Source organism: Aegilops tauschii, chromosome 5 (genome assembly GCF_002575655.3).
Source record: "Aegilops tauschii subsp. strangulata cultivar AL8/78 chromosome 5, Aet v6.0, whole genome shotgun sequence".
Taxonomy (NCBI): domain Eukaryota; kingdom Viridiplantae; phylum Streptophyta; class Magnoliopsida; order Poales; family Poaceae; genus Aegilops; species Aegilops tauschii.
Genome location: NC_053039.3, coordinates 404,894,647 through 404,966,735, shown reverse-complemented (window position 1 = coordinate 404,966,735; position 72,089 = coordinate 404,894,647).

Here is a 72,089-nt window from a genome sequence, read left to right as displayed (position 1 = left end):
ACGTGGAACGGCCCAACAGAGGCCCATTCCTGTGTGAAAAGGCCGGCCCGTTTGACTTGGTCAAAAGGTGGCGGGCCAGCCAACTAAAAGCCTGTTAACGGCCTGTTCGCATATAGCCCATTTACAGCCCGCTAACCCAGGGCCCGTTACAACCTATCCGAATTAGGCCCAGTAGCATCATATGGGCCGTCCAATATGATTCCAGCCCGTTTTAACTTCCGGCCCATGTATGGCCCATGACGTCTTTCGGCCCATATGAGGCCCATTGTAACTCTTGGCCCATTAACGGACCGTGGTGAAACTGGCCCGTAATAAATAGTGTATCACTTTATACCCATTAACGGCCCATTATTCCATTGGGCTGTTTCCAGCCCATGTTATCTTTCGGCCTTCTCAGGGCCCATTTATTCTTGGGCTCATTTCCAGCATTCGGTTACTTACGGCCCGTTACTGTCATTTTCTGCTTGTGGGCTAAATTTAGCCCGTTGTTACAGTCGGCCCGTTTGTGGCCTGTTAATACGTTGGGCCGTTTCCATAGCGTCATCAAATACGCCCTATTAACGACGGCCCGTTATGTTCGGCCCACGAACGGACGATTCCAACTCTAGCCCGTTTACGGCCATAATGCGGTCTGTTATTGGCCCATGTTTGGCCAATCGATCATACAACCCATATAAGGCCCATTGACGATATGGCCCGTAGAAGGCCCATTGTTTGTATGGCCCGTAGAAGGCCCATTGTTTCTACGGCCCGTAGAAGGCCCATTGTTTCTACGGCCATTAGGAGGCCCAGTGTCACTACAGTAAATATGTAGCCCATGGTTATTGTGGCCTAGTTTTAAAAAATAGGTTATTGCGGCCACTAGCAAACCGCGGAAAAAGAACTGCACTGACTACAAGCAAAAAAATAAACAAGAAAACAAGGAAATAAATAAGCAAGCAACTAATGCTAGGCTATCACGGCTATTACACATATTACATCCACTGGGCATCAAAGTTCGCCACCAGTGCAAATATAGGGAACAAAGCAGCATATCATATACACTGGTTGTCAAAGTTGGCGACCAGCGCAAATAAACGCCGCAGCAAAACAAATCCAGAACTGAAACCACTTCCGAAGATCTCAAGAAACAATATCCTGGGTGCCCATAATGCTGGCAAGATGCTTAGCAAGCTTATTAACTTTCTCTTGTTTGGCGCTTAAATCCTCCAGCGCTTGTTGTTGCACCAGGAATTATGCATCTGAATTCTGCAGGGACTTCCTCAGTCCTTCAGCTTCCTGTCGTAGCACATCTGATCGATGTCTTTCAACTTGAAGTTGAGACTCAAGAAGACGAACTGATTTACGCAGCGAGTTCGAAGAGCTTGTGCCAGCAGTAGTGGCCAGTAACTCGAACACTACATCAAGACAGGACTTTTGGGTTCTCTCACTGTCATCAAGATAGTTTTTATCAGCTTTCTTGGAGACCAACAGGGATGTCTCACTATCTTGAACCTTATCTGCATTACTTCCTTTACCATTGCATAACGTGGTACTATTCTCCAATATTTTGTCCGCATTCTAAAAGAAAAACAAGCAGACACATCATAGGTTTACCATGTTGTATATGAAACTCATTTTGGTAAATGAGTTCAGTAGTAAAGTGGACAGGATAACAGCATGAAACATACATATATCTATGTACCATGGTCACTTTATGGTATATATCATTCTAGTTTTTGTTGCCAAATCAAGATAGAGACACACTTCAAATAATATTTGTTCAAGACAAAGCAGAACAGAAAGAATATAAGTGTGGGAAACTATAGAGCAATAACAACACTTGTAATGTGCATGACAAGAGAACATAACTGTTTATTCAATTGAAACTGAAATCAACATAGAGCTGGTTACAACAGCGAACCAGTTAAAGAAACATGTTTAAAACATACCTGTTGCACCATTGGAGTTTCAATTCCATCCTTCAAATTTGAAAATAGTTGGTATGAGTAAATACAGTAATGTAAGAGCAAAGGAGTATGAACCATAGCTACGGAACCTGACCTGAGAACAAATCTTCTTCTCCTTTAAGCGTTGAGTTGGAATTCGGAGTGGTGGTCCTCGTGCTTTGGGCACTGCAGTTCCCTTACTAACTGCTCGTGTTTGGGTGCTCTGTGGTGGAGACGGTGTTGTGTCAACTGGAACTGGGTTACTATTTGCCGGGGTTGGGGTTAGAAGGGGTGTAGCTGGTTCTCTGTCCAACTGGGTAGGGGTACAATCTGCAAGAGTCTGGGTTATGTGTGGTGGATCTGTTCCTTGGGCAAGTACAACCGTGGTTCTATCTGCATCAACTGGTAGCACTATCTTTTCTGAAGACCGTGTTGTTACTCCCTTAGATACTGCCATCACCCTCTCCAATTCAAATGGCTGATAAACAAGAAAAGTAATTGAAAGTATAGACATTGTATGATAGACAGGTGCAATGGATAGTGGGGAATAAAAGAGGGCATGAAATAATTCACATTTATGTTGTCTAAACCAACAGGATAGCATGACAGAATTTCACATATATGATGGCTAACTAAACAGGATAGCATGACACAATTTCACATTATGATGGCTAACTAAAAAATATGGAAAGACGTAGTTCAAAATATGATGACTATGTAAACAGGATGACATGATATAACTATATAATGTGTTTATTAAATAGGTTGGCATGCCATAATTCACATACATTCACGGATAGAATGCCATAATTCAAAATATGATGACTATAAACACTAAACAGGATGAGATGATATAACTATATGATGTCTTTATTAAATGGGTTGCCATGCCATAATTCAGATAGATGATGTGTATGTACTATGTAAACATGATGGCATGATATAATTCAAATATATGATTTATATAGTAAGCAAGTAAGCATATGGCAATCCATATATGATGTAAAAAGTAAGCAATGCAAGACAACATGCATGACATGGGTAATATAACCCTGCCAAGTTTGAGCATAGACCTCAGGAGGGAAATAGGACTGGTCATCAGTCTCTGAATCCTCCTCTGAGGAGCTCTCTGTAACCAGCAAGATGTCAGCTTCAGTAGGTAGCATTATCTTCTCTGAATACCTTGTTTTCACTCCCGATACTTCCATCACCGCTTCAAATGGCTGATGCACAGGAAGAGTAGTTGAATATACAAACATTGTCGACAAATGGAACACGTAATACAAAAAAATGATAGCATGATATAATTCACATACATGATGATTGGCTAAACAACATGGCATTGCATAATTCACATATATAATGCCTTTGCAACAAGATAGCATTGCATAATTCACATATATAATGTCTTGCAACAAGATGGCAATGCATAATTCACATATATGGTAATTAGACACTGAACAGGTGGCATTCACACAAAGCATGTCTAAACTAATCAAATGACATAGCAATGCGAGACACCATACGCACGATATGAGCAACATAACCCTGCCAAGTTAGAGCATACACCTCAGGGGGGGATAGGACTGGTCATCTATCTCTGAATCCTCCTCTGAGGAGCTATCCGTAACCAGCGAGATATGCGCTTTGTCAGATAGCATAGTCTGCTCTGAAGACCTTGTTTTCACTCCAGAATTTGCCATCACCGTGTCAAATGGCTGATGCACACGAAGAGCAGTTGAATGTACTAACATTGTTGACAAATGTAATATGTAATGAAAAAAAGGATGGCCTGATATAATTTACATATAAGATGACTGGCTAAGCAGGATGGCATTGGAAAATTCACATATATGATGCCTGGCTAAACAAGATGGCGTTGCATAATTCACATAAACGATGAATAAACTAAACAGATGATATTCGCACAAAGGATTTCTAAACTAAGCAGATGACATATTTGATGTATAAAGTAAGCAGTGCAAGGCACCATATGCATGATATAACCAACATCTACTTGCCAAGTTAGAGCGAAGACCTCAGGGGGGTAAATAGGAGTTGTCTTCTCCTTCTGAATCCCCCTTAGAACAGATATCTTCCTCTCGATTACAATCCGAAATGCATGGAGGGGGGGCTGCCTTTGCGCCTAACATGGAGCGACGTCTGCATGAAATTTTATTGCCACGCAAGGCTTGTCTCTTTTGCTCTACATGTTCAGTTCCATTGTTGACAATAACTGTCATGCATAGGAATAAAACATAGTGAGATTATGTAAGGAGTGCATGCAGAAATCCAGAGTGATGGTAGCAACCTGTGGATAGACCCAAAACCAATAATAGCAGGCAGATAATGGCTTCAGTTAAAAAATACAGATAATGGCTTCTTTACTGTTTGTTTCCCACCCAACATGAAACTCATAGTAGACACTGGAGATTAACCAGATAGTAGATCGATACTATTGATTGCGGCCCCGATATGTACCCCACAACCATTTAAAAACTCAAGTTTGACCATTAGTTTGGAGCTGACTCAGAGTCTAATCGGTGAACAGGACGATAAAGTAGCATGTAATATTAAGCGATGCATAACATAAGCAGACACGAAAGATTGCGACCTCTCTTGCGGACCCGTGTATTCCTCGAGGTCATCTACTCGGTTGATGATGGTAATGCAGTTTTCATGGCTGCCGGATCCCTGTTGTGCTGCGCCCTTCTGTCGTTGGAGCAGCTGAGCTGGGGTGGACGACGGCGCAGCAGGAGCGGGACAAACCACGCAAGTTTTTCTTTGACAACTATCTGTAAGAGAAGTAATTCTGTAAGGGCTCATTTGAATTGGAGGATTCCAACAATGCAGGGATAGGAAATAGACAGGAGTAGGATAGGAATGCACGTGCAAAACAGAGAATTTAAAAACACAGGATTTCTGCCAATCTGGGTGTTTGATTCACAACAATTGGAAGGTCACATGATGCAAAGAAGCATGGTGAGATTAAGTCAAACCACAAGAAAATGTATGGTTATAATGCTATTATGCTACTATCGCTTAGTATTGTGCTTCATGAATAGGAATTTGAAAAGGAGGACAAGTGAAAATTAAAGTTCCTATGTTTTTTTCTTTCAAGAAGATACTAAAGGAACAAATCCTAAAGTTTTCCTTTGCTCCATTCCTATGTTTTTCATTCACTTTTCCTTTCAAGCATTGGGGATTCTAGTAGGCAGGCTTGAGCAAGGAAAATCCTACACTAAAAAATGTTTTTGTGCTACTTCTATTACTTTGGACCCAGGCCACTGCCCTACTAGCTCAACTCCCCGGGCCATCGACAAATGCACAGCTCAAACGCACAGAGATAAATAATGATGGCGTTCAAGAGAGTCCATCACGGATAGCTAAGTTGCCTGGTACCTCACTTCTTGTCATATAGTAGGATAAAATAATCGTATTTCCCGTTACTACGTGTGCTCAGTGGACAATATATATAACATGTAGAGTTAAAAAGAGATGCAACAAAGTGTACAACCTCTTTGGCGAAGCCATGTCGATATCAGCGTGATTGGGTTGGCCGGTGAGGATGCTCCGGCTGACTTGGCTGTCGGAGGAGGGGAAGAAGATCTTAGGCGTCTGGAGATGGAGCCCGAGGTACTGCTCCGCTGTGATGGAGGGTTTCGTCGTTGGAGCAGCTCTGGTGAGTTGTACGACGCCGAGGTTGAAGCAGGACAAGAGAGACAACGTAAACCTGAGTGGAATTCTAATAGCATCTCCAATAGATGACGTAAAATACATAACCACAAAGTGCTAGATGTAAAATACATCAGCCGCTCATCTCTGAACTTAACTGTCGAAACTGAATTTTGCTGTCGAAACTGAATTTTACTGTCGAAACTGAACGCACTAGCAAGGTGAGGCTACACGTCAGTCGATTGACTTTTTCATCTCTGGTCAGTCGATTTTGCAGCCGTTGGTTACGAAATCAAGGGCCTGCAGTTCATCTTCAACCTCCACCCCCCTGAGCCGCCAGCCACCACCGGCCAAACAGCAGACCCCCGCCGCCCCGCCCGCCCCAAAAACACTCCCCACCGCCGGTCCGCCGCCGCCCCGGCCATTCCTCTAGCCCCCCCCCCCCCGTGCCGAGCTTTTTCTCCGGCGATCCCCACGCCACCGCCCTACCACCGCCGCCGACCACCGCCCCCACCTGAACCCTAAGATAGATAGTGGGGTACCTCTCCGGCGAGCACCCCTCCCCGCTGCGGCTGGTTCTTCCTTCACCACGGCGAGCCCTCCCCACCCCTTGAAAATCGACTGACCCAAAAGTCGATTCAGTCGACTGAAGTGTAGCTAAATCGGAGCACCATCGGAAGCAAGAGCAAGAGCGAGAGCAGCAGCGCGAGCAAGAGCAATAGCAAGAGCAGACTAGGCAGGGGACCGAGAGCAAGAGCAGAGCAGCAGTACGAGCGAGAGCTAAAGCAGCAGCAGCTCCTACTGATGTGGACGTCGCCGTCGAGGGAGCGACGCCGTGGAGGAAGTGGACGGCGACGCCGCCGTGGATGGAGCCGCGCCGTGTCGGCTCGGGACCGAGCGCCGGCAGCACCATGAGATCGAATCAAGAAGAAAATGCGGCGATTAGTGTATAACCTCTTTGTTGGCGCCGATTAGGCCGCAGCTTCATCCGAGGAAACGGTGATGACGATGCTCTTCCGGTGGTGCAGGTGAAGACGGCGGTGTGGGAATGGAGGTGGCGCGAAAGACGAGGGGAATGTCAGGGAGCTCCTTGGAGGTGGAGGACGGGGTGGCTGAACCGGCGGGATGACGAGATCGACGACGGATCCTCATTCGGTACGGTGGATGAGGGACGTCGAGGTGTTGCTGTGGACGACGTCGTCGGGGAAGAGGCTCCGGCTGGGTGGCGGACGGAGGAGGGTGTGGGGCTTCGTCACGGGTTTTCACGGCCTCGGTGTATGGATGGGTGGGCGGATGGGATGGGAGTGGGGAACCATGGCTTAGGGACGACTTGTCTGAAATGTGGGGTAAGTTACGAAAGTAACCCCACCGATTTGAGGTGGTTCTTTCGGTTCAGGGGTACCACGTGCATTTCGCGTGTCGGGATTTCACAGGAGGTGGGAGTTTTCGCGCGTGTTGTAATTTCGGAATAGCAAGGCGCGGGTTGAGATGGAGGGACTTGTTGGAGCACAACGAGACAAAGGTATATCTTAAATATTTCGGGGTAACAAGGCGCGGGTTGAAATTTCTGGAAAAGCCTAACGTGTACTGTACCAAATCAATTCACACTACAAATGTCATTCAAAACTTTGAATTCATGTTATGTTCAATTAAAATATTTCGCTACGTGTATAATGCATGCAACCTACTACTCAAATGAACGTTTTAGTGTATTCCAAACGTATATACTACCGCTTCAATATGAACTAAATTTGAATTCGTTTCTCTATTTGAATAAGATCTACAGTAATGATTGTTGTGAAGTCAAAGCATTTGAATTCGTTTCTCTGTTTTAACAAGATCTACAATCATCATTATTGTCAATTTAAACCATCGTTTGTGTATTATCTTCACAGCACACCACATGATTAGTCTCGAGTTACATATGAACTATGTGTACTATATGAACCCGAACTCGATTTTTTGAATGCACTTTATGTTGATTTCAAATCACATTACATTTCTAGCTCTAGCTAGATCTTCGTAATCTAAACCATGTCTCATATGTATAATGTGTTTATCACATTATGTATGGTGCCCCGCCCCCTACGCCTACAAGTATTTAGATGTGAGTTGCAAACACCACACATTACCACAAATTCAAATAAAATGTGAGAATGTTCGATATATAGTATTGTTTAGATTGTTTGATATTTAGTTGTAAGCTGCAAACGCCACACATTATCACAAATTCAAATAAAATGTGAGATTGTTTGATGTATAGTATGGTTTAGATTGTTCGACATTTAGCTGTGAGTTGCGAACGCCATGCATTATCACATTATGGTATAACATGTGCACAACACGCGTATCACCGCTATATTCATGCATGCATTTGTTTAGAACACTATGATCTCCTATTCAAATATATGAATCCACTTTCATATCAAATTATGATCTTTGTTAGTCTCTTACACCCACACAATCCTCTAACCTTTGTAGCTACCACTAACTTTCTCTCGTGCATGCACACGCCCTCCTCGCGCTCCCCATCCCTCGGCATTCTATCCACCGGGCACATTCAGTTTTTTTTCTTTAGGTCATTCTCCCAGAGTCTCCACAACTCCTTTCCGACACACACCGATCGATAAACCTCTCCAGCGATGCCTGCCTACAACATACACACGCACCTTCAATCTCCTCCTTTATGTGTCCTTGCCTCGTGTCTCTCATATGGTCCCACACATGTGTAAAATCTCGCCCCTCTTTTCATCGATCTCACAAAACCGCACACTGCTCCCCCTATCTAGCTAATAGCTGGGCCTCTCGCACCACCTCCTAGCTCCATTCTCTCTGTCTATCCGTCTCGCTGGGCCTTATTTGCCTCTAACAAATGGACGTACACCGACCGATCTCCCGCTATACATATAGCTAGCTAGGTCCTTATAACTCGTTTTTACCCACCCGTCGATTGATCTACCTCATTAGTTATGTCTCTCCCTTCCTCCGACAAACAACAATTGATCTACCGATCTAGTTAGGTTTGCTTACCAAACACATGGTTCCCCTTCATCATCCATGGATGCATCCCGACAGATCTATCACGCATAGGAACACACAGAAACACATCCCCACTCTTATTCATAACATTGCAGTTCCACCCTCAGTTTGTCTAGTAGGCCTCTCCCACCATCTTCGAGAAGCAACTCCATCACCCATCCAACACTCTACCCCTCTCCCTCCCTCTCTCTCTCCTCTCTCTCTCTGTGTGCCCCATCATATTTCCCGTCCTTTAGTTATGTATGGATGTCGACTGATCTCCCTCAAGACATAGCTGGGACTCTCCTTCTCAACACATATACGAGTCGTTCTACCTCTATAATTAGGCCTCTGCCTACCCCTCCCCCCACCCCCTCCCCCCCACACACACTGATACATCGAGCGCTCTAGTCATGTCTCCCTGCCACACACAAACCTGACATGTTCCCTCTGACGTTCCGGTAGGTCAATCGCCCTATATCTTTGACTTCCACACACACACAATTTCGATGGCTCTCTTCATCGATCTCGCACCCACCCACTTGATCCTCTCTTTGACTCTATCGATATCTATGACCCCTCCCTCTCTTCTCGTGGATCGCCCGACCCTCTATATATGATATGGATAGGCCTCCATTTCACGCACATTGCATGCAAAATTTTGTTTGAGATGTCATCAACACATATTCCCACAAATACATTCACGAAATCAACCCCACCCACCCCCACCCCCACCCCCCCCACCCCAAAACAAAAAACACTCACGAACATGGTTTGTATCTCTCACACACACCCACGTAGGTGGGGGACGTGCACGAAGAGAAGAGGTGCATGCACGGCGCACGTACTCCCGTCTCTTTCCCAACCACACTCCCGCGGGTACACGGTGGAGCTCATTTCTGTACGAAAAGGCAGCCCACGTGGTAATTTGGTACGTGTATTGGTTGTCCGCTTGGTGGAGGGAGGATCGTCTACCACGGGTGAACAAACAAATTGCGACTTGACGCGTTATGTTAAAAAAAGAGGCAAACCATGTGGGGCCTACCTTAGAGGCAAGGCTCTATACACTGGAGTACTTTTGATGTGTCCCGTCAACTCGCAGAACGAGGAGAAGATTTCTTAGTACGCCGTCTCCCCCGCCCACGGGCGCGGTGGCTCGCAGGATGAGGTGAAGCTTGCTTACGAGTAGTAGGGGCTGTTTGGTTCTAGGCCTAGAATTGCCACACTTTGCCACACATTTTTGCCAAGCTTGCCTAAGGTTAGTTCATCAAAATGAAAGCCACAAGTTGGCAAGTCTAAGGGAATCTTGCCACACTTTTTGTATGTATGCCATGTGGGGCCCAAGTGTGGCTTGCCTAAGGTGTGGCTTGAACCAAACACTCATCTAAGTTGGTCAAACTTGCCTAACTTTAGGTGTGGCAATCTTTGGAAAAGTTAGTCACAAACCAAACAACCCCGTAGTAGTAGTACTAATGTACGCCTTACGCCCGCTCCCTCGCCCACACGAGTGGTGGCTCGCAGGACGAGGAGAAAAATTTACTACTCCCCCCGTTTACTCCTCGTCCCTACTACCTTGGTTATAGAGATTATCATATTGTTTGGAATATATATGTCCTTTAGTAGATTTCAATATGAACTACTAGTACATACTCCAAACACTGATGTATATAGTCGTATTTTCGAGTGTAGATTCACTCATTTTGCTCCGTATGTAGCACTCTTCCTCGCCCCTTGACCCTCACCCACATGGTGGACGTGCAACAATTCATTTGGTCTCATATAGCCAGAACGATATATACTGCACTACCATTATTGCTCGACTTCCCGAAGAGGCGAAGACCCAATCGCAAGGTTAATATTTTGGAGATGCCAAGCGCAAGGTTATAGGAGAACGAGTAGTAGGTGCCACGTCATTTATAAATATATTTTTTTCTTCAGTGGCACATACGCAATATGATAGGTTCATATGGAGAGAAAAGGAAACCGCTCCACTATATACATAGTCAGGACGGGCCAGCCTACACGGTTGCTTGCTGGGGTTGCTCTCTTCACACTCTCTCGCACAAAACGACTGTTGTTGGGGATCGTAACAGAAATTTAAAATTTTCTAGGCATCACCAAGATCAATCTATGGAGTCATCTAGCAACGAGAGAGAGAGGAGTGCATCTACATACCCTTGCAGATCGCGAGCGGAAGCGTTAAAGAGAACGGGGTTGATGGAGTCGTACTCGTCGTGATCCAAATCACCGATGATCCTAGCGCTGAACGGACGAAACCTCCGCGTTCAACACACGTACGGAGCGGAGACGTCTCCTCCTTCTTGATCCAGCAAGGGGGAAGGAGAAGTTGGTGGAGATCCAGCAGCATGATGGCGTGGCGGTGGAAGCAGCGGGATTCCAGCAGGGCTTCGCCAAGCGCTACTGGAGGAGGAAGAGGTGTCACGGGAGGGAGAGGGAGGCGCCAGGGCTTAGGGTGCGGCTGCCCTCCCTCCCCTCCACTATATATAGGGGCTAGGGGGGCGCATGCCCCCCTTGGAGATCCCATCTAGAGGGGGGCGGCGGCCCCTCGGGGGGCAACGGCCCCCTTAGGGTTTCCAACCAGGGGGCGCATTCCCCCTCGGGGGGCAACGGCCCCCTAGGGTTTCCAACCCTAGGTGCCTTGGGCCCTTGGGTGGGGCGCACCCGCCCACCAGGGGCTGGTTGCCACACCACTTCAGCCCATGGGGCCCTCTGGGATAGGTGGCCCCACCCGGTGGACCCCCGGGACCCTTCCAGTGGTCCCGGTACAATACCGGTGACCCCCGAAACTCTCCCGGTGGCCGAAACTGGACTTCCTATATATAAATCTTTACCTCCGGACCATTCCGGAACTCCAGGTGACGTCCGGGATCTGATCCGGGACTCCGAACAACTTTTGGGTAACCGCATACTAATATCTCTACAACTCTAGCGTCACCGAACCTTAAGTGTGTAGACCCTACGGGTTCGGGAGACACGTAGACATGACCGAGACTACTCTCCGGTCAATAACCAACAGCGGGTTCTGGATACCCATGTTGGATCCCACATGCTCCATGATAATCTCATCAGATGAACCACGATGTCGAGGATTCAATCAATCCCGTATACAATTCCCTTTGTCTATCGGTACGATACTTGCCCGAGATTCGATCGTCGGTATACTGATACCTTGTTCAATCTCGTTACGGCAAGTCTCTTTACTCGTTCCCGTAACACATCATCCTGTGAACAACTCCTTGATCACATTGAGCTCATTATGATGATGTTCTACCGAGTGGGCCCAGAGATACCTCTCCGTCATACGGAGTGACAAATCCCAGTCTCGATCCGTGCCAACCCAACAGACACTTTCGGAGATACCTGTAACGCACCATTATAGTCACCCAGTTACGTTGTGACGTTTGGTACACCCAAAGCATTCCTACGGTATCCGGGAGTTGCATGATCTCATGGTCTAAGGAAATGATACATTAGAAAAGCTTTAGCAAACGAACTACATGATCTAGTGCTATGCTTAGGATTGGGTCTTATCCATCACATCATTCTCCTAATTATGTGATCCCGTTATCAATCACATCCAATGTCCATGGTCAGTAAATCGTAACCATCTATTGATCAACGAGCTAGTCAACTAGAGGCTCACTAGGGACATGTTATAGTCTATGTATTCACACATGTATTACGATTTCTGGATAACGCAATTATAGCATGAACAATAGACAATTATCATGAACAAGGAAATATAATAATAACCATTTTATTATTGCCTCTAGGGCATATTTCCAACAGTCTCCCACTTGCACTAGAGTCAATAATCTAGTTACATTGTGATGAATCATACACCCATAGAGTTCTGGTGTTGATCATGTTTCGCCCGTGGAAGAGGTTTAGTCAACGGATCTGCGACATTCAAATCCGTATGCAATTTACAAATATCCATGTCTCCATTTTGAACATTTTCACGAATGGAGTTGAAGCGACGCTTGATGTGCCTGGTCGTCTTGTGAAACCTGGGCTCCTTAGCAAGGGCTATAGCTCCAGTGTTGTCACAGAAGAGACTCATCGGCCCCGACGCATTGGGGATAACTCCTAGGTCGGCAATGAACTCCTTCATCCATATTGCTTCATGTGCTGCCTCCGAGGCTGCCATGTACTCTGCTTCACATGTAGATCCCGCCACGACGCTTTGCTTGCAACTGCACCAGCTGACCGCCCCACCATTCAAAATATACACGTATCCGGTTTGTGACTTAGAGTCATCCAGATCTGTGTCGAAGCTAGCATCGACGTAACCCTTTACGGCGAGCTCTTCGTCACCTCCATAAACGAGAAACATATCCTTAGTCCTCTTCAGGTACTTCAGGATGTTCTTGACCGCTGTCCAGTGTTCCATTCCAGGATTACTTTGGTACCTTCCTACCAAACTTACGGCAAGGTTTACATCAGGTCTGGTACACAGCATGGCATACATAATAGACCCTATGGCCGAGGCATAGGGGATGACACTCATCTTTTCTCTATCTTCTACCGTGGTCGGGCATTGACCCGCGCTCAATCTCACACCTTGCAATACAGGCAAGAACCCCTTCTTGGACTGATCCATATTGAACTTCTTCAATATCTTATCAAGGTATGTGCTTTGTGAAAGACCTATGAGGCGTCTTGATCTATCTCTATAGATCATGATGCATAATATGTAAGCAGCTTCTCCAAGGTCCTTCATTGAAAAACACTTATTCAAGTAGGCCTTTATGCTTTCCAAGAACTCTATATCATTTCCCATCTATAGTATGTCATCCACATATAACATGAGAAATGCTACAGAGCTCCCACTCACTTTCTTGTAAACACAGGCTTCTCCATAAGTCTGAGTAAACCCAAACGCATTGATCATCTCATGAAAGCGAATGTTCCAACTCCGAGATGCTTGCACCAGCCCATAGATTGAGTGTTGGAGCTTGCCTACCTTGTCAGCATTCTTAGGATCGACAAAACCTTCCGACTGCATCATATACAATTCTTCCTTAAGGAAGCCGTTAAGGAATGCCGTTTTGATGTCCATTTTCCATATCTCATAATCGTAGAATGCGGCAATTGCTAACACGATTTGGACGGACTTCAGCTTCGCTACGGGTGAGAAGGTCTCATCGTAGTCAACCCCTTGAACTTGCCGATAACCCTTAGCGACAAGTCGAGCTTTATAGATGGTAACATTACCATCCACGTCTGTCTTCTTCTTAAAGATCCATTTATTTTCTATCGCTCGCCGATCATCGAGCAAGTCTGTCAAAGTCCATACTTTGTTTTCATACATGGATCCTATCTCGGATTGCATGGCTTGAAGCCATTTGTTGGAATCTGGACCCGCCATCGCTTCTTCATAGTTTGAAGGTTCACTGTTTTCTAACAACATGATTTCCAGGACAGGGTTGCCGTACCACTCTGGTGCGGAACGTGTCCTTGTGGACCTACGAAGTTCAGTGGTAAATTGATCATGATCGTCATCATTAACTTCCTCTCTAGTCGGTGCAGGCACCACAGAAACATTTTCTAGTGCTGCGCTACTCTCTGGTTCAAGAAGAGTCATCTCATCAAGTTCCACTTTCCTCCCACTTACTTCTTTCGAGAGAGACTCTTTCTCCAGAAAGGACCCGTTCTTGGCAACGAAGATCTTGCCTTCAGATCTGAGGTAGAAGGTATACCCAATGGTTTCCTTCGGGTATCCTATGAAGACGCATTTTTCCGACTTGGGTTCGAGCTTTTCAGGTTGAAGTTTCTTGACATAAGCATCGCATCCCCAAACTTTTAGAAATGACAGCTTAGGTTTCTTCCCAAACCATAATTCATACGGTGTCGTCTCAACGGATTTCGACGGAGCCCTATTTAAAGTGAATGCGGCAGTCTCTAAAGCATAACCCCAAAATGATAGCGGTAGATCGGTAAGAGACATCATAGATCGCACCATATCCAATAGAGTGCGATTACGATGTTCGTGTTGGGGAACGTAGTAATTTCAAAAAATTTCCTACGCACACGCAAGATCATGGTGATGCATAGCAACGAGAGGGGAGAGTGTTGTCCACGTACCCTCGTAGACCGAAAGCGGAAGCGTTAACACAACGCGGTTGATGTAGTCGTACGTCTTCACGATCCGACCGATCAAGTACCGAACGTACGGCACCTCCGAGTTCAGCACACGTTCAGCTCGATGACGTCCCTCGAACTCCAGCCGAGTGTTGAGGGAGAGTTTCGTCAGCACGACGGCGTGGTGACGATGATGATGTTCTACCGACGCAGGGCTTCGCCTAAGCACCGCTACAATATTATCGAGGTGTAATATGGTGGAGGGGGGCACCGCACACGGCTAAAAGATCGTTGATCAATTGTGTGCCTAGAGGTGCCCCCCTGCCCCCGTATATAAAGGTGCAAGGGGGGGTTCGGCCGGCCTAAGGGAGAGGCGCGCCAGGAGGAGTCCTACTCCTACCGGGAGTAGGACTCCCCCCCTTTTCGGACTGGGGGGAGGGGCGCGCGACCCTGCCCTGGCCTCCCCTCCTCTCTTCCACCTAGGCCCACTAAGGCCCATTAAGTTACCGGGGGGTTCCGGTAACCTCCCGGTACTTCGGAAAAATCCCGATTTCACCCGGAACACTTCCGATGTCCAAACATAGGCTTCCAATATATCAATCTTTATGTCTCGACCATTTCGAGACTCCTCGTCATGTCCGTGATCACATCCGGGACTCCGAACAACCTTTGGTACATCAAAACATATAAACACATAATATAATTGTCATCGTAACGTTAAGCGTGCGGACCCTACGGGTTCGAGAACTATGTAGACATGACCGAGACACCTCTCCGGTCAATAACCAATAGTGGAACCTGGATGCTCATATTGGTTCCTACATATTCTACGAAGATCTTTATCGGTCAGACCGCATAACAACATACGTTGTTCCCTTTGTCATCGGTATGTTACTTGCCCGAGATTCGATCGTCGGTATCTCGATACCTAGTTCAATCTCGTTACCGGCAAGTCTCTTTACTCGTTCCGTAATACATCATCCCGCAACTAACTCATTAGTCACAATGCTTGCAAGGCTTATAGTGATGTGTATTACTGATTGGGCCCAGAGATACCTCTCCGACAATCGGAGTGACAAATCCTAATCTCGAAATACGCCAACCCAACAAGTACCTTTGGAGACACCTGTAGAGCACCTTTATAATCACCCAGTTATGTTGTGATGTTTGGTAGCACACAAAGTGTTTCTCCGGTAAATGGGAGTTGCATAATCTCATAGTCATAGGAACATGTATAAGTCATGAAGAAAGCAATAGCAACATACTAAACGATCGAGTGCTAAGCTAACGGAATGGTTCAACTCAATCACATCATTCTCCTAATGATGTGATCCCGTTAATCAAATGACAACTCATGTCTATGGCTAGGAAACACAACCATCTTTGATCAAGGAGCTAGTCAAGTAGAGGCATACTAGTGACACTCTGTTTGTCTATGTATTCACACATGTATTATGTTTCCGGTTAATACAATTCTAGCATGAATAATAAACATTTATCATGATATAAGGAAATAAATAATAACTTTATTATTGCCTCTAGGGCATATTTCCTTCAGTCTCCCACTTGCACTAGAGTCAATAATCTAGATTACACAGTAATGATTCTTACACCCATGGAGTCTTGGTGCTGATCATGTTTTGCTCGTGGAAGAGGCTTAGTCAACGGGTCTGCAACATTCAGATCCCTATGTATCTTGCAAATTTCTATGTCTCCCACCTGGACTAAATCCCGGATGGAATTGAAGCGTCTTTTGACGTGCTTGGTTCTCTTGTGAAATCTGGATTCCTTTGCTAAGGCAATTGCACCAGTATTGTCACAAAAGATTTTCATTGGTCCCGATGCACTAGGTATGACACCTAGATCGGATATGAACTCCTTCATCCAGACTCCTTCATTTGCTGCTTCCGAAGCAGCTATGTACTCCGCTTCACACGTAGATCCCGCCACGACACTTTGCTTAGAACTGCACCAACTGACAGCTCCACCGTTCAATGTAAACACGTATCCGGTTTGCGATTTAGAATCGTCCGGATCAGTGTCAAAGCTTGCATCAGCGTAACCATTTACGATGAGCTCTTTGTCAAAACCATAAACGAGAAACATATCCTTAGTCCTTTTCAGGTATTTCAGGATGTTCTTTACCGCTGTCCAGTGATCCACTCCTGGATTACTTTGGTACCTCCCTGCTAAACTTATAGCAAGGCACACATCAGGTCTGGTACACAGCATTGCATACATGATAGAGACTATGGCTGAAGCGTAGGGAACATCTTTCATCTTCTCTCTATCTTCTGCAGTGGTCGGGCATTAAGTCTTACTCAATCTCACACCTTGTAGTACAGGCAAGAACCCTTTCTTTGCTTGATCCATTTTGAACTTCTTCAAAACTTTGTCAAGGTATGTGCTTTGTGAAAGTCCAATTAAGCGTCTTGATCTATCTCTATAGATCTTGATGCCCAATATATATGCAGCTTCACCGAGGTCTTTCATTGAAAAACTCTTATTCAAGTATCCCTTTATGCTATCTAGAAATTCTATATCATTTCCAATTAGCAATATGTCATCCACATATAATATCAGAAATGCTACTGAGCTCCCACTCACTTTCTTGTAAATACAGCCTTCTCCAAAAGTCTGTATAAAACCAAATGCTTTGATCACACTATCAAAGCGTTTATTCCAACTCCGAGAGGCTTGCACTAGTCCATAAATGGATCGCTGGAGCTTGCACACTTTGTTAGCTCCCTTTGGATCGACAAAACCTTCCGGTTGCATCATATACAACTCTTCTTCCAGAAATCCATTCAGGAATGCAGTTTTGACATCCATTTGCCAAATTTCATAATCATAAAATGCGGCAATTGCTAACATGATTCGGACGGATTTAAGCATCGCTACGGGTGAGAAGGTCTCATCGTAGTCAATCCCTTGAACTTGTCAAAAACCTTTCGCAACAAGTCGAACTTTATAGACAGTAACATTACCGTCAGCGTCAGTCTTCTTCTTGAAGATCCATTTATTTTCAATGGCTTGCCGATCATCGGGCAAGTCAACCAAAGTCCATACTTTGTTCTCATACGTGGATCCCATCTCGGATTTCATGGCCTCAAGCCATTTTGCGGAATCTGGGCTCACCATCGCTTCTTCATAGTTCGTAGGTTCGACATGGTCTAGTAACATAACCTCCAGAACAGGATTACGGTACCACTCTGGTGCGGATCTTAATCTGGTTGACCTACGAGGTTCAGTAATAACTTCATCTGAAGTTTCATGATCATTATCATTAACTTCCTCACTAATTGGTGTAGGTGTCGCAGAAACTGATTTCTGTGATGATCTACTTTCCAATAAGGGAGCAGGTACAGTTACCTCATCAAGTTCTACTTTCCTCCCACTCTCTTCTTTCGAGAGAAACTCCTTCTCTAGAAAGGATCCATTCTTAGCAACGAATGTCTTGCCTTCGGATCTGTGATAGAAGGTGTACCCAACAGTCTCCTTTGGGTATCCTATGAAGACACATTTCTCCGATTTAGGTTCGAGCTTATCAGGTTGAAGTTTCTTGACATAAGCATCGCAACCCCAAACTTTAAGATACGACAACTTTGGTTTCTTGCCAAACCATAGTTCATAAGGTGTCGTTTCAACGGATTTTTGATGGTGCCCTATTTAGAGTGAATGCAGGCGTCTCTAAAGCATAACCCCAAAACGATAGCGGTAAATCAGTAAGAGACATCATAGATCGCACCATATCTAGTAAAGTACGATTATGACATTCGGACACACCATTACGTTGTGGTGTTCCGGGTGGCGTGAGTTGCGAAACTATTCAGCATTGTTTCAAATGTAGGCCAAACTCGTAACTCAAATATTCTCCTCCACGATCTGATCGTAGAAACTTTATTTTCTTGTTACGATGATTTTCAACTTCGCTCTGAAATTCTTTGAACTTTTCAAATGTTTCAGACTTATGTTTCATTAAGTAGATATACCCATATCTACTCAAATCATCTGTGAAGGTGAGAAAATAACGATATCCGCCATGAGCCTCAATATTCATCGGACCACATACATCTGTATGTATGATTTCCAACAAATTAGTTGCTCTCTCCATAGTACCAGAGAACGGTGTTTTAGTCATGTTGCCTATGAGACACGGTTCGCAAGTACCAAGTGATTCATAATCAAGTGATTCCAAAAGTCCATCATTATGGAGTTTCTTCATGTGCTTTACACCGATATGACCTAAACGGCAGTGCCACAAATAAGTTGCACTATCAACTCTGCATCTTTTGGCTTCGACATTATGAATATGTGTGTCACTACTACCGAGATTCATTAAAAATAGACCACTCTTCAAGGGTGCATGACCATAAGAGATATTACTCATATAAATAGAACAACCATTATTCTCTGATTTAAATGAATAACCGTCTCGCATCAATCAAGATCCAGATATAATGTTCATGCTCAACGCTGGCACCAAATAACAATTATTTAGGTCTAATACTAATCCCGAAGGTAGATGTAGAGGTAGCGTGCCGACGGCGATCACATCGACTTTGGAACCATTTCCCACGCGCATCGTCACCTCGTCCTTAACCAATATTTCACTTAATCCGTAGCCCCTGTTTCGAGTTGCAAATATTAGCAACAGAACCAGTATCAAATACCCAGGTGCTACTGCGAGCATTAGTAAGGTACACATCAATAACATGTATATCACATATACCTTTGTTCACCTTGCCAACCTTCTTATCCGCCAAATACTTGGGGCAGTTCCGCTTCCAGTGACCAGTCTGCTTGCAGTAGAAGCACTCAGTCTCAGGCTTAGGTCCAGACTTGGGTTTCTTCTCCTGAACAGCAACTTGCTTGCTGTTCTTCTTGAAGCTCCCCTTCTTCTTCCCTTTGACCTTTTTCATGAAACTAGTGGTCTTATTGACCATCAACACTTGATGCTCCTTTTTTATTTCTACCTCCGCTGCCTTTAGCATTGCGAAGAGCTCGGGAATTGTCTTATTCATCCCTTGCATGTTATAGTTCATCACGAAGCTCTTGTAGCTTGGTGGTAGTGATTGAAGAATTCTGTCAATGACGCTATCATCCGGAAGATTAAGTCCTAGTTGAATCAAGTGATTATTATACCCAGACATTTTGAGTATATGCTCACTGACAGAACTATTCTCTTCCATCTTGCAGCTGTAGAACTTATTGGAGACTTCATATCTCTCAATCCGGGCATTTGCTTGAAATATTAACTTCAACTCCTGGAACATCTCATATGCTCCATGACGTTCAAAGCGTCGTTGAAGACCCGGTTCTAAGCCGTAAAGCATGGCACACTGAACTATCGAGTAGTCATCAGCTTTGCTCTGCCAGACGTTCATAACTTCTGGTGTTGCTCTTGCAGCAGGCCTGGCACCCAGCGGTGCTTCCAGGACGTAATTCTTCTGTGCAGCAATGAGGATAATCCTCAAGTTACGGACCCAGTCCGTGTAATTGCTACCATCATCTTTCAACTTTGCTTTCTCAAGGAACGCATTAAAATTCAACGGAACAATAGCACGGGCCATCTATCTACAATTAACATAGACAAGCAAGATACTATCAGGTACTAAGTTCATGATAAATTCAAGTTCAATTAATCATATTACTTAAGAACTCCCACTTAGATAGACATCTCTCTAATCATCTAAGTGATTACGTGATCCAAATCAACTAAACCATAACAGATCATCACGTGAAATGGAGTAGTTTTCAATGGTGAACATCACTATGTTGATCATATCTACTATATGATTCACGCTCGACCTTTCGGTCCCAGTGTTCCGAGGCCATATCTGCATATGCTAGGCTCGTCAAGTTTAACCTGAGTATTCCGCGTGTGCAACTGTTTTGCACCCGTTGTATTTGAACGTAGAGCCTATCACACCCGATCATCACGTGGTGTCTCAGCACGAAGAACTTTCGCAACGGTGCATACTCAGGGAGAACACATTTATCTTGAAATTTTAGTGAGAGATCATCTTATAATGCTACCGTCAATCAAAGCAAGATAAGATGCATAAAAGATAAACATCACATGCAAGCAAAATAAGTGATATGATATGGCCATCATCATCTTGTGCTTGTGATCTCCATCTCCGAAGGACCGTCATGATCACCATCGTCACCGGCGCGACACCTTGATCTCCATTGTAGTATCGTTGTCATCTCACCAACTATTGCATTTACGACTATCGCTACCGCTTAGTGATAAAGTAAAACAATTACATGGCGATTGCATTGCATACAATAAAGCGACAACCATATGGCTCCTGCCAGTTGCCGATAACTCGGTTACAAAACATGATCATCTCATACAATAAAATATAGCATCATGTCTTGACCATATCACATCACAACATCCCTGCAAAAACAAGTTAGACGTCCTCTACTTTGTTGTTAGAAGTTTTACGTGGCTGCTACGGGCTTAGCAAGAACCGTTCTTACCTACGCATCAAAGCCAGAACGATAGTTTGTCAAGTTGGTGCTGTTTTAACCTTCGCAAGGACCGGGCGTAGCCACACTCGGTTCAACTAAAGTGAGAGAGACAGACACCCGCCAGTCACCTTTAAGCATCAAGTGCTCGCAACGGTGAAACCAGTCTTGCGTAAGCGTACGCGTAATGTCGGTCCGGGCCGCTTCATCTCACAATACCGCTGAACCAAAATATGACATGCTGGTAAGCAGTATGACTTATATCGCCCACAACTCACTTGTGTTCTACTCGTGCATATAACATCAACGCATAAAACCAGGCTCGGATGCCACTGTTGGGGAACGTAGTAATTTCAAAAAAATTCCTACGCACACGCAAGATCATGGTGATGCATAGCAACGAGAGGGGAGAGTGTTGTCCACGTACCCTCGTAGACCGAAAGCGGAAGCGTTAACACAACGCGGTTGATGTAGTCGTACGTCTTCACGATCCGACCGATCAAGTACCGAACGTACGGCACCTCCGAGTTCAGCACACGTTCAGCTTGATGACGTCCCTCGAACTCCGATCCAGCCGAGTGTTGAGGGAGAGTTTCGTCAGCATGACGGCGTGGTGACGATGATCATGTTCTACCGACGCAGGGCTTCGCCTAAGCACCGCTACGGTATTATCGAGGTGTAATATGGTGGAGGGGGGCACCGCACACGGCTAAAAGATTGTTGATCAATTGTGTGTCTAGAGGTGCCCCCTGCCCCCGTATATAAAGGTGCAAGGGGGGGTTCGGCCGGCCTAAGGGAGAGGCGCGCCAGGAGGAGTCCTACTCCTACCGGGAGTAGGACTCCCCCCTTTTCCATGTTGGACTAGGAGAGAAAGGGGGAAAAGGTGGAGGGGAGGAAGGAAGGGGGGCGCCGCCCCCCTCTCCTTGTCCTATTCGGACTGGGGGGAGGGGCGCGCGGCCCTGCCCTGGCCTCCTCTCCTCTCTTCCACCTAGGCCCACTAAGGCCCATTAAGTTACCGGGGGGTTCCGGTAACCTCCCGGTACTCCGGAAAAATCCCGATTTCACCCGGAACACTTCCGATGTCCAAACATAGGCTTCCAATATATCAATCTTTATGTCTCGACCATTTCGAGACTCCTCGTCATGTCCGTGATCACATCCGGGACTCCGAACAACCTTCGGTACATCAATACATATAAACTCATAATATAACTGTCATCGTAACGTTAAGCGTGCGGACCCTACGGGTTCGAGAACTATGTAGACATGACCGAGACACCTCTCGTCAATAACCAATAGCGGAACCTGGATGCTCATATTGGTTCCTACATATTCTACGAAGATCTTTATCGGTCAGACCGCATAACAACATACGTTGTTCCCTTTGTCATCGGTATGTTACTTGCCCGAGATTCGATCGTCGGTATCTCGATACCTAGTTCAATCTCGTTACCGGCAAGTCTCTTTACTCGTTCCGTAATACATCATCCCGCAACTAACTCATTAGTCACCATGTTTGCAAGGCTTATAGTGATGTGTATTACTGAGTGGGCCCAGAGATACCTCTCCGACAATCGGAGTGACAAATCCTAATCTCGAAATACGCCAACCCAACAAGTACCTTTGGAGACACCTGTAGAGCACCTTTATAATCACCCAGTTATGTTGTGACGTTTGGTAGCACACAAAGTGTTCCTACGGTAAACGGGAGTTGCATAATCTCATAGTCATAGGAACATGTATAAGTCATGAAGAAAGCAATAGCAACATACTAAACGATCGAGTGCTAAGCTAACGGAATGGGTCAATTCAATCACATCATTCTCCTAATGATGTGATCCCGTTAATCAAATGACAACTCATGTCTATGGCTAGGAAACACAACCATCTTTGATCAACGAGCTAGTCAAGTAAAGGCATACTAGTGACACTCTGTTTGTCTATGTATTCACACATGTATTATGTTTCCGGTTAATACAATTCTAGCATGAATAATAAACATTTATCATGATATAAGGAAATGAATAATAACTTTATTATTGCCTCTAGGGCATATTTCCTTCAGTTCGGACACACCATTACGCTGAGGTGTTCCAGGCGGCGTGAGTTGTGAAACAATTCCACATTTCCTTAAGTGTGCGCCAAATTCGTGACTCAAATATTCCCCTCCATGATCTAATCGTAAGAACTTTATTTTCCTGTCACGTTGATTCTCAACCTCACTCTGAAATTCCTTGAACTTTTCAAAGGTCTCAGACTTGTGTTTCATCAAGTAGACATACCCATATCTACTTAAGTCATCAGTGAGGGTGAGAACATATCGATAGCCACCGCGAGCCTCAACGCTCATTGGACCGCACACATCAGTATGTATGATTTCCAATAAGTTGGTTGCTCGCTCCATTGTTCCGGAGAACGGAGTCTTGGTAATTTTTCCCATGAGGCATGGTTCGCACGTGTCAAATGATTCATAATCAAGAGACTCCAAAAGTCCATCTGCATGGAGTTTCTTCATGCGTTTGATACCAATGTGACCAAGGCGGCAGTGCCACAAGTATGTGGGACTATCACGTTCGAGATTCATTAAGAATAAACCATTGACCAGCGGGGCATGACCATAAAACATATCTCTCATATAAATAGAACAACCATTATTCTCGGATTTAAATGAGTAGCCATCTCGCATTAAACGAGATCCAGATACAAAGTTCATGCTCAAAGCTGGCACTAAATAACAATTATTGAGGTTTAAAACTAACCCCGTAGGTAAATGTAGAGTTAGCGTGCCGACGGCGATCACATCAACCTTGGAACCATTCCCGACGCGCATCATCACCTCGTCCTTCGCTAGGCTCCGCTTATTCCGCAGCTCCTATTTTGAGTTACAAATATGAGCAACCGCACCGGTATCAAATACCCAGGAGCTACTACGAGTACTGGTAAGGTACACATCAATAACATGTATATCACATATACCTTTGGTGTTGCCGGCCTTCTTGTCCGCTAAGTATTTGGGGCAGTTCCGCTTCCAGTGACCGTTTCCCTTGCAGTAAAAGCACGCAGTCTCAGGCTTGGGTCCATTCTTTGTGTTCTTCCCGGCAGCTTGCTTACCGGGCGCGGCAACTCCCTTGCCGTCTTTCTTGAATCTCTTTTTACCCTTGCCTTTCTTGAACTTAGTGTTTTTATTCACCATCAACACTTGATGTTCCTTTTTGATCTCCACCTCCGCTGATTTCAGCATCGAATATACCTCAGGAATGGTTTTCTCCATCCCCTGCATATTGAAGTTCATCACAAAGCTCTTGTAGCTAGGTGGAAGCGACTGAAGGATTCTGTCAACGACCGCATCATCCGGGAGATTAACTCCCAGCTAAGACAAGCGGTTGTGCAACTCAGACATTTTGAGTATGTGTTCGCTGACGGAACTATTCTCCTCCATCTTACAACTGTAGAACTTGTCGGAGACTTCATATCTCTCGACCCGGGCATGAGCTTGGAAAACCATTTTCAGCTCTTAGAACATCTCATATGCTCCGTGCTGCTCAAAATGCTTTTGGAGCCCCGGTTCTAAGCTGTAAAGCATGCCGCACTGAACCAGGGAGTAATCATCACTACGCGACTGCCAGGCGTTCATAACGTCTTGAGTTGCTGGGAAAATAGGTACTACACCTAGCGGTGCATCAAGGACATATGCTTTCTTGGCAGCTATGAGGATAATCCTCAGGTTACGGACCCAGTCCGTGTAGTTGCTGCCATCGTCTTTCAGCTTGGTTTTCTCTAGGAGCGCGTTGAAGTTGAGGGCAACATTAGCGTGAGCATTTGATCTACAAGACATATTGCAAAGTTGTAGACTATGTTCATGATAATTAAGTTCATCTAATCAAATTATTTAATGAACTCCCACTCAGATAGACATCCCTCTAGTCATCTAAGTGATACATGATCCGAGTCAACTAGGCCGTGTCCGATCATCACGTGAGACGGACTAGTCATCATCGGTGAACATCTTCATGTTGATCGTATCTTCTATACGACTCATGTTCGACCTTTCGATCTTCCGTGTTCCGAGGCCATGTCTGTACATGCTAGGCTCGTCAAGTCAACCTAAGTGTATCGGGTGTGTAAATCTGGCTTACACCCGTTGTATGCGAACGTTAGAACCTATCACACCCGATCATCACATGGTGCTTCGGAACAACGGACCTTAGCAATGGTGCACAGTTAGGGGGAACACAATTCTTGATATTTTAATGAGGGCTCATCTTATTTATGCTACTGTCGTTCTAAGCAAATAAGATGTAAAAGCATGATAAACATCACATGCAATCAAATAGTGACATGATATGGCCAATATCATTTTGCTCCTTTTGATCTCCATCTTCGGGGCGCCATGATCATCATCGTCACCGGCTTGACACCATGATCTCCATCATCATGATCCTTGTCATCGTGTCTTCATGAAGTTGTCTCGTCAACTATTACTTCTACTACTATGGCTAACGGTTTAGCAATAAAGTAAAGTAATTACATGACGTTTATGTTGACACGCAGGTCATAAATAAATTAAGACAACTCCTATGGCTCCTTCCGGTTGTCATACTCATCGACATGCAAGTCGTGATTCCTATTACAAGAACATGATCAATCTCATACATCACATATATCATTCATCACATCCTTTTGGCCATATCACATCACACGGCATATGCTGCAAAAACAAGTTAGACGTCCTCTAATTGTTGTTGCAAATTTTTACGTGGCTGCTATAGGTTTCTTAGCAAGAACGTTTCTTACCTACACCAAAACCACGACGTGATATGCCAATTTCCATTTAACGTTCATAAGGACCCTTTTCATCGAATCCGATCTGACTAAAGTAGGAGAGACAGACACCCGCTAGCCACCTTATGTAACTAGTGCATGTCAGTCGGTGGAACCTGTCTCACGTAAGTGTACGTGTAAGGTCGGTCCGGGCCGCTTCATCCCATGATGCCGCCGGATCAAGATAAGACTAGTACCAGCAAGTAAATTGACAAAATCGACGCCCACAACAACTTGTGTTCTACTCGTGCATAGAAACTACGCATAGACCTGGCTCATGATGCCACTGTTGGGGATCGTAACAGAAATTTAAAATTTTCTACGCATCACCAGGATCAATCTATGGAGTCATCTAGCAACGAGAGAGAGCAGAGTGCATCTACATACCCTTGTAGATCGCGAGCGGAAGTGTTCAAGAGAACGGGGTTGATGGAGTCGTACTCGTCGTGATCCAAATCACCGATGATCCTAGCGCCGAACGGACGGCACCTCCGCGTTCAACACACGTACGGAGCGGAGAAGTCTCCTCCTTCTTGATCCAGCAAGGGGGAAGGAGAAGTTGATGGAGATCCAGCAGCACGACGGCGTGGTGGTGGAAGCAGCGGGATTCTAGCAGGGCTTCGCCAAGCGCTACTGGAGGAGGAAGAGGTGTCACGGGAGGGAGAGGGAGGCGCCAGGGCTTAGGGTGCGGCTGCCCTCCCTCCCCTCCACTATATATATGGGCTATGGGGGGCACATGCCCCACTTGGAGATCCCATCTAGAGGGGGGGCGGCGGCCCCTCGGGGGGCAACGACCCCCTTAGGGTTTCCAACCAGGGGGGCGCATGCCCCCTCGGGGGGCAACGGCCCCCTAGGGTTTCCAACCCTAGGCGCCTTGGGCCCTTGGGTGGGGTGCACCAGCCCACCAGGGGCTGGTTCCCACACCACTTCAGCCCATGGGGCCCTCCGGGATAGGTGGCCCCACCCGGTGGACCCCCGGGACCCATCCGGTGGTCCCGGTACAATACCGGTGACCCCCGAAACTCTCTCGCTGGCCGAAACTGGACTTCCTATATATAAATATTTACCTCCGGACCATTCCGGAACTCCTCGTGACGTCCGGGATCTCATCCGGGACTCCGAACAACTTTTGGTTAACCGCATACTAATATGTCTACAACTCTAGCATCACCAAACCTTAAGTGTGTAGACCCTACGGGTTCGGGAGACACGTAGACATGACCGAGACAACTCTCCGGTCAATAACCAATAGCGGGATCTTGATACCCATGTTGGCTCCCACATGCTCCACGATAATCTCATCGGATGAACCACGATGTCGAGGATTCAATCAATCCCGTATACAATTCCCTTTGTCTATCGGTACGATACTTGCCTGAGATTGGATCGTCGGTATACTGATACCGTGTTCAATCTCGTTACGGCAAGTCTCTTTACTCGTTCCCGTAACACATCATCCTGTGAACAACTCCTTGATCACATTGAGCTCATTATGATGATGTCCTGCCGAGTGGGCCCAGAGACACCTCTCCGTCATACGGAGTGACAAATCCCAGTCTCGATCCGTGCCAACCCAACAGACACTTTCGGAGATACCTGTAACGCACCTTTATAGTCACCCAGTTACGTTGTGACGTTTGGTACACCCAAAGCATTCCTACGGTATCCGGGAGTTGCACGATCTCATGGTCTAAGGAAATGATACTTGACATTAGAAAAGCTTTAGCAAACGAACTACACGATCTAGTGCTATGCTTAGGATTGGGTCTTGTCCATCACATCATTCTCCTAATGATGTGATCCCGTTATCAATGACATCCAATGTCCATGGTCAGGAAACCGTAACCATCTATTGATCAACGAGCTAGTCAACTAGAGGCTCACTAGGGACATGTTATAGTCTATGTATTCACACATGTATTACGATTTCCGGATAACACAATTATAGCATGAACAATAGACAATTATCATGAACAAGGAAATATAACAATAACCATTTTATTATTGCCTCTAGGGCATATTTCCAACTACTAGAAAAAGGCTTACTAGTGGCGCACCAGTTTTGCCTACTAATGACGCATTACTGGTGCGCCACTATCACCACGCCACTAGTATTTTTTACTAAGGGCGCACCACCAGTGCGCCATTAGTATCTGGTATACTAATGGCGCACCAGGCAGTGCGCCATTAGTATAGGCCACGGTGCGCCATTAGTAAGCCTCCCAGGGGCCATATTTACCCATGTGCCTAGCCATACTAATGGCGCACCGCGTGCTGATGCGCCATTAGTATCCTTTGGCATACTAATGGCGCACTGCGGGGTGATGCGCCATTAGTATCCTTTGGCGTACTAATGGTGCACTGATGTGTGATGCGCCATTAGTATGTATATTAGGGATTTTTTTCTTTTCTGATTTTTGCACAGATTACAAAATATATTATTGGACAGAATATAAGCAGCACCACACAGCAACAGCAGATTCATCGAATACAATAGAAGATTAGTCTCCGAATACAATTCATCATATTAGTCTCCGAATTCAAAAGACCGAACAAAGATAGAACATTACAAGTCTCGAGACCGTGAGTAGTGAGTTTGTCGAAAAGTAATACTAATCCTAACAAGTCCTACTAATCATCATCATACAACTTCTACTCGTTATTAATAACAAGTCATACGATCATCATCCTGATAGTCATCCAACCAACCCTACTGAATTGTTCTTAGCACATGATCATCAATATTAGGCAGGACCTAAATACCCTATTTAAGGTAAAATAGCATAAAACAATATAGACCCTGACTCTCCATTATGGAGAATGGAGATCATCCTGTCTCCAATTCTTGCGTGGCGCTTCCTTTTGCTTCCAAGAACCTCCTTACGACTATCCATACATTTTTTCCATTCTCAGATTAGCATGTCTCCACTTCTTCTAAAAATCCGGTATGGACAGTTGAGATTCGTAGGATGACCTGGATATAAGTTGAAAACACGAAGGCTGCCATTCTGGTACATCAAATGAGGCACACAATCCTCAGGGATTCTCTGTTGAAAAACATAGTAATAACTTCATAGTTAGCAATGATGTACTAGTTTTAGAAGTATGCAAAAGATGCACGGATGTCGTAATAGTAAAAAATCTTACCAGGGTATCTCCATGGTAGTTACCGTAGTTCAACACGTGCACTAGTGGCACCTATTGACCATAATGTTGAGGAGTTTGATTGTAGATATTGTAATTCTCAAGATCAGTACAAAATCCGACCAGATGATTTTTCTCCTGATAAGTTAACTCGGAGCCATCGGTGTAGTGGGTTTTGTCTACCATGTTCCGCACATTTTTTGAACAATCAAAATAAGCTGTCAATGGAAATAAGTTGTCAACTATTTTGAAATAAACAATGTAAATTAGTTAATAATTAACTATGTTTGAGAAACTCACATAGCGGTAGAACTGGACGCGTATCAACAAGGACCCAAATGTCCATATTGTCATGGTCGGTGTCGGTGTCAGGATCATCAAGATCCAATGTCCTCATCAAAACCATACATCTTGCAAAATGCTTCCCAATTTTTGCAACCAAAATGGGTTACGCTCTCAGCATTATACAGATTTACTTCAAAATCCACATCATGATGTGTCCTTAGGTGAATTTTCTTCGTTTCAAAATTTTCATGATCTTCAAAATCCATCCTCTCCAAGACATAGCGTCTTGCATGGCATGGGATAAATTATACTCAAATTGTAAAAGATGAAATTACATGTTGAAATAGTTGAAGTCATGCTTAATTATGAAAAAAACACTTGTCGTCGTTGCGTACCATTTCAACTTCGAAGGTCTCCTCGAGCTTAATGCTGAAGCGCCGATCATCGTCCAGGTGAGGCCTGTCGCACAGACCTCGACCGTCGTGGCACCAGTCGCACTCCCCCGGGATACTTTCGTCGTCCGATGACGACATTTCCTATGTTCATAATTCAAAACTACATCATCTCTGTTGGGTCCAATAAGATAATCCACAGTGTGGTGAAAACACGCCCTTCGAACGGTTTGAGCAATTGGTGAATGGAGATGGTCTAAGATTTTCAGTAGTAAGAAGTGAAGTGGTAATTTTGAGAGCAAATAGTTAGGATGAGTGGTTCCTACTTAATTAAGTATAAGACCCCGGCCCATGCATTAGTCACAAGTACCCCATATGTCCGATTTCATGGAAAATTCATGCTAAAATTCATGGAAAATTTCAGCATGACCTTTGCTGAAAATAGGACATATGGAGTACCCGAATTTGCCGAAACAGAAGTTAATCGACATTCCAGCAAACTCAAGGGCCTCTCGGGGTACAGCAGCAGCATCACAAGTTGACAAAATTTCAGTATTACAGACTTGCCGTCAGCATCACAAGTAGTACCAATGGAAGTGGAGCATTACTACTCTACAGAAAGATAACGCAATGTAACAAAAGTGTAACTCTATCTATCTACAATGAGTGGAAATGGCCAAGCCTAAACAACTTACTACTCGATTGATTAAGCATGTGGATTTGTCAATGATTAATATGATATAAGTGTAACTCTGAAATGAAAGACCATATAGATAAAACAATGCAACAGAAATGAAAGACCATGTGGATTTTCTCAGAACTTTAAGCGCAAATGTCAAGAGCACAGAGTACACATTCTCAAAGAGAAGTTCAGTTCTGCAATCGACAAATCAGACACTTTAATTTTTATCAAGGAAGGGTTTACCCCTCCGATTTCCATTAAGAGAAACCAACAGCAAACTACAAGAACCAGTTATCTTACAAAGATAAAACCAAAAGCTACTTACTACAGGAGCTGATGTATGGACCTGATGACAACACTGCCTATGGACCCTTATAACTTGGTGCACTTGCATTCAGTCACCACCACCAAATCCTAGTGCAGCTGTGGTTCTAAAATCCTAGTGCACTTGCACTTGGTGCACTTGGAGAACATGATTGGGCATTCTGAAACATAATTGCTCTAGTGCAGCTGTGGTTCCAATTGAGGTGTGCCCTATGGTCTTATACATAAGCCAAACAAACTAATTAGGGTTCAGCAGCAAGTAGCTGCACAACTGCATCACTCCCTGTCTCCCTCCCTTCAGATACAGTGGCTCAAAAGTCAAGTAAACTGAAGATTAATCTAACAAGTCTGACAGTAGCTAACTGTACCTAACTGATGCTAACTGTACCTAACTGAATTTTTTGACAGTAGCTAACTGTATTTAGTAATTTTTCTGTAACAGTCTTGCCCCTATTTGAAGGACAAGCAAATAGATACCTAAAATCCACTAGTATTGCCTCTAACTGAATTTTTCTGTAACTGTACCTAACTGAATTTTTCTGTACCTAACTGAACTGTAAGGAGTTAACGGAAATTCACTAGTATTGCCTCTAAAAAAGCCTAAAGTCCACTATTATCTACTTTAGGCACAATCATACACAATTCTGACTGTACTGTAACAATTGTACTCTATCAAAATGTTGAAATTTTGACATTCGGAGGGTCACCTGCGTGGTGGTGCCCTGCACAGCAGTCGTTGAGCTCGTGCGGTGTGGTGAGCTCGCCGGAGATGGACGGGCCCTGCATAGCGGTCGAGACTCAAAGCAGATATTGAGGGCAAGAGGAAGAAGAAGAAGAAGGAAGTGGAGGGGAGGGGCTCACCTGCAGTCGAGGGCGTACACGGCGCCGGCCGGCTGCAGTGGTGGGCGGCGCGGGGGCGCGGGGGCGGCGGGGGTGGAGTCCGGCGGGGGAGAATCACGCCGGCGACGGGGTCGTTGCGGTCGCCACTCCTTGTCGCCGCCGAGCTCACGCCGGGGGGGTGAAGAAGAGGAAGATGGCGGCGGTCCTCCTAGGCAGGCCGCATGGTGTTGGACGGCGGGCACGAGGTTGACGTAGGTGGGGCCGCGGGAGGAGGGGGGACGGCGAGGACGCGGGCGCGGGCGGAGGGGGCGGTTGGGCGGGAGGACGTCGAGGGCGCGGGCGCGGGCGGAGGGGGGACGACGAGGGAGGCGGCGCTCGGCTCGGGGAGGGGGCGTTGGGGGCGGTGGTGGTCGGGTGCGGCGGGGGCAGCTTAGTGTGGGGGGAAGCTTACTAATGGCGCACCACGAAGCGGTGCGCCATTAGAATGTTTTTTTCATAGCAATGGCGCACCAGCCAGAGGTGCGCCATTAGTAATAATTTTTTAGAAAATGAATATGAATATGAAACAGTAATACTTTTTTATAAAAACAGTAATAATATTTATGAATATGAAAAAAATCATCAAATTTATTATTTGAAAATATAATCAAATTTGTTTTTTTTGCAATTTTAGTTGCATTCATTAGTAGTTTTGCAAAAAAAAGACACTAATGGCGCACCAGGGAACAGTGCGCCATTACTAGTTTAAACTAGTAATGGCGCACTGTTCTCCGGTGCGCCATTAGTAGTTTTGCAAAAAAATAAAAAATAAAAAAATATAGTAGTGGCGCACTATGTGGCTGGTGCGCCATTACTAGTTAGAACTAGTAATGGCGCACTGTGCCCTGGTGCGCCATTAGTATGTTTGGAAAAATAAAATAAAATAATTTGTTACTAATGGCGCACCGTGTGTCTGGTGCGCCATTAGTGTCTTTCACACTAATGGCGCACCAGCACATGGTGCGCCACTGCTATATAGCAATGGCACACCACATGTCTGGTGCGCCATTACTGGCCATTCCATCTATAGCCCTTTTCCTAGTAGTGATGGAGCTGCGCCGTGTCGGCTCGGGACCGAGCGCCGGCAGCACCATGAGATCGAATCAAGAAGAAAATGCGGCGGTTAGTGTACAACCTCTTTGTTGGCGCCGATTAGGCCGCAGCTTCATCCGAGGAAACGGTGATGACGATGCTCTTCCGGTGGTGCAGGTGAAGACGGCGGTGTGGGAATGGAGGTGGCACGAAAGACGAGGGGAACGTCAGGGCAGCTCCTTGGAGGTGGAGGACGGGGTGGCTGAACTGGCGGGATGACGAGATCGACGACGGATCCTCATCCGGTACGGTGGATGAGGGACGTCGAGGTGTTGTTGTGGACGACGTCGTCGGGGAAGAGGCTCCGGCTGGGTGGCAGACGGAGGAGGGTGTGGGGCTTCGTCACGGGTTTTCGCGGCCTCGGTGTACGGATGGGTGGGCGGATGGGATGGGAGTGGGGAACCATGGCTTAGGGACGCGCTTATCTGAAATGTGGGGTAAGTTACAAAAGTACCCCCACCGATTTGAGGTGGTTCTTTCGGTTCAGGGGTACCACGTGCATTTCGCGTGTCGGGATATCACATGAGGTGGGAGTATTCGTGCGCGTTGTAATTTTGGAATAGCAAGGCGCGGGTTGAGATGGAGGGACTTGTCAGAGCACAACGAGACAAAGATATATCTTAAATAATTCGGGGTAACAAGGCGTGGGTTGAAATTTCTAGACAAGCCTAACGTGTACTGTACCAAATCAATTCACACTACAAATGTCATTCAAAACTTTGAATTCATGTTATGTTCAATTAAAATATTTCGCTACGTGTATAATGCATGCAACCTACTACTGAAATGAACGTTTTAGTGTATTCCAAATGTATATACTACCGCTTCAATATGAACTAATTTGAATTCGTTTCTCTATTTGACTAAGATCTACAGTAATGATTGTTGTGAAGTCAAAGCATTTGAATTCGTTTCTCTGTTTTAACAAGATCTAGAATCATCATTATTGTCAATTTAAACCATCGTTTGTGTATTATCTTCACAGCACACCACATGATTAGTCTCGAGTTACATATGAACTATGTGTACTATATGAACTCGAACTCGATTTTTTGAATCCACTTTATGTTGATTTCAAATCACATTACATTTCTAGCTCTAGCTAGATCTTCATAATCTAAACCATGTCTCATATGTATAATGTGTTTATCACATTATGTATGGTGCCCCGCCCCCTACGCCTACAAGTATTTAGATGTGAGTTGCAAACACCACACATTACCACAAATTCAAATAAAATGTGAGAATGTTCGATATATAGTATTGTTTAGATTGTTCGATATTTAGTTGTAAGCTGCAAACGCCACACATTATCACAAATTCAAATAAAATGTGAGATTGTTTGATGTATAGTATGGTTTAGATTGTTCGACATTTAGCTGTGAGTTGCGAACGCCATGCATTATCACATTATGGTATAACATGTGCACAACACGCGTATCACCGCTATATTCATGCATGCATTTGTTTAGAACACTATGATCTCCTATTCAAATATATGAATCCACTTTCATATCAAATTATGATCTTTGTTAGTCTCTTACACCCACACAATCCTCTAACCTTTGTAGCTACCACTAACTTTCTCTCGTGCATGCACACGCCCTCCTCGCGCTCCCCATCCCTCGGCATTCTATCCACCGGGCACATTCATTTTTTTCTTTAGGTCATTCTCCCAGAGTCTCCACAACTCCTTTCCGACACACACCGATCGATAAACCTCTCCAGCGATGCCTGCCTACAACATACACACGCACCTTCAATCTCCTCCTTTATGTGTCCTTGCCTCGTGTCTCTCATACGGTCCCACACACATGTAAACTTTCGCCCCTCTTTTCATCGATCTCACAAAACCGCACACTCCTCCCCCTATCTAGCTAATAGCTGGGCCTCTCGCACCACCTCCTAGCTCCATTCTCTCTGTCTATCCATCTCGCTGGGCCTTATCTGCCTCTAACAAATGGACGTACACCGACCGATCTCCCGCTATACATATAGCTAGCTAGGTCCTTATAACTCGTTTTTACCCACGCGTCGATTGATCTACCTCATTAGTTATGTCTCTCCCTTCCTCCGACAAACAACAATTGATCTACCGATCTAGTTAGGTTTGCTTACCAAACACATGGTTCCCCTTCATCATCCATGGATGCATCCCGACAGATCTATCACGCACAGGCACACACAGAAACACATCCCCACTCTTATTCATAACATTGCAGTTCCACCCTTAGTTTGTCTAGTAGGCCTCTCCCACCATCTTCGAGAAGCAACTCCATCACCCATCCAGCACTCTACCCCTCTCCCTCCCTCTCTCTCTCCTCTCTCTCTCTGTGTGTCCCATCATATTACCCGTCCTTCAGTTATGTATGGATGTCGACTGATCTCCCTCAAGACATAGCTGGGACTCTCCTTCTCAACACATATACGAGTCGTTCTACCTCTATAGTTAGGCCTCTGCCTACCCCTCCCCCCACCCCCTCCTCCCCCACACACACCGATACATCGAGCGCTCTAGTCATGTCTCCCTGCCACACACAAACTTGACCTGTGCCCTCTGACGTTCCGGTAGGTCAGTCGCCCTATATCTTTGACTTGCACACACACACAATTTCGATGGCTCTCTTCATCGATCTCGCACCCACCCACTTGATCCTCTCTTTGACTCTATCGATATCTATGACCCCTCCCTCTATTCTCGTGGATCGCCCGACCCTCTATATATGATATGGATAGGCCTCCATTTCACACACATTGCATGCAAAATTTTGTTTGAGATGTCATCAACACATATTCTCACAAATACATTCACGAAATCAACCCCACCCACCCCCACCCCCACCCCCACCCCAAAACCAGAAACACTCACGAACGCGGTTTGTATCTCTCACACACACCCACGTAGGTGGGGGGCGTGCACGAAGAGAAGAGGTGCATGCACGGCGCACGTACTCCCGTCTCTTTCCCAACCACACTCGCGCGGGTACACAGTGGAGCTCATTTCTGTATGAAAAGGCAGCCCACGTGGTAATTTGGCATGTGTACTGGTTGTCCACTTGGTGGAGGGAGGATCGTCTACCACGGGTGAACAAACAAATTGCGACTTGACGCGTTATGTTAAAAAAAAGAGGCAAACCATGTAGGGCCTACCTTAGAGGCAAGGCTCTATACACTGGAGTACTTTTGATGTGTCCCGTCAACTCACAGAACGAGGAGAAGATTGCTTAGTACGCCGTCTCCCCCGCCCACGGGCGCGGTGGCTCGCAGGATGAGGTGAAGCTTGCTTACGAGTAGTAGGGGCTGTTTGGTTCTAGGCCTAGAATTGCCACACTTTGCCACACATTTTTGCCAAGCTTGCCTAAGGTTAGTTCATCAAAATGAAAGCCACAAGTTGGCAAGCCTAAGGGAATCTTGCCAAACTTTTTGTATGTATGCCATGTGGGGCCCAAGTGTGGCTTGCCTAAGGTGTGGCTTGAACCAAACACTCATCTAAGTTGGTCAAACTTGCCTAACTTTAGGTGTGGAAATCTTTGGCAAAGTTAGTGACAAACCAAACAACCCCGTAGTAGTAGTACTACTGTACACCTTACGCCCGCTCCCTCGCCCACGCGCGCGGTGGCTCGCAGGACGAGGAGAAAAATTTACTACACCCCCCGTTTACTCCTCGTCCCTACTACCTTGGTTATAGAGATTATCATATTGTTTGGAATATATATGTCCTTTAGTAGATTTCAATATGAACTACTAGTACATACTCCAAACACTGATGTATATAGACATATTTTAGAGTGTAGATTCACTCATTTTGCTCCGTATGTAGCACTCTCCCTCGCCCCTCGACCCTCACCCACATGGTGGACGTGCAGCAATTCATTTGGTCTCATATAGCCAGAACGATATATACTACACTACCATTATTGCTCCACTTCCCGAAGAGGCGAAGACCCAATCGCAAGGTTAATATTTTGGAGATGCCAAGCGCAAGGTTATAGGAGAACGAGTAGTAGGTGCCACGTCATTTATAAATATTTTTTTTCTTCAGTGGCACATACGCAATATGATAGGTTCATATGGAGAGAAAAGGAAACCGCTCCACTATATACATAGTCAGGACGGGCCAGCCTACACGGTTGCTTGCTGGGGTTGCTCTCTTCACACTCTCTCGCACAAAACGACTGTTGTTGGGGATCGTAACAGAAATTTAAAATTTTCTACGCATCACCAGTATCAATCTATGGAGTCATCTAGCAACGAGAGAGAGACGAGTGCATCTACATACCCTTGTAGATCGCGAGCGGAAGTGTTCAAGAGGACGGGGTTGATGGAGTCGTACTCGTCGTGATCCAAATCACCGATGATCCTAGCGCCGAACGGACGGCACCTCCGCGTTCAACACACGTACGGAGCGGAGACGTCTCCTCCTTCTTGATCCAGCAAGGGGGTAGGAGAAGTTGATGGAGATCCAGCAGCATGACGGCGTGGTGGTGGAAGCAGCGGGATTCCAGCAGGGCTTCGCCAAGCGCTACTGGAGGAGGAAGAGGTGTCACGGGAGGGAGAGGGAGGCGCCAGGGCTTAGGGTGCGGCTGCCCTCCCTCCCCTCCACTATATATAGGGGCTAGGGGGGCGCATGCCCCCCTTGGAGATCCCATCTAGACGGGGGGCGGCGGCCCCTCGGGGGGCAACGGCCCCCTTAGGGTTTCCAACCAGGGGGCGCATGCCCCCTCGGGGGGCAACGGCCCCCTTGGTTTTCCAACCCTAGGCGCCTTGGGCCCTTGGGTGGGGCGCACCAGCCCACGAGGGGCTGGTTCCCACACCACTTCAGCCCATGGGGCCCTCCGGGATAGGTGGCCCCACCCGGTGGACCCTCGGGACCCTTCCGGTGGTCCCCGTACAATACCGGTGACCCCCGAAACACTCCCGGTGGCCGAAACTGGACTTCCTATATATAAATCTTTACCTCCGAACCATTCCGGAACTCCTCGTGACGTCCGGGATCTCATCAGGGACTCCGAACAACTTTCGGTTAACCGCATAATAATATGTCTACAACTCTAGCATCACCAAACCTTAAGTGTGTAGACCCTACGGGTTCGGGAGACACGTAGACATGACGGAGACAACTCTCCGGTCAATAACCAACAGCGGGATTTGGATACCCATGTTGGCTCCCACATGATCCACGATAATCTCATCGGATGAACCACGATGTCGAGGATTAATTCAATCCCGTATACAATTCCCTTTGTCTATCGGTACGATACTTGCCCGAGATTCGATCGTCGGTATACTGATACCTTGTTCAATCTCGTTACGGCAAGTCTCTTTACTCGTTCCCGTAACACATCATCATGTGAACAACTCCTTGATCACATTGAGCTCATTATGATGATGTCCTACCGAGTGGGCCCAGAGACACCTCTTCGTCAAACTGACTGACAAATCCCAGTCTCGATCCGTGCCAACCCAACAGACACTTTCGGAGATACCTGTAACGCACCTTTATAGTCACCCAGTTACGTTGTGACATTTGGTACACCCAAAGCATTCCTACGGTATCTGGGAGTTGCACGATCTCATGGTCTAAGGAAATGATACTTGACATTAGAAAAGCTTTAGCAAACGAACTACACGATCTAGTGCTATGCTTAGGATTGGGTCTTGTCCATCACATCATTCTCCTAATGATGTGATCCCGTTATCAGTGACATCCAATGTCCATGGTCAGGAGACCGTAACCATCTATTGATCAACGAGCTAGTCAACTAGAGGCTCACTAGGGACATGTTATAGTCTATGTATTCACACATGTATTACGATTTCCGGATAAGACAATTATAGCATGAACAATAGACAATTGTCATGAACAAGGAAATATAACAATAAACATTTTATTATTGCCTCTAGGGCATATTTCCAACAACTGTGGCCACATCTCTAACATCCCGGCGGATCACGTCCGCCGGGGGAAGGGGTGGATGCTTAGTGTAGATGCGGTCGCCGTCGTCGACGGCGAAAACCCACTGTCGGCACGTCCCGATCAGGGGTCCCCGCCGTTCTCTCTCACAAAGCCGGTGAGGTTGCCTTCGTCCCTTGCTCACTGCCACGACGTGGGCAATTGCCGCCTCCCGCCGCCCTCCTCAAGGTTGAGCTACGTCCCGACATCCTTCAGGTACAACTCCCTTTACAGCCAGCTTGCACCACTGCTCCAGTTGCCCACATCACTCCATGTGGATATTTCTCTACTTCTTTGCCCCGCACATACCTCTACTGGCTTCTACGTACTGTATTTGTGATGAGTTTGTGTCTCATCAACTAGTCCCATTAATCTTATTCTAATCATGCTTCTTCAATTTCTTTGCCACAGGGATGCTCATCTTGATTTTGGTGAAACTGCACAAAATGATCCGATGGTCAAAAGGTTGCAAACTTCATTTCTTAGGAAGCTCGAACGTTGCCAGCAAATTGACGCCTGGTTAGGGTTCACGGTTCATGGGCTAGGGACTGCATGGATCACTTTTTTCTTTAGCTGCCTCTGTTCCAAAATAAGTGTCAACTTTAGTAGTAGTACAACTTTGTAGTAAAGTTTGCATAAAGTTGATACACTTATTTTGGAACGGAGGGAGTACATATTTGCTATGATCTGTCAATCATTGAGATGCAATAGCATGCATGTTAGTCTCCTTTGTATTTCATGAAATGTTGCAACGGGCAACCTTGGACGCAAGATACATGTAACAGAAGCTGGAAGCTTCATAGCATTGTAAAAATTTATCTCGCTGATAAATTACAGTACGTACTATACTAGTACTTCCTCCATTCCTAAATATAAGTCTTTGTAGAGATATCACCATGAACCACATGCGGATGTGTATGGATGCATTTTAAGTGTAGATTCATTCATTTTGTTCTGTATGTAGTTCACCTAGTGGAATCTCTACAAAGACTTATCTACTAGTAATAGCTAGGCCCCACTACTAGGAATTCTCTATCCTCTCCTTGAGCCACATCATCAAAATTAATGTAGCCTTTAGATGAACTAAATCAGTCCATAATAGCTGTCTGATCTAGACGTTGAGAGGCTCCGCACTAAGCCACATGCAAGCATGCAGAAATACCGTGGCATGCATGTGAGTGGGTTTTAAATCACATCAACATGTCTGCATGCAAGCATGCACCGGTAGCATGCATGTAAATGAGCTTTTAAGTCCCATTAACAAGTCAAAAAGAAAAATATAATCCCATTATGCAGTAGGAGTTGGATGATCTTTATTCCTTATGTGGGATGATCTAAATGATGATGGGAGTTTTTTTAGTTTGGCTACCACATTTGTCATGCGGTTATAGAGATTTTTTTAGTTCTATGAAATCGATAATTTTACGCAGAGAGATATACGGCTGTTCCACGGCAACGCGCGGGGACTCATCTAGTATTTAGGAACGGAGCAAGTACTATGTAAAGAGTTAGGTGTCGCACGGTGTCCAGAAAATATGGTGATAGTGTGAGGTGGGCCATGTAATCACTGAGCCTGCGTGTTTTCACTGCTCTTGCACTCCTCCGCTGTAAGAATGGAGAAAATTGTAATCTAGTAGTACCTCCTTTCGCCGAAAGCGTGGGAGATCCAGCAGTCCTACCACCTCAGTAATAAAGACCAATGAGCCGTCAAATCACATAGACCCAGCAGTAGGTTGGACGGACCAAGCGGCCATCACACTTGCGCCAGTGAGAGGTCGCGTCCGCTCTGCCCGGGCATGAATGCGGCACCGATTCTTTGGAGCAGCGCTGACCGTTTCGGGCGGGAAGCGCGCGCGGGCGATGGCGGGCTTTGGGTGGGCCAGGCTGGTCAGGAGCGGGCGTGGCAGCTGTCCGCCTGTCCCTACCGGACGCCCGGAAACGAGAGGATGCACCGACTCCCGCGGCTAAAATCGTACACTACACACCATCTCTCTGTAGGAGTAGGTCGATATGTTGCTCTCTCTAACACACACATGCTGTTAAACACACACACGCACACGCACACACAGGTTCATCGAATAGGAAAATCGTGCGAGTGAGAAGCCACAGGAAGTGAGATACAAATGGAGTACGTACAAGAAGAGAAGAGGTGACGAATATTCCATCAAACCTGGACTGAGGAGTAGTACTCCCTCCGTCTAGGTGTTAAGTCATCTTACGGAAATCAGATATTCCCAAAATGTTTAGGCGTCGTCCATTAACTTCGCATCTCAATCCCCTCCTGGCCTCGTTGCTAGCGAGCGTTGTTACTTCGGGAGCGTTTGGATCCTTAGCAAGAACAGCTTATAGCATAGCCGGGCAAGGTTAGGCGTTTGGAAATGTTAAAATATGTTAGCTTTTCTGGGCCAGCTCGCTTGGGTGGGCTAGAAAAACCTTGCTAGCTCAGGAGAGCCAGATCGGCTCGCTTCCGACGGCAAACTTCGCGTACTAGTGACATAGACTAGTAACATATACATGTTACTACTCCAAGTTACTCAGCTCTATGACCAGCCTAAGCAATGTAACCAAACGCTCCTTACTCTGCCTTGTTATCTCCCCCGGAAACCCAATGCATGGAGCGCAACTACGCGTTGATCAGTCAAGAAATCAAAGTCGGCTTGCATGCGAGTTAATACGTGGCCTGCATGGTATCTAAAACGGCATCTCTTAGTTGTTTGGATTAATTGTTGCGTTTAGAGACAGAAATCAGGGCTTTGATTGGAGGAATGACCGGTCAAGTTTTTCCTTCTCCTCCAATCTGCTTGCACCTTGGTCCCGCTGCACCTTCTAACGTGACTTATTACACCTAGACGGAGGGAGTAGTAAGTACGAGATACGTTGGCACACTGACTTAGGTCGAATACAAGTGCCCAAAATTGTGTGCATGTTATAATAAGGATTCACTTAAAATAGTACGTGAGCGAATAGAGGGATCAATTGGACAGTGTTCCCGAGCAGTAGCGAGATGTGTGAGGTAAGATACACCACTGGCGTTTTTAATTTTTCTTATTAATTTGTTTGTTTCACCCTCTGACTGGTGGGACCCAACGTACAAAGTGGAGAGAGGTAAGGTGACTAAGGCTGCATTATTTCTGCACCACTATGGATAGTCTTACCACCAAAGCCACATGACACGATTATGATTTAAATCCCAATGACTCCCACACAAAAAGCAACACGGCATGCTTGTCACACGAATGCAGGAATGTATAAAAGGTTATTTTCCTCTCGTTGAACATAACGGGAGGGTTGTGTAGCTGGTTAGCCTGTTCGCTCATCAAACTTGAGGTCTCGGGTTCGATAACTACACTTGAGCATAACTGCAGCCTCGGCGCTTGTTTTCTAGGGTTTGCACGCTTCACACTCTCTCTCCAGTATATATATACACGCTGGAGCCTCAGCGCTTGTAGTTGCTCTCTTCACACTCTCTCACCCTCTCCAGATCTAAACAAGACTTCGTTGGCCTCTCTCTCCCCTCACTGCTGATCAAAGAGCCGGCTGGATCCGTCCGCCGGGAAGGGAAGGAGGCTTAACGCTGTCGCCGTCGGCGAGGAAGGGAATCCACTACCAGCGCAGCTGTTCACTTTCACCTAGCGGCGGCGCGGGAGGGCCTCTGACCCCTTCTTCTTCGCCGCCGTCCCGTCGCCCACCAAACCACGCCCCAAGAACCTTAAGGTATAATTTACTTATTCCACATGCATTGCTCTAGCTGCATGTGGGCTTTTTCCGCTTCTGCACTCAAATCTAGGTGTTGGATCAAACAGGAAAGTAGTGGGGAAAGTTGTATACCATGAATCTAGGACGTGGTTCAAAGAGGAAAGGAGTGGGGGAAAGGAGTGGGGGAAAGTAGTGGGAAAAGTTGTATAGCATGAATCTAGGACGTGGTTCAAAGAGGAAAGGAAGGGGAAAGTAGTGGGGAAAGTTGTATAGCATGAATCTAGCTAGGACGTGGATCAAAGAGGAAAGGAGTGGGGGAAAGTAGTGGGGAAAGTTGTATCGCATAAATCTAGGACGTGGTTCAAAGAGAAAAGGAAGGGGCGAAAGTACTAGTACAGACTGGATATCCAATACCTACGTTGGTCGAAAAGGGAAAACAATGACAAACGCAGTACGCACATCTGTAACGAACTGATCTTTTGTTTTGGGGGACAAGGCAATAGAGTTTGAGCAGGACTAGATTTGCTGCGCTCAAATAGGGAAAGGTGTCTAAAGATAACAAAATTTGGACCAACACAAATATGCTCCTTGGTTGTTTGTTCTTTGTTGCAACAGACTATGCATGACCACAGTACATCGGTAGATGCACATGGTGCTGTTGAGTCCACTGTCCCATGCAACTCTTTAGTTGTTGTTAATCTAAGGCCCTGTTTGGTTAAAAACTCCCTAGTCCCTACCTGCTTGGTTCCAGGGACTAAACATGGACTAGAGGTTATTAAATGACATGCTAAAAGACCATGTTACCCCTAGTGATGAACTAATAGAGACAAGGTGCGATGCGTGGCAGGGGCAACTGTTGGAAAAACTCCCAAAAAGACTCCCTCGGGGTCTTCTTTCTTTAGTCCCAAATGCCCACTTTTAGTCCCTACAAGTCCCTCTTGTTTGGTTTAGATGGGACTGACACGGAGTTTTTTTAGTCCCTACACCAAAATGTCCCTGTAAACAAACAACCTCTAATAATGCCGCTGGAAAATTGATGCAATGCCACAGTAAAAAGCAAATTACATGTTTAACGAATTTTATTGTTAATATAATCTCTATGTTAATATTAATCAATGTCACCGTTTGAGAAATGCTATTGTCTTGCTTTCTTTCCCATTTAGATAAGGTAGATGCTTCTTTTTTTGGATTATGTGTCATCCACCGTTATTGACCACTAGTTGTTTCCTTTGCACCTCTGTGTAAACAGGGTTATCTACTTCACCTCGTTGCCATTGTGACCTTTTGTTGCACTGCACAAAACACTTTTGTTTTAAGAGTGTTTTGTGCAGTTCAATCAAAATGTCACACCGACAACATTGCTTGATTGCTTGATCTTAGTGGAACTGCACAAGAGGAGATCTTACTTCCTATCCGTGTTGGCAAATTTGGTTCAGATCTTCTTCTTGTGAGTTGTTTGAATTCCGCATCATGAGAGGTCAGTACTAGCCTTCTTTCACATGATTCTGCAGTGTGCTTTCATATGTTGTGCTACTTGTGCGGTAATGTTGCTTGATGTTAGTGAACTGCACAAATGGAGACAAGACTTCCAATCTGTATGTGCACCGTAATATCCCATTGAGGTAAGATAAGGATATTTCGCAATTGTTGGCCTGTATTTTGCCACTTTCATCAGAAAATTAATGTCATTGTTTAGTGCTATACTTGTGCTCCCTAATTGACATGCCAAATCTTACATTGAAGGCGAAGCTTGTCTGTTATTGAACCAAGTGATGAAGGGGAAGAACAAGTGGAAGAAAAACAAAAATCAACTCCCAGTGTTGTAATGAAGAACTGGATCTGTGATGACACAAGTAATGATATAGTTTTGCATCTTAATTTATTGCTATGGCTGGAACGAGCAATTGTTTTGCCACTAATTTGATGCCACTCTTAATGTAATACGTAATTATCTCTACTTGTGCAAACATGGATCTTCTTTGAAGATACCATATATTTTAGTGGAACTACACAAGAAGATGTTGGAAACATTAAACTAATCGAGGAGTATATAGTAAGCATGGCCACCACAGTAGATAGCAACAGATGGTTCCAGAGAAGTGCTTCATCTATATGCTCTACACAATAAGCCTCCTGACAAAGTTTGCTACTCGCCCACTGATTTCATCCATATGATTGAGCTTTGTCATCTCTATTGGTATTGTGCTGCTGTTTAGATACTGTCATGAAAAAGTGGTATTGTCCTTGAGAAGTGCTTCATCTGTGTTGTTTCAAATATTTCCTTTCCTTTTTTCGGGCAAACAGGGATGCTAGAATTTAGTTGTCCTCATGTCTTTGCACAACAGGATCATCTTCCTCAGAAGAAGAATATGGAGTACGTGAAGTGACTAGTTCCGATTATGCCAGGATGAACAAGCCCTGTCTATCTTCTCATCAGAAGGAGAAGTTGAAGGATGGTTACATTACTCCCCACAAGACCAAACTAACTTCAGCTCAGAAGGACTGACAAATCTCCATTTTTTTGTTGTGATGCGCGAGTACAATGTTGTTCTAGGATTCTTTCTGGTGAGTTCCATTTTTTAAAAGTGTGCTCTACATGGACCATGTAGGTGCCTGTTTAAACTGTCAATTCATAGTACAGTTTCCTTTATACTAATCACTTTTTTGTATTTGTGCAAACAGGGGTGCTCAGCTTGATTTCAATGGGAACTGCACAAAATGTTCATGAATACATCGAATCATTCATTTCCACCACAAGAAAGGAGGTGACGATAAGTTCCAAGGCTTTGCAACATATAAGGGCAAAATCATACAAGCTACGCGCGAATTTGGTTGATTTTGGTGGAACTGCACAAAAAGAACAGCTGGTTTATTTAGCACGAGGTGCCATGTCAATGTCTGAACTGAAGGCAAACCCTGCCCATTCCACAATCGTAGGCATTTGATATTTTGGAATGGGACAACCTTGTCAAATTTTGCTCATTGATTTTAGCAAGAAGACATGCGTTTGATATTTTCGAATGGGACGCCCTTTGCTGTCAGCAGCGTCGATCAATTATTTCTTTACTCTTTAGTTGTGAAGTAAATATTGCCTCTGACATGTGAGTCGCTGAGATGCATAATCATCGATTGTTTTGAAAGTTCTCTATGAATTGCCAGCCCTGTGTGTTTGATTACAATGTACAGAAACGCTAAAAAGCTGCTCAAACTCTTTGTACTCCTTCGGTTCCTTTTTACTTCGCACATTGTGAAAGTGCATACTTTTTTGTATAAGATTGGTCAAAGTAGAGATACTTTGACTGCAGACAAAACTTGTATGCGGACTAGAAAGGACCGGAGGGAGTACATGTGAAACTACTGCAAACGAGGTGATCACCCTGGGAATAATGCTAGTACATATTGTTTTGCATGTTCATCCAATGCCAGTGATACAGGAATTCAAACTAATCGAAATAAATTCATTCATACATGGTCGGATTTCATATAAACATGCCGGATTTCATTACATTTCATACATTCTTCAACTAAAAAGGGGCGCGCTGGAGGTATAATTAATTAACCGAAGCTACCCACCTGTGTCCCGCTGAGCCGAACAGAAGCTTCAGTGACTTAACTGCAGGTGCAGTTGCATAACTGACATGTGGCATGTTGGGCCCACGTGTCAGTCGGCCAACTGCACCAGCAGTTAAGTAGAAGCAGCTTCCTTCTCCAACACAGCTCTTCGACTCCACGTCGCCGCCAAGAAGCTAACCGGCCGTCAATGGTCAACCCGCCTAGCTTGGCTTCAACCGAAGGGTAGCAGCAGTGGCCTTACTTGGACCCGAGCGGCGGCGACCTACCCTGTTCTACTCTTCCTCGTTTTCTGTGTGGCGCGGCCTCGTTGGCAGCGGGGCGGAGCCGGTGATGTCCTCTGTCTCGTTGCCGGTGGGCGGCGCCTCGGCGGAGCGGTGGAAATCCTCCCCCTCGTTGCCGGCAGGGTGGGGCCTCGGCTGAGCCGGCGATGTCCTCTACCTCGTTGTTGGCGGGGCGGGGCCTCGGCGGAGCCGGCGGTGTCCTCTGCCTCGTTGTTGGTGTCGCGGGGCCTCGGCGGAGCAGGGCCTCATCGACGCGAGTGGAGCGGGGACTCGTCGGAGCTGGCATTGTCCTCTGCCTCGTCCTCGGTCTCGCCAAACAGCGCCTCGCCCGCTTCATCGCCCTCTTTGTAGGCGGCCGCAGCCTCCGCCACCCGCATGCGGTACCGCCAGCGCTCGAGGCGGCCCTCGCGGGCGGAGCGGTACGAGTCGAGCAGCGCCTTCTGCTCTGCCCGCTCTGCGGCGATCTGCTCCTCCGCCTGCAGGTGCTCCTGGAGGAGATGGTGGTTGTAGGCGGCGTCAGCCTGCGCCTCGTGGAACTGCTCCTCACGCATCTGCCTCACTATTTCCATATATTGGGCACGGGCCTCGCCGATGGTCATGGTGCAATGCACCAGCGAGGATGGCGCGGAGGAGGGGGTTGGCGCTGGATCGTCGACTACCATGTTCTCCATTTGGACGTCGTCGCCCTCCGGCTGCCTGCCGGCCAGCCGGTCGGCAGCAATGGCTACCATCTCCTTGTGGCCCGTCGTCCGCCCGTCCCGAAGAGCGCTGGAGCGCGAGGAAACCATGGTGGGCAATAGTGGTGTGGACAGGAGAAAGGGAACAGATGCGGATGACTGCGGCTATGGCCGGCGCAGTAGTTTATATAGCAATGGTGGGCGGCGGAGGGACGGACGTGTGGCGCCGGAGTAGCCACCTCGGCAACCACGTATCATTAATGTGGGCGGCAGATGGACGGACGGACGACACTTGTGTCGTTTGAAGGCGGAGCAATCGCCTGCACCGGGAAGCGGGGCGGGCGACGCTGACTGTTTCGGGCGGAAAGCGCACGCGGGTGAGGAGATGACTTTACTATGAGAGGATGACAATGGGGACCCACTAGGGCCATAGCCTCACGTACGCAAGAGCCTCCTTATTATATAAAACTATAGTTTTTTGCTTCCTCCTAGTTTCCTGACATCACGGTCCCACACCATTGTCAACCTATGTAGTCAATAAACGAGAGAATTGCACAAGAAGCGGCTGACAGCTGGGACCAAGCAGCTCGAGTAGTATTTGTGTTTTTGTGGTGTGAGCACTGCAAAGTTTTTCGATGTTTGGCCCAGATATTAATTTTTCTCCTCTGAACAACAACGAAAACATCGCTGCAGGTATTAACTGGGCGGGTTGTGGCCCCTCTAGCCCAGGCCAGATATCCAGCCCTGATATTAACTTTTTTCAAGCTGAAAATGGCTAGCCCAGCTATACTTTCTTTAGGAATACCCAGGCAAGGTCAAGTTGTTATCTCCGCCCCGCTGGGCTACAAATCTTTCCAAGGAGGGATGCATTAGGCTTAACAAGAAAATGGGCTTTAAGAAATAATAAATGGGATGTAATTATAAAAATTGGCCAGTAACTAAAAAAATTGCACCAAACACGTAATTACTTTATAAAATATTTTTTTGGATATTGAAAATTTTAATTTCATTAATTTTCGCGAGCGCAATGTTTCGTTGGATTTTTACGTAATATAAATTTATATTGAAATTGTATTTAATCTGACTAGAAATTTCAGGATAAGAATATTTCGGATCCCATCAAAATGTGGGAAATTTTATTGAATTCTGTTTTGAATGGTTGGTTGAAATGGGCTGTAGTAAATTCCATTAGAATTCAAAAATGGGCTGCACATTCTTACAAATCTCAAATGGGCTATAAGTTCTCTACCACACACTTGTGGCCTTACTAAGTTGACGCGTCCCATAAAAAAAGAGTTGACGCGTATGCAAGGCTTTATCAACTTATAGTCAACACACGGTTCTAGCAGCAGTGGCCGCTATGCCGTGCTTCTTCTTCAATCTCGGATATTCTAGCTTCACCCGCCCAAAAAATGATTCCTCCCCTGACATCTGGGGCGCACCGTTTCGGAAGCTGACCTGTGGGCCTACTAAGTTGACGCGTACCTGTCACGACCGGTTTTTTAATAAAATATTTATTGAGAGACCAATCCCTTTTATGGACCAGTAAAGAAGAATTCCTTCTCACTGGTAGACAATATCTTGGTCACAGAAGAAAAATCCCAGGAGTACTGAATATAATACAAGGTTGAGCGGAGACTGCTCAACAATCTATTACATGTACGCCGATAAAACATAACGGCGGATATGGTGGCATAACTACTAACTCACGATAACAACGGTGGTGGAAATATCACAGCGGAGCGGGTGATATGATTCCAAAAAAATTACAGCTCTTCGAGCGTCGGGGTGAAGCTCGAGGAGACTTATTGCGGGTGGCGGCAGCGTATATAATACAAGTGACCAATATCAAGGATCGCACGAGACTGACTGGGATTCCTCTAGGCGTCGGACTCACTATCAAACTCTTCATCCAAGAGGTCGCCTTCGTCAACATCTGGCCAAATCAACAAGCCAGGTGAGTACTATGAAAGTACTCGCAAGACAGTTCGGACATAAGATATAACAAATGTAAACATGATGCATTTTAACAGGTTAACAAGTGCACTCAGACATAGAGATAATACTGCATGGGAAATAAAAGAGAAGTCGGGCGGTAGTCCTCCCGAAATCCCAAAATAAATACTGGGTGCCAAACGAGGGTCTGAATGACTCCTCGAGAGGAAAATGCAAGAATAACAATGCCGCAGTCGGGCGTCAGGGCGACACCACATAAAGGGCTTATAATAGAAAATAAAAGATAGTGCATGCCACAGTCGGACGTCTGAGCGACATCGCATAAAGGGCTTATATCAAAAGTAAATAACCAAAATGCCACAGTCGGACGTCTGAGCGACATCACATAAAGGGCTTATATCAAGAGTAAATAACAAGAGTGCCACAGTCGGACGTCTGAGCGACATCACATAAAGGGCTTCATAACTTAATACCTTAGTAGCTCAAGAACTTAAATCATAACAAAGGAATAATCAAGTATGAGGTAAATAACAGGGGTTAGTCCATCCTTAGGAAAAATATTTAACCAAGTTTACCACTCAAGTTTGGTTACCGGGGATAATACCACGAGGACTTGACATAGATATGGATACACTGATCACGATACTTGACCTTGGATACGATGACTCGGAAGGATTTGACTCTGCAGAGTTTGTACTTTAACCACAGCCAACGGATTTCAGTAGTCACGGGGACTAGTTCCATTTACGGTGTTTTGGAAGAAACACATCTAACCAGTACACACCCATTCAACATTCCGAAGCCAGGAATCACCCTCGGCAACGTTCAAGAAAAACCTTGAGACGGGGAGGCTACAACCTCGCGTAGCATGGGATCAAATTTCTATACGCGCGCTCTAATGGGTGCCCCCCTCTCGGTCCCAACCGGAAACACCCATGCCCCCTGACCGGATGACTGGCTTTAATCCAGGGCCATGGAACCCTCATCCCGGCCCCTCTGTTTGGTGTGTACACGGAAAGAGGTTACCAACTTACTAAACCGCATTCTGGCAGAAAACATGTGGTAAGGCTGGCATGCTACAACAGTACCACCTTACGGCCCATCATGTCACCACATGACTAGGCCATCTCTCATCAGAGATCACGGTAACTTTGGAACACACGGGTAGCTGCCTCGCGTGCAACGAGTTACTCACTGATACTCATATGCCATGCACAACCTTTCACGCAAACATGCAAAACACCTATCATATCAAAGGTTCAAACATGCTTGCCTGGTTCGGAGAAGTCAGAGTCTAGCTCGGCGAAGTTCGCGGCTCCGTCACCTCTCCCGGAACCTACGGTATAGCGAAAATGCATACTAACGTGAAAACCAACGCGTGCATAAAAGTTGTTCCAATTTTTTTTTCAAATAAATCCCATAAAAACTAGACAAAATTATAAGACTGTCAGAAAAAGAATCACTCAAAAACCACTTTTTATTAAAAATTTATAAGGGTTTCTGTCCAGGGACTCATCTGCAATGAAACAGAAAAGTTCCAGGGGCTAAACTGAGAAAACAGAAAATGGTTCGAATAGAAACGCGCCAGCCCACAGAGAAAATGTACTCTGCCCGAAGGCGCCAACAGAAAACGCTTCGGGGGTGAAAGAAGAGAGGCTGACGTGGGGGGTCCACATGTCAGGTTCGAAAAAACCACACCGGCGCCCGAAGGCTGCGGTGGTCGCCGGCGTCGAACCACGGCGAGTCAGGGAGATCGGAGTGTACCAAGAGTATCAGCGTGTCCTTCCGCGTCGGTGGGTGGTGGACTTGGGCGTCGGGGAGCACCACGTCGACGGCGACACTTTCTCCGGCGGACGGCGGCTCGGGCGATGGTGGGGAACTCCGGTGGTGTGCTGCAAACTTCGAATTGAAGCGCGGGTCAGAAGGAGGGATGCACTAGAGAGTTACTGGCAAGAGATGGGAGGTAGAGGTGCATGCACGGGGGCGAATCGAGCTGGATCCCGTGGCGGGTCGTGGCGGCCGGAGTTGAGGAAGGAGACTTCCTCGGGGCTCTTCCAGTGGCTAGGCGGGGTCTTGGTGGAGTGCAGAGGTGGTGTGGGTACTTGCTGGAGCTCGGGGCCTCTATTATAGGCGGCTCGAGGGGGTGGCCGTGAACGGAGAATCTCCGGCGAGCGATTACGGCGAGGCAGTGGCTTGGCAGAGGGTTTAGGTGGCCAGGCAGCACCAGTGAGGGTTACTGGTTCCGTTCCACTGCTAAACTCGGTCAGGCATGGCGTAATGGCGTCGGTCTTCGTCGGGGTCGCCGTACTAGCACGGCGGCGGCAGAGAGCGCGCTCCGCGCCCAGCGGTTCACGACGAGGGTGGCAGCGCGCACTAGGGAGTGGAAGACCACGCGGCGACCTCCAGTGGCTTGGGTGGCGCCGGACGGCGCCGTCTGCGCTGCGCCTCTCTTCTGACGGCCGCAAAGCCGCCGCTGGCGTCGGTCACGGGGCGGCGCACCTCTTGCTGCTCGTCGCCGACGTCCGCAAGCTTCCCGGCGCTCGTGCAGTGCAGAGGACACGTGGGAGGGGACAGGGAACACGGCGACGCCGGGGCACTGGTGAGATTGGCAACGGACACTGAAGAAACGACAGTGGTTCAGACACTGTTAACTGAATTTGACTGAACATGACATTGACAGTGCTTTGAAGGTGTTCGATGAAATGATATGGTATGAAGAAAAAATTTCCTGGAGCTGGGACTTGGTGAGGTGACCTCTCAATGCATCCAGAGGCTGCCTGATTTTTCTCAGAATTTTTGGAGAAGGATTTGAATGAATTTCATCAAATTTGGCAAATCTGGTCCAAACTTGCAGCAAGTATAGTTTGAAAAATTTGAACTGGAGACCAGTGGATCTTCATGGATCTTGGTTGAGGGTTCAAAGGACTAGGAAGGGAAAATGGTTTGGGGGCAAAAATCAAAGCAGAAGGAGTAGTTCCTTTGTAAACCTCCAAGGATCAAGATATAAGGCAGAAATTGTTTTTGATAAGAAATAAATGGGAAAATTTATATGGAGAGGTTCAACTTGCTGGATTTGAAGTAAATCATGATCCAAAGATGAGGAAAGGTTTATGAGAGTGGATTTGCACTAAGGTCATGGCAAGAGAGATTTGTTGAAAGTGGCAAAGGATCATTCCAAAAGCCATAGGGCATTTTCAAAGAAATTTTCAAAGGACATTTTTTTTCCAAGTGAAAAGCATTTTGGTTTGAGTCCAATTAAAAGGAAAGAACCTCCAAGACCAAAATGAAGTCTTGGGGGAATCCAAATAAAACTCTTGCCATAAAAAAATTATTTTGAAAGGGAGGGTTCTTTTGAAGAAAATTTTTAAAACACCTCCCTCAAGTCAAATAAAAATTTTGAAAAGGCCAAATAAAATTTTGGGTGTCACAACACCTACCCCCTTAGGAAAAATCTCGTCCTCGAGATTTCAGCTGATCCTCAAATAGATATGGATACTCTGCCTGGAGAAAATCTTCCCTTTCCCATGTAGCTTCATCCTCAGTGTGGTTGCTCCACTGAACTCTGAAAAATTTTGTCGTTTTCTGACGGGTCCTCCGTTCAGACTCTTCCAGTATCTTTACTGGCCGCTCTCTGTAGGTGAGATCTAGTTGCACATCAATGCTCTCATGATATACATGCTTCTCCGGGTTACTTACACATTTTCTTAATTGTGAGACGTGGAACACGTCATGGACGTCTGACAGCTCCTTGGGTAGGTCTAATTGGTAGGCTACCGTGCCTCTTCGTGCAATTATACAGAATGGTCCAATAAATCTCGGGGCTAGCTTCCCCTTAATTTTGAACCGTTGCAGACCCCTCATGGGAGATACTCGGAGGTATACGGAATCACCGGGTTCAAAGCTGACCTCACGATGCTTTTGATCGTAGTAGCTCTTTTGTCGGCTCTGTGCTGTCTTGAGTCTGTCCCTGATCTGTTTTACTTTCTCCTCGGCCTCCTTGAGCATTTCTGGGCCGAAGATATGACTGTCACCTGTTTCTGACCAATTCAGTGGGGTACGGCACCTCCGTCCGTACAATGCTTCAAAGGGTGCCATTTGTAAGCTGGCTTGGTAACTGTTGTTGTAGGCAAACTCGGCATATGGCAAACGTTCCTCCGAACTGGATCCATAGGTGAGCACACAGGCTCTCAGCATGTCCTCTAGGATTTGGTTCACACGTTCCGTTTGTCCATCAGTCTGAGGGTGGTACGCTATACTGAAAGCTAGTTGCGTGCCCAGGGCTTGTTGCAGGTGATCCCAAAATTTGGAGACAAATTGGGTGCCTCGGTCGGATATTATAGTCTTTGGGACTCCATGCAAACAAACTATACGAGAGAGATAAAGCTTGGCCAGCCTTTGTGTGGAGTAGGTAGTCTTCACGGGAATGAAATGAGCAACCTTGGTTAGTCGGTCTGTGATGACCCATATGGCGTCATTTCCGCGTTGTGATCGAGGTAGTCCGATGATGAAGTCCATTCCTATTTCATCCCATTTCCACTCCGGTATCCTGTTTGGCTGGAGTAGCCCTGCTGGTTTTTGATGCTCGGCCTTGATGCGCTGACATGAATCGCAACAAGCAATAAATGCGGCTATATCCCTTTTCATACCGTGCCACCAAAATCTCTCCTGAATGTCTTTGTACATTTTGGTTCCTCCAGGGTGGATCGAGTATGGAGCGGTGTGGCTGTCGGTTAGGACTTGTTGCTTGAGTTCCTCAATGTTAGGTACGCAAAGTCTGTCTCCGTACCATAACATCCCTTCACTGTCTGTGACGAACTCTGAAGCCTTACCAAGGTTCATTTTCTTTTTTATACCTTCGATGCTGGGATGTCCCTGTTGAGCCTTCTTAATTTGTTCCACTAGGGTGGGTTGTATCTCCAGATTTGATACGGTGCCCTCAGAGGCTAACACCATGTTGAGCCTAGCGAACTCTTGCTGAAACTCAGGCCTCAAGTTTTGCGGACCGTCGTTGTCCGGGCTGGGGTTTCGACTAAGGGCATCAGCCACTACATTTGCTTTCCCTGGATGGTAGTGAATGCCGACATCATAGTCCTTGACCAATTCCAACCAGCGTCGTTGGCGTAAATTTAGTTCTGGATGTGTGAAAATATATTTAAGGCTCTTATGGTCCGTATATATTTCACAGCGATTTCCCAACAGAAAGTGCCTCCACTCCTTGAGTGCATGTATGACTGCTGCTAGCTCCAAGTCATGTGTTGGGTAATTTTCCTCATGTTTTCGCAGCTGCCTGGAGGCATACGCGACAGCTTTGCCATCCTGCATTAGTACACACCCAAGGCCCTTTCGGGACGCGTCACAATATACTTCAAAACTCTTGTGTATATCTGGCACGGTTAGAACCGGTGCGGTTGTTAGTTTCTCCTTGAGCTCTTGGAAGCTTTTCTCGCATGCTTCCGTCCATACAAACTTCTTGTCTTTCTTGAGAAACTGTGTTATAGGTTTTGCCACAGTGGAGAATCCTTCAATAAATCTTCTGTAATATCCGGCCATTCCCAAGAAACTCCGCACATCTGTCACGTTGGCGGGTGGCTTCCAGTCAAGTATGGCTTTGACTTTCTCTGGATCTACGGCCACGCCTTCTTGGTTTAATATGTGGCCTAGGAAACCAACTTGCCTTAGGCAAAATTCACACTTGCTAAATTTGGCGTACAACTAATGTTTCCTTAATTCGCCCAAAACAATTCTGAGATGCTCAGCATGCTCTTCCGGTGTCCTTGAGTAAACCAGAATATCGTCGATGAACACCACAACAAATTTGTCCATGAATTTTATGAACACTTTATTCATGAGGTGGACGAAATATGCGGGGGCGTTCGTTAGTCCAAAAGGCATCACTGTGAACTCATATAATCCGTATATGGAGGTGAATGCTGTTTTAGGGATATCTTCTGTCCGTACTTTCAATTGATGATATCCCGATCTCAAATCAATTTTTGAGAACACCTTGGCTTGTGCGAGCTGGTCAAACAAATCATTTATCCGTGGCATCGGATATTTGTTTTTGATGGTGACCATATTGAGAGCTCGATAGTCTATACTCAGTCTTAGTGTCCCATCCTTTTTCTTGGCGAATAATACTGGCGAACCCCATGGTGAGGAGCTGGCTCGAATAAATCCTTTGTCCAATAATTCCTTTATCTGCTTCTTCAACTCCACCAATTCTGAGGGTGCCATTCTATAAGGTTTCTTATAGATGGGAGCGGTGCCAGGTGCTAGTTCGATGCTGAATTCTATCTCTCGGTCTGGTGGCATGCCTGGTAGTTCTTCAGGAAATACGTCAGGAAACTCGCATACCACTGGAACTTTTCTCAGTTCTGAAATGTCCACTTTGTTCAGCTTTGGTTGCCGTGACCGTTGCCTTTCTTGAGCTGTAACCTTTATTGTCTTGCCGCGATGGTGAGTGAGAATCACGGTCCGATTGAAATAGTCAATGAATCCTTTGTTGGTGGTCAACCAGTCCATCCCTAAAATGACATCCAATCCTTTATTTTCCAACACGATGAGATTAGCTTGAAACTGTAGTCCTTCGAACTCAATGATCACTCCTTGGCAGTAACTCTGAGTGATTTGCTTTTTTCCGGGGGACTTGATGATCATAGATTTTTCCAAGGGAAGTATCGGAAAACCATGTTGCAAAACAAAACTCTTCGAAACGAACGAATTGGAAGCTCCAGAATCAAAGAAAACCGTGGCAGGTACTGTGTTGACAGGGAACGTACCGAGCACGATGTCTGGGGCATTCTGCGCTTCTTCCCTGGTCACATGGTTTAGGTGACCCTTCTTGTGGTTGTTGTTGGGATTGAAATTGTTGCGCTTGGGGGCTGGATTATTCCCACCATTGTTCGACTTGGGGGCCGAGTTCCTCGGCTTTGGGCATTGTTTAGCATAGTGCCCTTCTTCACCACAAGCATAGCATGTGACCCCTGGATGGTATGAGAAGTCCTTGTCCCTGGAATGAAACTGTCTGGTTGGCCTTACAGCAGTAGTAGTTGTGGATTTCCTTGCTTCGGTCCTCTGTACATCCGTCTTGCTTCGGTTGTTGCGAGCAAGGGTCGTCTTATCCCTCTTTCGCTTATGGATATCTTCCAGGCTACGGCGCTCATTCTCCAAGGTGATGGCCTTGTCAACGAGAGTTTTAAAATCCGGGAAAGTGTGTACAACTAGTTGGCATCTTAGTGCCGGTGCCAGACCGTCCAAGAACTTTTCCATCCTCTTGTTCTCTGTCATGTGCTCGTCGTAGGCATAACGAGATAGCTGGGTAAACTGACCGTTGTATTCGGTCACTGACATGCCTCTTTGCTTGAGGTCATCAAATTCTCTCTTCTTGATTTTTATGATGCTCCGGGGCATGTGTGCCCCACGGAAGCCTTCCTTGAACTCTTCCCAGGTGATGTTGTGTTCACTGGGATGCATGTGTAGGAAGTTTTCCCACCATGCTGCAGCTACTCCAGTAAGGTAGTGTGGTGCATAAAGCACCTTCTCATTATCTGAGCACTGAGCAATAATCAGCTTCCTCTCGATGTCACGAAGCCAGTCATCGGCTTCCAGCGGCCTATCAGTGTGAGCAAAAGTTGGAGGGTGAGTCTTCTGTAACTCAGATAACTTGGAGTGGGGTTGGTACGGCTCACGGTGATTTCCCATATTGATGACGTGATTCATCATCTCTTGGTGCTATTGCTGGCTTTGTTCGAAGAGACGGCATACTTGAGACAGGGCTGCTTCGTTGTCCTGTTGACTGGACTGTCCCTGAGTGAAGTTGTTGCTAGTCTGTGTCCCATAAACATCTTCTGGCTGATTGGGCATGGAACGAGTCAACGGACGAGACATTTTTCCAGTCCGGGGTATTATTTTGCAAAACTCATGAGAAGGACTGTGTGGCACAAGGAAAATCTTGCAAAGGCAAAAATTTAAAAGACCTCAAGATTTTTCAAGAAAGCATAAACGATTTCGCACGGAGACGAACTGCTTAACACAACCTTACACGCGAAAAGCAAACACATGATGCAGCACTCAGGATGTGTGTACACAATCCTGACATGTTATTTAGACTAGCACACTCCTCCGGAAAGCAGCGTTCAGACCTACTACAAACTAGCGTACAGATACAACACAACAAAGAAGCAGCCATAACGCACGGCTACTCGGCGCTCTTAGTCGGAGATGGTGACGATGTCCTTTCCCTTGCCGAGGGCAAGACTCAGCGGTGCAGGAGATTCAACCTCCACTTCCTCTCTAGCAGGTTCCTGGCGCGTAACACTGCGCCGCGGTGATGGCGCGGGTGCGACAGGCGGCAGTGCGGGTGTGGCAGGCGGTGCAGCTCTGACTGGAGTAGGAGCGATGACTCTGTCGAACTCCTCAGTGGTAGGCAGGCGGCGAGCAGTGGCCAAAACGGCCGGTGCATAAGAGGCTGAAGACGAGACGAATGTCAGAGGCGGTGTCGTGTGGAGAAGCTCCTTCCTGCAGGCAGGACCGCCCCGAACTAAGTCCATCCGGGCAGCCACAAGATCGTCCACGAGGTTGTCGAAAGACTCCTCCAGAGCCTTGAGATACTCCACAACCATCTCGATGGCTTCATCTCGCTCTCCCCGATGGCAGGCGAATGCATAGTGACAAGTATATGGCACATGGCATGGGAGGTAGCGGTAGCGACGAGTCTTCATCATAGGAAGGATGTCCCGAAGGCGAGCTATCGCCTCCCGGGCAGCCATCTGCATGGCATGCCTCTCCGTAGGCATGGCTCTTCCCACAAAACGGAAGTGGCGAGATGCAGAACGCCCTCCCTTGAATTGCACCACGGCTTGGTGCATAGACACGTCGTCGCTGAGCTTGTGCTGGTAAAGCGTGAACTCCGGACGAGTCGCTGGCCCGATCGCGAGCTTGGTGATGGAGACGAGGAGTTTGACAAACCCCACGGGCATGTTCGTGAACACTCGAGTCTCGCAGTTGCTGCCAGCCATGTACAAAAGTAGGCAAAAATTCTGAGTAGTCATGTCATAAATTTATGATGACCAACAGAAAATAGCTACATTTGCAAAAATGCTGAAAAAGCACGAAAGACGCTAATAACCGATTAGCGATCGCACCTAGTTGCTTCCTACAGTCAGCCTGGCTCTGATACCAAGCTTGTCACGACCGGTTTTTCAATAAAATATTTATTGAGAGACCAATCCGTTTTACGGACCAGTAAAGAAGAATTCCTTCTCACTGGTAGACAATATCTTGGTCATAGAAGAAAAATCCCAGGAGTACTGAATATAATACAAGGTTGAGCGGAGACTGCTCAACAATCTATTACATGTACGCCGATAAAACATAACGGCGGATATGGTGGCATAACTACTAACTCATGATAACAACGGTGGTGGAAATATCACAGCGGAGCGGGTGATATGATTCCAAAAAAACTACAGCTCTTCGAGCGTCGGGGTGAAGCTCGAGGAGACTTATTGCGGGTGGCGGAAGCGTATATAATACAAGTGACCAATATCCAGGATCGCACGGGACTGACTGGGATTCCTCTAGGCGTCGGACTCACTATCAAACTCTTCATCCAAGAGGTCGCCTTCGTCAACATCTAGCCAAATCAACAAGCCAGGTGAGTACTATGAAAGTACTCGCAAGACAGTTCGGACATAAGATATAACAAATGTAAACATGATGCATTTGAACAGGTTAACAAGTGCACTCAGACATAGAGATAATACTGCATGGGAAATAAAAGAGAAGTTGGGCGGTAGTCCTCCCGAAATCCCAAAATAAATACTGGGTGCCAAACGAGGGTCTGAATGACTCCTCGAGAGGAAAATGCAAGAATAACAATGCCGCAGTCGGGCGTCAGGGCGACACCACATAAAGGGCTTATAATAGAAAATAAAAGATAGTGCATGCCACAGTCGGACGTCTGAGCGACATCGCATAAAGGGCTTATATCAAAAGTAAATAACCAAAATGCCACAGTCGGACGTCTGAGCGACATCACATAAAGGGCTTATATCAAGAGTAAATAACAAGAGTGCCACAGTCGGACGTGTGAGCGACATCAAATAAAGGGCTTCATAACTTAATACCTTAGTAGCTCAAGAACTTAAATCATAACAAAGGAATAATCAAGTATGAGGTAAATAACAGGGGTTAGTCCATCCTTAGGAAAAATATTTAACCAAGTTTACCACTCAAGTTTGGTTATCGGGGATAATACCACGAGGACTTGACATAGATATGGATACACTGATCACGATACTTGACCTTGGATACGATGACTCGGAAGGATTTGACTCTGCAGAGTTTGTACTTTAACCACAGCCAACGGATTTCAGTAGTCACAGGGACTAGTTCCGTTTACGGTGTTTTGGAAGAAACACATCTAACCAGTACACACCCATTCAACATTCCGAAGCCAGGAATCACCCTCGGCAACGTTCAAGAAAAACCTTGAGACGGGGAGGCTACAACCTCGCGTAGCATGGGATCAAATTTCTATACGCGCGCTCTAAGGGGTGCCCCCCTCTCGGTCCCAACCGGAAACACCCATGCCCCCTGACCGGATGACTGGCTTTAATCCAGGGCCATGGAACCCTCATCCCGGCCCCTCTGTTTGGTGTGTACATGGAAAGAGGTTACCAACTTACTAAACCGCATTCTGGCAGAAAACATGTGGTAGCACGGAAGGGGGAAGAACGATAACGTGACTCCGACCACGTTAACGTCGGAAAAAAATCGGATGACGTAAGGCTGGCATGCTACAACAGTACCACCTTACCGCCCTTCATGTCACCACATGACTAGGCCATCTCTCATGAGGGATCACAGTAACTTTGGAACACACGGGTAGCTGCCTCGCATGCAACGAGATACTCACTGATACTCATATGCCATGCACAACCTTTCACGCAAACATGCAAAACACCAATCATATCAAGGTTCAAACATGCTTGCCTGGTTCGGAGAAGTCGGAGTCTAGCTCGGCGAAGTTCGCGGCTCCGTCACCTCTCCCGGAACCTACGGTATAGCGAAAATGCATACTAACATGAAAACCAACGCGCGCATAAAAGTTTTTCCAATTTTTTTCAAATAAATCCCATAAAAAACTAGACAAAATTATAAGACTGTCAGAAAAAGAATCACTCAAAAATCACTTTTTATTAAAAAGTTATAAGGGTTTCTGTCCAGGGACTCTTCTGCAATGAAACAGAAAAGTTCCAGGGGCTAAACTGAGAAAACAGAAAACGGTTCGAATAGAAACGCGCCAGCCCACAGAGAAAACGTACTCTGCCCGAAGGCGCCAACAGAAAACGCTTCGGGGGTGAAAGAAGAGAGGCTGACGTGGGGGGTCCACATGTCAGGTTTGAAAAAACCTCGCAAGCGCCCGAAGGCTGCGGTGGTCGCCGGCGTCGAACCACGGCGAGTCAGGGAGATCGGAGTGTACCAAGAGTATCAGCGTGTCCTTCCGCGTCGGTGGGTGGTGGACTTGGGCGTCGGGAGCACCACGTCGACGGCGACACTTTCCCCGGCGGACGGCGGCTCGGGCGATGGTGGGGAACTCCGGTGGTGTGCTGCAAACTTCGAATTGAAGCGCGGGTCAGAAGGAGGGATGCACTAGAGAGTTACGGGCAAGAGATGGGAGGCAGAGGTGCACGCACGGGAGCGAATCGAGCTGGATCCCGTGGCGGGTCGCGGCGGCTGGAGTTGAGGAAGGATACTTCCTCGGGGCTCTTCCAGTGGCTAGGCGGGGTCTTGGTGGAGTCCAGAGGTGGTGTGGGTACTAGCTGGAGCTCGGGGCCTCTATTTATAGGCGGCTCGAGGGGGTGGCCGTGAACGGATAATCTCCGACGAGCGATTACGGCGAGGCAGTGGCTTGGAAGAGGGTTTAGGTGGCCAGGCAGCACCAGTGAGGGTTACTGGTTCCGTTCCACTTCTAAACTCGGTCGGGCATGGCGTAATGGCGTCGGTCTTCGTCGGGGTCGCCGTACTGGCACGGCGGCGGCAGAGAGCGCGCTCCGTGCCCAGCGGTTCACGACGAGGGTGGCAGCGCGCACTAGGGAGTGGAAGACCACGCGGCGACCTCCGGTGGCTTGGGTGGCGCCGGACGGCGCCGTCTACGCTGCGCCTCTCTTCTGACGGCCGCAAAGCCGCCGCTGGCGTCGGTCACGGGGCGGCGCACCTCCTGCTACTCGTCGCCGACGTCCGCAAGCTTCCAGGCGCTCGTGCGGTGCAGAGGACAAGGGGGAGGGGACAGGGAAGACGGCGACGCCGGGGCACTGGTGAGATTGGCAACGGACACTGAAGAAACGACAGTGGTTCAGACACTGTTAACTGAATTTGACTGAACATGACATTGACAGTGCTCTGAAGGTGTTCGATGAAATGATATGGTATGAAGAAAAAATTTCCTGGAGCTGGGACTTGGTGAGGTGACCTCTCAATGCATCCAGAGGCTGCTTGATTTTTCTCAGAATTTTTGGAGAAGGATTTGAATGAATTTCATCAAATTTGGCAAATCTGGTCCAAACTTGCAGCAAGTATAGTTTGAAAAATTTGAACTGGAGACCAGTGGATCTGCATGGATCTTGGTTGAGGGTTCAAAGGACTAGGAAGGGAAAATGGTTTGGGGGCAAAAATCAAAGCAGAAGGAGTAGTTCCTTTGTAAACCTCCAAGGATCAAGATATAAGGCAGAAATTGTTTTTGATAAGAAATAAATGGGAAAATTTATATGGAGAGGTTCAACTTGCTGGATTTGAAGTAAATCATGATCCAAAGATGAGGAAAGGTTTATGAGAGTGGATTTGCACTAAGGTCATGGCAAGAGAGATTTGTTGAAAGTGGCAAAGGATCATTCCAAAAGCCATAGGGCATTTTCAAAGAAATTTTCAAAGGACATTTTTTTTCCAAGTGAAAAGCATTTTGGTTTGAGTCCAATTAAAAGGAAAGAACCTCGAAGACCAAAATCAAGTCTTGGGGGAATCCAAATAAAACTCTTGCCATAAAAAAATATTTTGAAAGGGAGGGTTCTTTTGAAGAAAAAATTTAAAACACCTCCCTCAAGTCAAATAAAAATTTTGAAAAGGCCAAATAAAATTTTGGGTGTCACAGTACCAAGGGCTTTGTCAACTTAGTCAATATAAACCATTCTAGCTGCAGTGACTGTACGATGTCCATCCAATGGTCGTCGTGCTTCTTCAACCTCTTGTCGTCTTGCTCCAGCCGCCCAAAGCAGCGCCAGTCGTGCCGCTTGCTCCTGCCTCCCATGGTTAGCTGTGCTACCGCGGAGGCCTCACCGCCCCCTACTACTCCCATCGCTGGCCAGGCCATCCCTCCACTCACACACACCCCCTAATATTCTGCGGCGACGGCAGCCTCACACCGCAGCCGAACCAGTGAACCCTCGTACTCCTCTCTGCGTGGGCATCCATTGTCGCGTCTTCCCCGGCTCCGCGTCGTTCCCTTCCTAGGCCTCGCCGTCGTCCACCGCCGTGGTGCTCTCGGCGCGGCGTGGTCAACGTGGTCAAGGAACGACTTCCATCGGACGTGGACTATACGTGGAGAAGCTGACAGCTGGGTCCACGGCCGCAGCAAGGAAGTGCCTCCTTATTACGCGGAAAATAATGATTCCTCCACCTGACAGCTGGGACCCACCGGACGGGCCACTGTATTTCACGAAAAAAACGTTTCCCCCCAGACTGCTGGGACCCATCAGCTACATCTTCGCACGCAAGGAAGTGCGTCCGGGGAAAAAACGATTCGCCCCCTGACTGCTGGGACCCACCAGCTACATCTTCGCATGCAAGGAAGTGCGTCCGGGCAAAAAACGATTCACCCCCTGACTGCTGGGACCCACCATCTACATCTTCGCATGCAAGGAAGTGGCTGACAGTCGGAACCCACCTGGTCGAAGCGTACATAGCGTTTTCATTCTTGTCGCGAACGTGTACGTACATACTGGTGGATGTAGAGGCGCGCACGTGTCGTAGTAAAGGCGCGCACGTAGCATGTACACGTACGTACAGCGGCCAGTGTGCAAGAAACAAAATACAGCCACGTACATACGGGCGGGGTCTCAAACGCCTACTCGCGCATACGTACGGCCAGGGCTCGTGTACATGGCTGGGTTGGAACGGAGAAACAGCGTCGTCGTCGTGTTCATGGGGAGCCAACCGCCTGGGTCAGAACGGAATGCGTCGTCGTGTTCATCGGGAAGGCTTGGATGGAACAGGCGATGGAAACGAGGCCTGGCATACCGCAGAACGGAGGAGACGGCCTTGTGTTCGACCTTCCACGTTCGAAACGGGGTCCTGTTCATCGGGAGGGGTCTGGCGTACCGCAAAACGGAGGAAACGGATTTGTGTTGGACCTCCTATGGTCGAAACGGGGTCCTGTTGATCGGGAGGGGTGTGGCGTACCGCAAAACAGACGAAACGGACTTGTGTTGGAGCGCCAAGGTCGAAACGGGGGTCATGTTCATCGGGAGGGGTGTGGCGTACCGCAAAATGGGACTCCACGGGATACTGTTCATCTCCACCGTCGACCTCCTCCAGCCTCCACCTGCGACTGTTCATCCACGGGCTCCTGTTCATCCAGCCTCCACCGCGCGCTACTCCACCGGCTACTGTTCAACCACCCCTCTCCACGGGCTCCTGTTCATCCACCCCTCCACGGGCTACTATTCATCCACCCCTCCACCATCTACTGTTCATCCAGCCCTCCACGGGGTCGTCCTGTTCATCCAGCCCTCCACGGGGTCCTGTTCATCCAGCCCCACCCGGCTCGATCGATCGGGGTCCTGTTCATCCAGAGGCAACACCATGGGGTCCTGTTCATCCACCCCCACCGCTCACTGTTCATCCAACCCCCCCCCCCCCCGCAATGCTCACTGTTCATCCAGAGGCAGCATCGATTGGCTTCAGTAAGCAGCAGTAGCGAAGGAATCGCTCGATCGGGTTCAGTTAACAGCCATCGATCGGTCGCTCGGGTTCAGTAACGCGTAGCCTGAAGTGCAATCACTCGGGTTCAGTTAGAGCCAAATGCCTCGCTCGGGTTCAGTTACAGCCAACGCCTCGCACACACGCACGTATGTGTAGAGAAACGCACATCGCTCGTCACCCGACCAACCACCATAACCGGGAACTCGCCGAAATTTTCCTAGCCCTCGCTTCTACCATGGTTTTTTCCGTCATGGATGGCCCAAAGAATGTCATGCAGCTGCGTCTCCGGCCTGCCCAAGATGAAAAGCCCATTTTCTGTCATGATTTTTTGTCATAGAAGTAGGAGCCCACCACATCTATGATGATACCGGGTTTTGTCACAATTATCGTCATAGAAGTGTCATAAGTATGACAGAAAAAAATTCGTTCGGCCCAAAATGTCACGGATGTGTCTTTTTTGTAGTGTTAATACCTTTTGATCACCCCGGGAATATACGTTATGCTTATTATTGCTTAGCCATGCTCGTAGACGGGGATTGGATCGTGATTCACACATGGAAGTTTGAGAGTTATTTTAATTGGATAACATTAAGATGGCAACTTTAATACAAATCCGGGTGGATTGGTTGAGGCACCTGGAGTACCCAGTGTTGTCTGTTTTGGAAATCCTGGAGTACCCGTGTGATTATCCTATGGAATGCCACCAGGCTCAAAGGGATCATAAGATTATTCATGCTAGAAACTTTCGTGTGCAGCCACAAGCCATTATGGGCTCTGGCATAGTTGAGTAAGTTGCGTGAGCTCTTGAAGAGGTAGACTAGCAGATGTAGAGGGTTGTAGGTGGTACTGTCTACCCGAAGTAGAGAGTTAATGCTTCAGAAAGGCTATTTCTCGATCATCCGATCATGGATGCGGTCGAGTCTTGTGGGGAAAAGTGTGCAAACCTCTGCAGAGTGTATAAACTAATCATGGTTAGCCGTGTCCCCGGTTATGGACATCTTGTGTATCTAGTACTTGAATCTATTGATGTGATCTTAACACGTTACTTTAATTAATTTTGATGTTGGATTAATGATGATATCTTTAATTGGGATTTGAGTTGGAGGAACCTTCTCAAATAATGGGCAACATGGGAGTAGTTAAATAAATTTATTCCTTTGTTGTAGGGAAAAACTAGCTTTATGCAAAACCATGAAACTTACAGCCTCCACCAGCCAAATATTGCATGTAGACATAGTTCTTACATTATCATTGCTTTACAGTGTAACTATGCCAGCATATTCCATGTGCTGACCCATTTCGGGCTACAACGTTTTATGTTGCAGACTACTCAGACGACGAATAAGGCGCGATAGGTCGTTGTTTTGCACTCAGCTGTGTCGTTGGACTTGATGGACTCATTTACCTTAGAAGCCTTCTGCTGTTATCTAGTTTAGATGGCCTTCGGCCATGATTTATTTATGTAATAATACTCTTTATGAGGACTCGATGTAATAAGTGTGTGATTGAAACTCTGCTATAATTCCTCGAGTACTGTGCGTGTCAGCATTACCGATCCAGGGATGACACTGATGCATAGAGACTTGACCGTTTGAGGTCTGGCCGCTACACTCGCGCGACATAGCAAGATCGACGTCTCGCCCGTGAGCTCATCGCCGCGGTTCACCTCGCCCCTGTGGCCATGGTCTCTGTCGTGCTCGCCTGAGCACGGCATCAAGTTCCTGGTGCTTCCAGGAACCTAACGCACCTGCACCCGCGCTTCCCAGTGGCCCCTAGCCCCTAGCTCGTTGAGCGCCCGAACGCGCCGCCGCCCGTGCTTGTCGCCGGCGTGCCTCCGGTGACCAAATGGTCACGGGTATGCGCCCAGCAGCTTCACCGCACCTCGTAGAACCTGCCCAGCCTCTTCTTTTTCTCCGTACCACGCTGTTCCGCCGTCTCCGTCATCCACCCGTACGCGTCACCACCTCCGCCGCTCGCCAGCGTTGTTCCGGTCATTCCCGAGACCAACCAGTAGCTCCATGTGACGCGCGACGTTGCTAGCTTTCGAACGGGAGTAGCCACACCCGTTTTGGGCCACCGTGGCGAAATCCCGAGGCTCGCCAGCGCCCTCCGCCGCGTTTTGGCTTGCCGGAGCCAACTACGGTGCCGGCGTCCGATGTGGCCGACCTGGGGCCACCCCCAGGGTCGCTGCCAGCGGGCCCCACAGGCCCCGTTGACTGGGTTGACCCAGTCAACGTGCTTACTAGGCACCGTGGCCCACTAACATGCGGGCCCCACCGCGTAATTAAACTAATTAAAATGATTTTATAGATGAACTTAATTAGTTAGTTTAATGGGTCACTGACATGTGGGGCCCAGCTGTTAATTAACTTTGTTTAATAAAAATAAACCTCTGTTAGCCCCACTGTCTATGACAAGCGGGCCCCACTGGTCATTTTGACCAGTCACGAATTTATGGTGTAGGGGGTGGGCTATTTATAGCCACTAGGCAACCCGACCTGATTTGTCCGAAATGACCCTGGGTCACTAAGGAACTGACACGTGTCACAACGGTCAGATTTCAAACACACGCGGCAGCTTGACTTGGGCTACAAGTAAAGCTGACACATCCGAGTTTGGATAAGATTTGCTCTCATTGTCTTCGCTCGAAGACATAGGGTTTGGTTGAGCATCACATCAGTCACTCTAACTTTGTTCACTTGGACCCCACTTAACAGTACGGTGGTTCCTATGACTCAACAAAGAAGAATATGAACAACGAAAAAGCTAAGTCTTCGCGCTCCAAAATCTTCACGCAATGTCTTCTCTCGTCATAGTCTTCAATGTGAATATCTTCACATACCACCATTGTCTTCAATGTCTTCATACATTTTTAGGGGCCATCTACGGTAGGTAAACCGAATCTTGAGGGACCACTACCTGTGTTATCCTGCAATTCTCACAAACACATTAGTCCCTCAACCAGGTTTGTCGTCAATACTCCAAAACCAACTAGGGGTGGCACTAGATGCACTTACAATCTCCCCCTTTTTGGTGATTGATGACAAACTGGTTGAAGTTTTCAACGGGGATAAAAGTATGTGGAATTGTAAGGGATTTTAGGTATTGTCTTCATAAGTAGCAAAAGGCTCCCCCTGAAGATGTGCATATAAGTATTTTGCTTTTGGAATGCAAATGCACATGGCAGGTTGTACTTGTGGAGATCCTCTTCAACTTATGAAGGTAATTTATCATGCATAAAATCATATAGCGAAGATAATGATATGCATAATGAAAAATGGACGTCTGCAATATGACTTCATGCGGGATTTATCATCGCATATGCGGAATTTATCATCGCATCACAGAATAGCAGAAAATGTGGCAGACGACCATCAAGTTTTAAGTGTTACAACTCAAGAAACCAAATGTATCAAGAAAAGAGTTGTATGCACTTGGCAAAAATATAGCAACCACCCATTTAGACCCGCTTGAAGACTATCAACATATGCTTCTCCCCCTTTTGACAGTAAAGACCAAAAAGGTTTGAAGACATTGTCTCTACTCGTTCCCATGAGGAGTAGGTGAAACAGCAGGGTCGTTGGTGAGGTTTGGTGGTGCAGACGAACTTGGTGCAGTGTCGACACGCGCAGATGATGGAGGTGGTGAAGTAGCATCGTCTTCATCATCGATGACTCTTGCATTCACTGTTGCAGCAGAAGAGGAGTACTCAGAGTCTTCAAGAGATGGAGTTCGTCGCAGTACAGCCTTTCTGGGAGGTGTGGTGTCAAACTTGAATTGTTCAGAGAAGCCATCGTGGTGAAGATCATCTTCAGGACACATAAGAGTCAGCCCCTTCCATGTTCGCCGATAGGTTTCATGGGTGACAAAGGCATTCTTGGTGGCAAGGTTGCGAATCCTGTTTACATCCACCAAGAGGCTTTGCATCTGGCGCTTTAGCCAATGATGATGCTTATCCTGTTTTTGATGAAGGGCAACGAGAAGCTCTCGGTCGTTGAGAACACGAGATCGCTTCTGAGGCCGTTGAGCAATTGTGCTTTCAGTGGCTACGGTTTGGGCACGGTGAGGTGCACGTGTAGTACCAGCCAAAGGATAAACACGAGTGGCAGCCAGAACTCCTTCAATGGGCTGAGTGAAGCTTTGGTGATCAGCATTGTGAAGATAAATTGGCTCCTTGGCAGGCTCTGGGTAGATGGCTTCAACAGACATATCAACCTCTGGCAAAAGGATAATATGGTTGCATGCAGAAGGCTGATAGTTGAAGGCAGAGTGGAGCTTGATCAGACGCATGATCCAGGGAGCATAGAACTTCAAACCAAAGATGTCAGAGCCTGATGCAGCAAGTTGGCGGATAAAGAAGTCTTGTGCATTGAAGCATTTGCCGTGGAGAATATGGAAGACCAAAGTCTTCATTGCACCTTCCAGCTTTGCATTTGGAGAATGTCCTTTGATGGGCCAAAGAGTTCGCCGTATAATGTGATAGATGGTACGTGGCAGATACTCAAGGTCTTCAACAAAGAACTCCTTAGGATATTCTGCATCTGGAGGCAAAGGCTTCATCATGCTGAGCATCTGGCTCATGTTGGGTTCAGGCTTGTGAAAAATGCTCTCCAAAGCATCATGGTGAAGCTGACAACCAGGTTCAAATAGATCACCTGGAGTGGGCAGGCCAGTAAGCTCAATGACATCAAGAGCTTTGGCTTCATGATGGACATTGCCTGTCATCCACTCAAGGACCCATGTCTTTGGATCCCTGTTGTAGCCACGAATATGAAGGGTGGCATAGAATTGGAGCAGCAGTTCTTCATTCCAGTGTTCCTTGTCAGTGACGAACTGCAATAGGCCAGCCTCTCTGAAGCAATCCAGGGCTTCTTCCAAGCAGGGCAGGCCAGCTATGGCTTCAGTGTCAAGACGCATATGTGGAAATATGCAACCTTGATTGTACAGAATGCATGAGTAATAGCTGCGCTGCTGATAGCTCCAGAACCGATCAGATGAAATCTTGGGCTTGGTATAGGGGTTCTTGTCGCTATCAAAGAAGGTGTTGTGCGCAATGAAGCCATTGACATTTAATGATCCTGGTGCAGATGCAGTACCTGGAAACCTTGGCAGCCTCGGCTTAGGCTTCTGAACCTGAGGCCTGTGCTCCACATGATAGTCGAACTGAGGTCCAGGAGCAGGCGGAGGAACCAGAATTGGCCATTTTACTGTGACAAGCTCGCCTTGGTAGAATGCTTGCTCAATTGTGTGTGGCCTTGGAGGCGGAACAGGAGCAGTGGCATTTGTAAGGGCATCTGGCTGCACTTCTGTTGCAGGTGCATCATTGGCTTCATTGGCTTCTGGCACAGTGTTCAGGGCAGGCTCCACAGTGTCTTCAGCCATGACAACGTCATTGGCTTCAGTAGTGTTATTGGTGGCAGCCTCAGGATTCTCAACCTCCACTTGAGTAGCTGGAGGGTCGGGCACAGACACGTTCTCATCGAGAACAACTTCTTCAGTGGTTGGGGGAGTAGCGACACGCTCTTCTTCTCCTTGTTTTTCATCGGCTGATGCAGCCGGATTGTCTTCAGAAGCATTAGCTTCAGACACTGGGACCGTCACAGAAGGATTGTCTTTAGGGAACACTTGTCGTGCCACTGAGCTGGAGAGGTTGGAGTCTTCTTCTGTGATGGTAGTCATGGAGACGGATGGCCTCTGGCCTTTGCGAAGCCATTGGAACACGGGCGACGCTTTTGGTGACGGTGTGGTCTCCATGTAGTTGTCATCATTTGAAATGGGGCTGATGACTGGTGCAGGTGAAGGACGAGGTGTACTTGGTGAGTCTTGGTTTGGAGTTGCTGGTTGGGGGCAATCAGCCCATGAGGCATCCTGGGAGATTGGCGTCAAGGGACGACCAATACTGATGAGCTCGCTGTTCGTGTGAACAGGCGATGATACCGTTGGGCGCTCAATTTGAGGAAGAACTACATCATCTTCAACATTGTCGTGAGGACCAATGTCTTCAGCCGTGACTGGATCAACGGCTGGGTTTTCTTCAGCTTCAGGAGCCTCTGTGGAAGCAGTCTCATGAACGATCAACTGACGCTCTTGATTTTCAGTAGCAGGCTGAGCAAAAGCAATGGGCTCAACAACAAGGGGCTCTGTGGGAGCAGCCCGATCTTTCTTCTTGGTTTTTCTCTTCTTGGTGGGAGGTGCACTATCACTGGTGTTCTTGAGTTTGCGCTTTCTGGCGTCGGCTTCAGCTGCCATGGTTCTCTTCTATTCTGAAGCCACTGAAGGGGCCTTAGGCTTCGAGCCTCGCATGCTGGCTGGGAAGACAATGTGAGGTTCTTCCTGAAGGAAATATGCCCTAGAGGCAATAATAAAGTTATTATTTATTTCCTCATATCATGATAAATGTTTATTATTCATGCTATAATTGTATTAACTGGAAACATGATACATGTGTGAATACATAGACAAACTTAATGTCACTAGTATGCCTCTACTTGACTAGCTCATTAATCAAAGATGGTTATGTTTCCTAACCATAGACATGTGTTGTCATTTGATTAACGGGATCACATCATTAGGAGAATGATGTGATTGACATGACCCATTCCGTTAGCTTAGCACTTGATCGTTTAGTATATTGCTATTGCTTTCTTCATGACTTATACAAGTTCCTATAACTATGAGATTATGCAACTCCCGTTTACCGGAGGAACACTTTGTGTGCTACCAAATGTCACAACGTAACTGGGTGATTATAAAGGAGCATTTCAGGTGTCTCCAAAGGTACTTGTTGGGTTGGCGTATTTCGAGATTAGGATTTGTCACTCTGATTGTCGGAGAGGTATCTCTAGGCCCTCTCGGTAATGCACATCACTGAAGCCTTGCAAGCATTGCAACTAATGAGTTGGTTGCGGGATGATGTATTACAGTACGAGTAAACAGACTTGCCAGTAACGAGATTGAACTAGGTATTGAGATACCGACGATCGAATCTCGGGCAAGTAACATACCGATGACAAAGGGAACAACGTATGTAGTTATGCGGTTTGACCGATAAAGATCTTCGTAGAATATGTAGGAGCCAATATGAGCATCCAGGTTCCGCTATTGGTTATTGACCCGAAATTGTTCTCGGTCATGTCTACATAGTTCTCGAAGCCGTAGGGTCCGCACGCTTAAGGTTTCGATGACAGTTATATTATGAGTTTATGAGTTTTGATGTACCGAAGTTTGTTCGAAGTCCCGGATGTGATTACGGACATGACGAGGAGTCTCGAAATGGTCGAGACATGAAGATTGATATATTGGAAGCCTATATTTGGATGTCGGAAGTGTTCCGGGTGAAATCGGGATTTTACCGGAGTACCGGGAGGTTACCGGAACCCCCCGGGGGCTTATTGGGCCTACATGGGCCTTAGTGGAGAGGAAGAGAGGAGGCAAGGGCTGGCCGCGCCCCCTCCCCCTAGTCCGAATAGGACAAGGAGAGGGGGGCGGCGCCCCCCCCCCTTTCCTTCCTCTCTCCCTCCTCCTTCCCCCTTCTCCTACTCCAACTAGGAAAGAAGGGAGTCCTACTCCCGATGGGAGTAGGACTCCCCCTTGGCGCGCCCCTCCTTGGCCGGCCGCCCCCTCCCCCTTGGCTCCTTTATATACGGGGGCAGGGGGCACCTCTAGACATAACAATTGATCTCTTGATCTCTTAGCCGTGTGCGGTGCCCCCCTCCACCATAGTCCTCGATAATATTGTAGCGGTGCTTAGGCGAAGCCCTGCGACGGTAGAACATCAAGATCGTCACCACGCCGTCGTGCTAACGGAACTCCTCCCCGACACTTTGCTGGATCAGAGTCTGGGGATCGTCATCGAGCTGAACGTGTGCTAGAACTCGGAGGTGCCGTAGTTTCGGTGCTTGATCGGTCGGGCCATGAAGACGTACGACTACATCAACCGCATTGTTATAACGCTTCCGCTATCGGTCTACGAGGGTACGTGGACAACACTCTCCCCTCTCGTTGCTATGCATCACCATGATCTTGCGTGTGCGTAGGAAAATTTTGAAATTACTACGTTTCCCAACAGTGGCATCCGAGCCAGGTTTTATGCATAGATGTCATATGCACGAGTAGAACACAAGTGAGTTGTGGGCGATACAAGTCATAC